General features: G+C 44.0%; 2 protein-coding genes across 13 annotated transcripts in view; one reads left to right on the top strand and one right to left on the bottom strand.

Moving 5' to 3' along the window:
- Positions 1 to 8319, top strand: part of DZANK1 (double zinc ribbon and ankyrin repeat domains 1) — a 74523-nt gene extending 66204 nt beyond the window's left edge. For 7 of the 8 annotated variants that reach the window (XM_027118266.1, XM_027118265.1, XM_027118264.1 and 4 more), the window contains one exon: positions 7505 to 8319. In XM_027118266.1, coding sequence (XP_026974067.1) covers positions 7505 to 7628 — 124 coding nt within the window. In that variant the 3' untranslated portion in view covers positions 7629 to 8319. Of the gene's footprint in view, positions 1 to 7019; positions 7095 to 7504 lie in introns of all 8 variants that reach the window. The other variant, XM_027118268.1, reaches the window with a different exon arrangement.
- A 24048-nt stretch (positions 8320 to 32367) lies between these two features.
- Positions 32368 to 60760, bottom strand: ZNF133 (zinc finger protein 133). Of its 5 annotated transcripts, none has more exons than XM_027118252.1 (4): positions 60354 to 60760; positions 44953 to 45079; positions 44378 to 44473; positions 32368 to 34277 (listed from the first exon to the last, which is right to left on the bottom strand). In XM_027118252.1, the coding sequence occupies exons 2-4, from the start codon at positions 45071 to 45073 to the stop codon at positions 32527 to 32529; spliced, it is 1968 nt and encodes a 655-aa protein (XP_026974053.1). In that variant the 5' UTR covers positions 45074 to 45079; positions 60354 to 60760; the 3' UTR covers positions 32368 to 32526. The 5 variants fall into 5 exon arrangements, with proteins under 5 accessions (XP_026974053.1, XP_026974052.1, XP_026974054.1 ...); XM_027118251.1 differs by having other exon boundaries at positions 32368 to 34280; positions 60354 to 60759; XM_027118253.1 differs by lacking the exon at positions 60354 to 60760 and adding an exon at positions 49163 to 49300 and having other exon boundaries at positions 32368 to 34280.
- Positions 60761 to 72089: the final 11329 nt, after the last annotated feature.

Below are 72089 nucleotides of genomic sequence, written 5' to 3'. Positions count from 1 at the left end.
AAGTCATCTGGGGGAATCGCAGGTCAACCACTCTGCCGCCCGCACTGTTACTGAGGCAGCTGGGGGCCCCGGTCTGTGAGTCGTGCTGCCGAGGATGGCAAGGAGCACAGGGGACAAAAGTTAAATAGCTTTGCTTCTGTTCTCCTCTGTTTCAAAATTTCCTCTAGCGTTTTTATTCAAAATATCTCTCTCTTAATTTTTCTATGTGCGGTTTTTAAAGTTTCTGCCCAGTAGGACTCCTGTGTCAGTAGACACGACCTCCTTTTTATCAGTAGTTTAATTTTATAGCAGAGTGTTTGGCCTGTGGGTGTACATATTCGATGGCTGGAATTTACTTTCTCAAGTTCTCTTGGGGTTCACAGGCGTCATACCTTGTCAGCTTCGTCATTTACATTCCCACACTTATCATTATTAATAGGAATAATGACACCTTGTTTTGTGTGAAGGTATACTTTATGTTTGGATAATTCAGATAAGGATTTTTTATAGCATTTACATATAATGTTTGTGGTTGATACAAAAATCGCTTGAGCACATTTTGAGTTGTTGCTTGAGTGTGACGAGTCCTGGCTTTAGGAAGAGTCCGGCTAACAGGATGAACCTAACTCTGGACGTGGAACAGGCAACCTGTCTGTTTTTGGTGTTCCTCAGCTCCCATTGTTGCTTCATTACCATTCTGTAAACTGACATCTATCCACATGTGATCTCCTTGCGTTTCTACTAAGTCTAACGCCGTGGTTATATGGTCTAGCTGAATGGTGTGTAATAGCCCTTTGTCACTCCCCCTGCATTGTCATGGTTACTGTTAGCAGAACATAGCTCACGTGGGGTCAGGGAGGGGCGGGTTCAGAAAGCAGGTGTTTCCACTGAGAACCAATTCTGCTGAGTGTGGGTTATATTTGTTAGTTCACAGTGTTTGGGCCTGGGTCCACCCGGCCTCTGCCCCACAGCTGGACCTCTATAGACCCAAGAACATGACCTCAAGGCTCCACTGTCTACAGCTCTTCAGGCACAAGCCATCTGGCGATCGGACTTTCCTGTAAAAGAGGCTCCGTGACTTGTCCTTTGCAAACAAGGATTAACATTCTCTTCTCACCCTGAGCCTGTTTAGCTAATGGCGAGAGGCAGCCCAGGTGGTCTCCATACAGGTAACTTCTGTCCAGCAGCTTGGCCGGTAGCAGAAAGCCCCTCCCTAGTGTTTCTGGTTCCCATGTTTGTGTCTTTCTTACCAGAATAAACTCATACTCAGCAGAAAGGGGATGGCTGAGGAGAAATACACATCTTCCACCAAACCTGACACCTCTTACCAGCAGACTTCAGAAACACGGGTTCAAAAAGTCTTGTGAGGAAAGGGACACAGAGAGATGCTGTTTGCTTTTGGACAGTAGCTGCCCTTCTTCACTGGCAGTTTCAAATATCGAGCCTCTGAGCTCTACCCCAGCAGGCAAGTGAGGAAAATGCAGCCATCAGTTTACTTAGAGGTTCACCTGTGGAGTTTTATTCTAGGTAATTCAGGATTTACAAAGAGAGAATGTACCTTAATTCACCATGATACTTAGATTGGAGTAAACAGTCTGAGTTGCTTGTGCATTAGTAGAAAAGTGTCTTTATGATACAAATTCACAGAGCACCACAGTGTACTTGCTGTGCCAACCGCGTTCTGGAAGGTCTGCCGTGACAATGACAAGCTCCTCGGAGGAGGAGACTCACAGCATGGAGTTCTGATGGCAGGATGCGCTCCGTCTCGTGCCCTCGCCGTGTTGCAGTTAACTTGTTTGGGGAGCTAGGTACACAGCTAAGAGTTGGCAGAGTCATGATTCATCATCTTCCAAAACCAAACTGTGGTTAGGCAGGAAACCACCAACCCAGAAAATCTAGCCATCAGAGATCCCCGCCCCCAGCCCCATTATTGAGTAAATAGAACACTGCACTCTGCTGTCAGCCTGGGGAGAGTTGTGAAGACAGAAGGTCTTGAGTCCACCTAGGAGATGCCGCAACCCTGTGAATATATCTGAGTTCAAATGGTAAATGCGTGATGAAGCCCCAGGAACTTGAGGGGGTGAAGCGACAGTGAAGCCTTATTTATGCCACTGGGGAGGCAGGAAAGATGAAAGCTGAGGAGGAGATTGGTGTCTGGTGTGACTGAGACCTCCGTGGTCAGACCCCCGTAGCACACTGTGTACCCCTCCACCCTGAATTTACAGCCAGGTCCTCTGAGCTCCCCGAGAGAGGAACAAGCACTGTGTCACAGGTGACCAGGTGGCCCTGGCACATCTGGGGGCACCAGGCTGGCACTCACACATGTGCTGAGTAGATGAACAAATAATTCAAGTGACTTAGAGCCCAGGAGAGGTCATCTGAAAGACCTCATCAGAAATGTACACTTTGAATGTGACCACTGGGAATTGTGCTAAAGGAGGGGAAAGTGGAGTCTTCTGTGGTGACAGGGGACAGTTTGGAGGCAGGAGAGAGCAAAATGTGGAGAAAATGAACACATTCCTCTTGCTAGGTCTTCTCATCTGTAAAATGGGGATAATGGAACTCGGGTCATAGAGTTAGCGGAGGATGAAATGAGATCGTTTGTAGTGCCTGGAGCCTGATGCGTGGACTTTAATGGTGGCAGTCGTGAAGCTGCGATTATGAAAAAAGAGGATTATCAGGATTTGAGTGGAAAGTGTCCACTGCGCGATGATTGACACAGGATATGGGGATGGGTGAGTTGGTTCTGGGAGAAGAGCCACGTGGGGCTTAAATAACAGAAGCCCTGGGTGAAAGGTGTTACAACTGGATTTAAGTTCTAAGTTCTATTTCTGTTAACAGATGTCACCAAGCCTTCCCAAGTCCAAGTTTTCACATTAAGGAAAGGGCATGTGTATTTTTTTAATGCACCAAACTAAGAAGATGAACTTGATAAATGCTTCTCATACTTTAATGTGTATGTAAGTCAGCCAACGATCTTGTGAAAATGCACATTTGGTAGGTCTGGGTGGGGCCGGGCCTGAGATCCAGCATCTCTAGCAAGCTCTCAGGAGATGCCAGTGGTCCAGGTGCCACAGTCTGAGGAGCGAGGGTCCAGAAACCGTTCATACAAACACTGAGACTTTAAGAATCATCCCAGCATGGTCCGTGGTAAGGAGTGACCTCACAGTGCTGTTGGACACGGGACTGTCCCCCATGCCTGACCACTCAGTTATGTTGATCTGATCAAACTAATAACAATAATGTCACCACCACCAACAACAATATGAAGGGTGATCCCCAAATCTTAGTTGCTTGCAGGAACTGTTTGTATCAAACCAAAGGCAGGTCTTTGGAAAGTCATGGAAATTCTGTCATAAGGCACGTGGCCTTGCCGCTTTCACTTACTGCCTCTGGAGAAATATGAGGAGAAACTAACCAATCATACCACTCAGATTTAGTTGGCACCAGGAGCCTTGGCCAAATAAGTTAGCTGAAATTACATGAATGATAAGGTCTAAACTTAGACAAGGTCTAAGACCATTAGGGTGTTTGGACACTTAGAGTTCTGCAGCAACACAAAACCGGTGAAAGTGCTAAGTTTCTCATTTACTTTGGAAAGTGGAAAGCCTTCTCATTACCTGGTCAGTTCTGGAGCCCGAATCAGGCAGAGGATTACCCTCCCACAGGTGGATGCAGAGTTCTTAGTTATGTTTTCCTGCAATTCATATGGGTTTCAATCTTGGAGGCAATACTCCTTCCCTAAATTTGTTTGTCTATTCATTCTTTTCATTGATGTGTTCATTTTACTAGTGGTTTGTGAGCACCTACTGTGTGCTGGTCAGCATTCTAGGTGATGGAGATGCAGCAGTGATGAAGACATCACTTCCCTTCCCTCATGGGGCTTACAGTTTAGTGGAGGAGACAGGCAATAAACAAGTAAACAAATGAATGAGTAATTTCAGAGCATGATAAGTGCTACAAAGAAAATAAAGCCAGGTTAGAGAATCGAGTGTGGTGTGGTCAGGAAAGGCCCCCACCCCCATCCCCCAGGACCAGAGACTCCCAGAATTAGTCTGGGACAGACCTGATTTAGGGACAGAGCAGTATGGGGAGGTTTAGTCACCAGTTTCGTTATTCATTTCTGGCCTAGTCGTACTGACATCGCCTTATTTATGACTAGTCTGGCAGAAAGATTTCTGAAATTGTGTATGTTTATTGAAACTATTCATATGCACCAAATCCCTTTTTAATTGTATCGAAGTAAGACGTGGACATGACTGAAAAATCAAATCTTGTGGAAGGGCCTGGCGGTCCTCTGCCGCCCTCACCTCTTCACCCCCAGTCCTCGTCTCCAAGGACAACTACATGTAAATGTCTTAAAGTTCTCCCGAGAGTCACCTATATCTCTGTCACTGAACAATGCACTTAAACCGACCACTCGTGATTTAGCTTAGACAGTAGCTGCTGATTCTTGCTGTCATGGGGGATGACTTTGCTTGCTGACCAGACCGTCATGTTTTGATCGTTCTGTTCCGGTTTTTGTTCTTTATTAATTACTGTTAAAATATAAATGATATGCCTAAACTCCTGTATTTCAATCATCATCTTTCAGTGATGTCAGTGGTGTCTCTTGATTCACCTGGATGTAAGTGCTTATAAATGTATATTAGTGCTCTCTACCTTAACCTCTACCTTTCCTTCCCCTTCCATCTCACAACTTCTATTAGTATATGCTTACTTTTTACAACACTAATCACAGCTATATTTACTTGTGTTAACACAATGAAGACATCCATTCTTCATCCATAGGTTGATTGCAATAGTTGAAAAGCATGAAGGGCAATTGCATTATAATAGCTACATAAATATTGTTCATTGGTATACTCTGATTACATTTTCTTGTTTGTAGGTTCAAGAAAACAACACTTAGGCCACTCAAAGTAAAATTTTCTTACCAGAAATTCAAGTAGATTCTCCTTACACACCATAAATTATTCAAAATCAGGTCACATTTCATTTCCTTTCATAAACCATGAACAACTTGTGTGTTTTTGTGTGTGACTTTGATTTTCCTGGACTTTCTGATTGCCTTTGTTTTTTTCTGGTTTGAAAAAGAACATGCCTTCACCACATCCATAATCTTACCTGGTTTCTTACTTTTTCAGTGCTTTTTTTCTTAGAGACTTTCCTCTTGGAGTATACTTCCTACTCGGATTTTGCCTGACAGCCCTCTGGCCCTGCTGCACAGTGGTCATCATGGGATTTCTCTTCACTGGAATCCACCTATAGTTATTGTTCACATTTTCCTCTTTCTTGGTTTTGACCCTTGTCAGGCTAGAGTGTGGCCTTAGGTAACTTCTTCAGAAAGGGTATGTAGAAAAAAAACTTTTGAGACCTTGAATATCAAAAATGACTTTCTTTTCTCTTCACTCTTGACTACTAATACCTTGATATTAATTTCTGTGTTCAAAATAAGCAAGCCTTGCTCTCATGAGTTCTAGCACCCAGCATAGCCCATGAAAATGCTACAGCAAATTCTTATTCATTTCTGACCTGTTTGTTCCTTCTGGAAGCATGTATTCCTGATGTTCTGAAATTTCATAGGGGTATTTTTTTGATGTGCTGTTGTTCATTCATCCACTTGGCCCTTTCAGTCTGAAAAGTCATGTATTTCTTCAGCTCAGGGAAATTTTATCTCTTTGGTATTTTCTCCCCTCCATTTTTTTCGATTCTCTCTTTCTAGAATTCCTATTAGTTAGGTGGTGGACCACTCAAATTGACCCCCTCTGTCTGTCTTTTTAATTTTTTCCCCCATATTTTTCATTTCCCTTTTTCTCTCTGTTTTAAGAGATTTTCTTGACCCTCCTGCTGAATACTTTTTCTTTCAACAGTCATATTTTTACTTTCTAAGAGCTCCTTTTTGTTCTGTTTCTTCTTCATAGCCTTCTGTTTTTGTCTGATATTGTCTTCAGTCATTTTTAATTTCTTACATTTGTATTTGATTTTTCTTTGATGCTGCAGATTTTTCTCAGATGTGTGTGACCCTTTGTCATCCGTCCATGTTTGAGAATGCGGAATGGGCTAGATGAGGGGGATTTTTGTGTGTAGGACGGGGGTTTATCGGGGGGGGGGGGGGGGGGGTGGGTTGTGGGTGTATGAAGCTGCTCTCAGGCTGGGACAAGTGGAAAGCTTCCCTCTGGGCATGGACGTGGCCAGAGGCTCCGTTTATCTCTTTCAGGCAAGAGGCCACCATCCTGTTTCTCTATTGGGATAAATGTATGGCAGCAGGTACATCTGCAGGTGCAGGGGACAGGGTGGGGGTGTCGAGGGAAAGATCAGGGCCAGGAGAATGCAGACCTCCAGATGCTCATCTCATCTCTGTCTTCAGCCACGACTCCTGCCTCCATCACTCCTGCCACCTCTGGGCAGGAGCCTTTCATGAACTCCAGAATGCAGGTAGCACCCCATCCTCCACTGCAGCATCCACTGCTCACTCACTGGGCCAGAGCTGACCAGGCAAGGTAGAGACAGTCTGGCAGATCGCAAAATATGCTGTCTGACCTCTCGGGCCTGCCCTCTGGGTTCTAAGATGGGTGTTTATTTTCATATCACACAAGCCAAACTCACTGAAGCCAAGGTCATTGTCCCTACACAAGGATAGGAGCCATAGTCCTGAGAGGTTATTGTCATACAGACAGTGCCCAAAGGGCCAAGCCAAGGGTGAGACCGTGTCTAATGCGTTCCATGAACTCTTGGAGGAAATATACTAACATAGTATTTATTAGCATTTGCTAAATTGACTACAAACCATATCCTTGTGGGGTTTCTCACTTTAAAAAATGAATATGTGTATAGCTTTTCACTTTCTATCTGATATGAAAGCTTACCCTCCAAATCCTCCAAGGAAAGGAGCAGAGAGGGCAGAGTCAAGAGATTTTCCTGGGTTAGTTAAATAGGTCATGGGTGAAACCAAGGCCCCTTTGGTCACCTGCTCCTTCTCCAGTTTCTCGAGGTTGCGAACCAAGGATTTAGCCAGGGATTTTTTCCCATCCAAACAGACTCCAAAATACAGCTCTTCATGGAGCAGCTGTGCTGGGCCTGGCAGGAAGGGAGTGCATTGCTGCCTTACTGGGGTATGTTCCTTGGCCTCCGAGGGACACTGATGGCCACAGTGATCCCCCTGTTGGCCTGTGAGGATTTCAGAGGGTCCTGGTTCCTGAACAGCTGACCCAGTAATGGAGCCACAATCCCCCCATGGCTCCCAGGGCACTAAGGGCTTTTAAAAGCACGATGAAAACGTTGCCCCCTTAAACCCACTTGGTTGTGGGTCGTTGATGCAATGGGAACCCACGGCCGGGATTGGCACTGGACGTGTGAGATCACAGCGCCCCTCAGGTCTCAGGGTAGAGCTGCCCTTGAGGGCTGGTCACGGTGGCCTCTTGGGGGAAGTTTGGGACGGGGGCCAGGAGCTCCCAGACTGGCCTCTAAGGCAGGGAAGGTTCGGAGACCTGAGTCCGTCCGCTCACCCCCATTTCCTTCGCAGATGCAACGCAAGCGTTCAGAAGAAGAACGCGAGAGAGCAGACGGCGTATGACCTGGCCCTGGAAACTGGGGATGACCCCGTCATATCGCTCTTTGCTGCTAAGCTCAGCCTGGATGACCGTTAGCCCTGAGGGCCCCGCAGGCTTCCTTTAAAGAAACCATCCGGCTCTGGCTGTGCTTTGTTCTCTTCCTTCTGAAATGCGTATTTGAGGTTTGAAAACTGAGCTCGAGAGGCACTCATAAGCTTTTCAAAGTTATGTGACAGTATAAGCCCCCAACACCCCATGAGTGTTTCCCCAAATGCCCTGGAGACTGATGAATGTAGTGTATGCTCTCAGTGGTGCATTGCTGCTTGTCTTAGAATTTGCTCTTTAATTTTATTTCTCAGTAGATAACATTACACACGGTTCTAAGCCAAAAGGTATAAAATGTTGTGAAGTCTCCCTCTCATCCCTGCCCCACAACCACCCACGTCCCCTCCACAGAGGCCACCAGTGACATCCGTGTCCGTCGTGTCTTTCCAGAAGTAGTGTAGGATTATATAAGCAAATGTATGTAGTGTGTGTATGTGTTCACACAGAGGACACGTAAAATATAAGTAGAGGTAACACATATATTCTGTCCCCTTGTCTAAGACAAATGGGGGAAGCCACGTACTGTTCTGCATGTCGTTTGCTTACTATATCTAGTAAGTGGTTCCAAATTAGTGCATAAAGATTGAGCTTAGTAGAATTTTTCCTTATTAAGCTAAACTCATCAATATTCCTGTTGTTATGGCTTGTTCTTTGGTTGACACGTAAGCTTCGAATAAACCAATTGCAGGAATGTGTAATTTTGACTCATTTCTTTTTTTCAGGTCGTCATTTCAATCTTTGGGTGCTAATGCTGCAGTAGGAGTCCCTAAATTGTTTCTGTTAACATTTGTAAACAGGATATTTGTTAATTTAGAATAATTAACTCACGACAATAAGTAATAGACTCTGCTGGCATCACTGCCTACACTTTATTTCCCCAGGGTGGGTGACTGTCTGCAGGCGGACAGGTGCAGAGTGGGACCCAAGCCCCAGTGGGGTTGGGCAGTGCCGACCCTGGCTTCCCAGGTAGATGCCTGGCCTGGCGGCCTGCAGAAGGGGAGGGAGCAGCTGCCAGGGTAACCAGTGTCCGGAGAGCCCCGCCAAGGACAGTCATCTGGTTTGGTGTCTGGGTGGTTTGCACAGCGTCTGCTTCGTGTAGCCAGGACGACCTTACCAGAATTCTCTTCCTTTAAGGTTGGGCTCAGGGTTGGCTGCAAGAGAAACTGCACAAGGTTCAGGATTCAGAAGATGGAAGGGATGCAGCGGCCACCACCCCGGGAAGGTGGGTTAGGGCACCCGACACTGTGGCTCGCACCCCACGGGCTCTGGAATCGACAGTGGGGGAGGAGGGTGTGCAGTTCTAGGCCATTTCCCCAAACCTCAGGGAGCAGGGAGGGCCCCAGGGACCTGCAGGTTCCACCACAATCCCCTCGGGGCTCTTGGGCGAAGCTTTCATACCCTGAGCGCAGGAAACATTGCTCCCTGGGTTTTCTGCGCTTCTTGGCGGGACCCAGAGGCCCTCCCAGCACCAGCTGCCTGACATCTCAGGCTGAAACTGCCCTTGAATTTAACTCCTTCAGAATCAAACCTCATTTAAAAAGGGAACAGGTAGCTTAATAGTTAAGATGCAGGAACACAGTTTCAAATCCAGAAACTTTCTTGGTGAAATCCTACAAGGTTACATAAAATATTATATAAACATTGAACTACATGTTTGGAAGAAAATTAAAATCAAACCCACGTTTTTAAGGCAGGACCTTTCTGGTTTCAAAAATCATGTTTTTTCTTATCCTTTATAGAGCTTTCTTTTTCTTTGCCTAATGACGGTGTATCAGAGCTTGACGAGGGAGAGGAACTGCTATAGTGATAAAAAGTCAGGGCTTTAATAAAGGAACCGGATGGTAGGCAGCCGGGGAGTGAGAGGGCCTGACTGCGGCCGACTCTTAGCAGCTCAGCAGGGCCGCAGTGGGGAACAAAGGGCGGGTGTGATGTGGGGAGGGGTGGAGCCACGTGAGCCCTGGACGCGTCTCCCTCCCCCTCCTCACCGTGGAGCCTGCTCTGGGCCGGGCTGTCCAGAAGCAGGTGCCCTGACGGTTTGGGATGGAAGGGCATGAGGGTTTACTGGTGATTGACACCCATGAGAGGAGGAGAAGGGGACTGCGCAGGGGGAGCGGCTGGTGGCCCCGCAGCCCCGACAGAGCCTCCCGGGCTGCTTGAGTGGCCTCACAACATGGCGGCCGCTTGCCCTCGAGTGGGGGTCCCAGAGAGTAAGGCCGGGTCCCGTTGTTCTTTATCACCTGCCTCAGGACCACCCACCATCATTCCCAAGGCATCCTGCTGTGCTCAGGTCCACGTGGCACAAATACCAGAGGCAAGGATCATGAGGGGCCATCTTGGAAGCTACTTCGGTGAGTAAATAAACAGAATGAATAAATGAGAGCGGGTTAGAGCGTTGTCTAGAGAACAAGGCTCTGCGCTCGTCAATGAGCTTCAGAAAACACTTTCCTTCCTTTTCCATATGTGGCCACCTGAAACAAGTTTACTCCGTAGATAAATATAAAAATGTAAAAAGCACACATGAATAAAGTATGAAGAGTTAGATGTTAGCTCTTTTATTCGCTAGTTTAAGCGGACATCTTTACAACAGATATATCTGGATTTGAGTCCTCACGTGAAAAGAAATTAAATTTCGTTTACCCGGCTCCCTGCTCCTGCTTCCATCTTTCTACAATCAGCGTTATCCTAGGATGGTAATGGGAAAACAATCACAGCGCCCACTGGGCTCCCCGGTGCCCTCAGGCCTCGGACGATTTCCTCCTCACCAGACAGGCGGCCCCAGGCTTCTCTTCCATCCAGGCCCCAGCACCACCTGCCATGTGCCCCAGCCCGTGCCAGGTCCCACTTCGGTGGCATCACACGCGGGGATGGGAGTTAACAAGGCGGGGGAAGGCAGAATTCACTCTCTCTGCCCGGCCCTTGAGCTGGGACCGCCGTCTCCTCCTGCCTTCAGACTGGGCCCAAACCAGTGCCCCTGGTTCTCCGGCCTTTGGACTCAAGCCAGAACTACATCACCAGCTTTCCTGAGTCTCGGCTGCAGATGGCAGGCTGGGAGAATCCTCAGCCTTCGTGAAAGCACGAGCCAGTTCAGATAATAAATCTCTCTCTCTGTGTTTATCCGATTGGCTGTTTCTCTGGCGAACGCTGACCAATACACTTCTGTAATCTGTTTCTCTGGAGAACGCTGACTAATACACTTCTGTAATTTACTGTCTTTTTTTTCTTTGATATTCATCCCCATATTCACTCTCTTTTTTCCCTTCAAACTGGGGGTACAAAGTGCTGAGGACCAGGCATGACAGGCAGCTCTATGATGACGCCCAGCGAGTCCCTCTCGTGGACACCGTGGGGTGCCCCTCCTGTCATTGGATGTTAAGTGGCAAAGGTGACTTGAGTCTGTAATGTAATTAAAAACCATAATCAATTGAACAGGAGGTGATCCTGGGTGGGCCTGACCTTATCAGTGGAGCCCTTTAAAAGAGTGGCTCAAGGTCAGAGACTTGAAACAGCCGAGTCCTTCTTTTGGTTCTGAAGAAGCACACTGCAGGCTGTGGGGACCCATGGGCGGCCGCCTGGAGCTCAAGGCCTCCCTGCTGGGAGCTGAACTCGGCCGCCAGCCTGCTGGGGCGGGAGCTGCAGGGGCGGGAGCTGCAGGGAGCCTGTCTCCGCTCGGCCCCTCCTGCCCACAACACCTCTCCCGGCAGTGTCTCCGCCCGCCCAGGGAGGGGGGTTGGTGGCAGCATTCGCTCCTCTGCACGGTTCACCTTCTGTCTTTTCCCTTTTCTGTGGCCTTTGGCTTTGGCGCTGCTGGGCTTTCAGGTCATCTTGCTCTGTTCTATCACTGCCCACCTAGGGCCACCCCAGTGCATCCCCTGTGGGTCCCCCCCGTGGCCGCTGTGTCCAGGATGCCCATACCCGTGGGCTGGGACGATGCTCTCTCTGGGCTCCCGACCCCGCCTGCCCACCTCCAGACCCTGCCCTTGCTCAGGCCTGGCCTCCCCTGCTCCCCCGGTCCCCCCCAGCCTCCTCCTTCCCATCCTGCCCATGTCCTGCCCTTCACCAGACGGCCTCATCTGTCCTCGTGAGAAAACCAAACCCCCTTCCCGAGTTGACCAGGGACTCCTGGACCAGAGGCTGAGGCCATCATACAGGCTCTTCTCTGGTTCTGCTCCTGAGGTCCTACCTGGGCCCCCAAAAGTTACCTGGCCCCTCAGCTCCGGGCCGGGCAGGACTAGCTGCCCTCCTGCCCCTCCACCACCGGCCCCAGCCGCGTGTGCCTCTCCCCCCAGCAGAGATGACGCATCCAGCTGGTACCTCCCGGGTCACAGGCCCGTCTCCCCGGAGACTAAACACCTGCGGGCGCAGACTCTTGGTGCCAGTTCCCGGCACTTGGGTGATGAGTCTGATCCGCTTCACCTGCCGGCACTAATCAAGGTCATTTTCAGATTCGCACGTCCTCCAAGCCGCATGGAGCCTGAACAGTAAGATGTTTGCCCGAGCTGTTTCCAGGAGCTTGGAGACAGCTGCGTCTATGTGAGGTCAGCCAGTTAAGACGCACCAGCGTCGTGGCGTGACCTTTGGAAGGTGCGGAGCCTGAAGCCTAGGGACACCTGCGCAGAATGGCGATTATCACACCTTTTCCCAATCACCTCTCCCCACGCTCCCCACGCTTCAGACCGCCTTGCCGCTTGATTGGTTACGCCATAAAGACCCCAGCCCCTCGCCTTCCGGGAGGTGGATTGCAGATTTGTTCTCCCGGTTCCTCGCCCGGCTGCTTTGTGAAGAAATCCTCTCTCTGCTGCAAACCCCGGCGTCTCGGCTCCTGCGTGTCTGGCAAAATGAACGTGGTGAGGTAGGTTCTCAGCAAAGAGCTGTGGAGAAAATTCACTGTGGCTTTTGCGTTTGGGCAAAAGAATTTTGTAGCCAAACTGCAGGTTTTGCAGCAGGGGTATCCTGGCTGTGAGGTTTGAAAAACATGTGTTTTTTTTTATCAGATAGTTCTGATATAACGTTGCAGATAAAAATAAAAGTACGTGTGTCAGTAGACTAGAAAATGTTTGGGTATCAACTGTTTTATAACCTAAAAAAAACCTTCAAAATATTTTAAATTTCAGATAATATCCTGGTTACGTGGGTTTATGTGTTGTTATAAAACGGGTAATGTTGCAGTACGTTTTGTCTCTTAGACACATTTATAATCAAGGTAGATATTTAGGCTTCATCAAATTTTGACAGACTAAATGATTTACTAATTCTCTTACTGAGATAATTTATTGTTTTTGCAAACCATTACATGCTTATTTTAAGAAATTAAAACAATGCAGAAAATTCAAATGAAGAGGGAAAAATTGTACCATCCAGAGAGTTTTCTGAACGTCTCTGTGGATAGACTGTTTTACGTAAATATTTTTGCACACTAATAATATCGAAATCGTTTTCCTCGTTTAAAAAACAATATCCTGACTCTTTGCTCCATATACCAAGAAATGTGTTACCTGTTGGGAAAGAATACCTGCTTCTCCTACTCTCTTTTTTCCTTAAATTCCTTAAGATCAGGAACAGCTTTTACAAGGGAAGTGAAATTATCCCATCAAAAGGTGTTTAAAGAGCATTTAGCGTGTGCCTGCCCTTCGGTGACCGTGACAGTGACAGCTTAGCCCGTGGGTCCCTCCACTTGTCAGGAAGGCAAGTTCCTCAAAGGGCACCAGCTTCGCTCTGTCTTCCTGTCTTCCCTCTGCTCCAGGATCTGTTCCCAGCGAATCCCTGTAGACTTGTAGCTCCGCGTGAACGGCAAGCAGAACCTGCAGGTGTGCAGGATGTGGGTTTACCCACCTCTGATCACAGCTGTGATCAAATGGAGCTGGTCACAACCAGCGAGAAGGGGAGAAGGTAGATCCAAACCTCTCTTTTGATTTGAGAGAAATCAGAGGCTTCATTCCTTAGTGCTCTTATAATTTGTACTGATTCTCTGGTTTCCAGAAGCTGGGGAGCCGCTATGTCTGTGGAGCCGTTTGCTTACTTATCCAAGCCCCGGGAGGCTGGGCAGGCTGGTGATAGTGTAGCTGCAGCAAAACCGACCTGCCACCAAGTGTCATTGAAATGAGGTTGGGGGTGGCTGGAGGAGGAGGCCTGTGTGTGTCAGATTTACTAGAAATGGAAGAAGGAAATCTCTAACAAAGCATTAAATTATTACATGTTCCAAAAATATTTGTGCTAAGCCTCAGGGGTTTTTTGGTTTTGTTTTTTGTGGAATGACTATTGGAATTCCAGCTTTTCTCAGCGGTTGGCACAATTTTCATTATAGCAGGACAGATGCTAGCCTGGTCTGCATTTCTGCGCCTCTCCGTTCGATTTATACATTCACTCACACATTCATTAACTTTTTTAAAAAAATAAATTTATTTTATTTATTTTTGGCTGCATTGGGTCTTCGTTGCTGCACTTGGGCCCTCTCCAGTTGCTGTGAGCAGGGGGTTGCAGAGCACGGACTCTAGGCGCGCGGGCCTCAGCAGTTGTAGCACGCGGGCTCTAGAGCGCAGGCTCAGTAGTTCTGGCGCACGGGCTTGGTTGCTCCATGGCATGTGGGATCTTCCCGGACCAGGGCTCGAACCTACTGTGCCACCAGGGAAGCCCTCATTAAGTTTTCAAAGTAAATTTTTATAGAGCACATACCAAATGCAATGCACCGTGTTAAGTTTTTTCAAACAGTTTTCTTGAGGATTTAGAGGTGTTCTGTGATAAAGAATGGAGAAAAATCTTGATATGCTACAATGATGGGAGGTGGGGAAGCTGCCTGGATCCAGTTAGATGATCATTCTGATAAGCTTTTTCTCTGAAAACTGTTCAACTGAGGTGCCCAAAGTTACATAATCATATTGGGTAGAAAACATGTTTAAGGTCTTCACAATTGAGATCCTTAAACCGTCTGTAACTTAGAATGTTTTTACTTAAAACGGTGTTTGCTGTGGCTGGTTTCCAGGGGACTGTGCCTGGTTTCCAGGGGACTGTGCCTGTGGTGTTCCAGAACCTCCTGTCTGATGTAACAATACACCAAGAGGTCGCTACATCCTGAGTCCACATGGCAGGGACACCAGGACCACAAACTCGCCAGTCATGGCTTCTGTGGATGGTGGGACTCTCTCTGGCCTGATCCAGTGACGTGAAGTCCCTGCCTGGAGCTGGGACCCCAGCTTCAGGCATCCTGGCCTTGGGCCATGGAGGTACATCTCTGGCTGGAGTGTGTCCCAAACACCATTTTTCATTTTTCTTTAATTTACTTCTGCAGGGGGTCCCGAGAAGTCACTCCAGTTGCTTTTTTCCCCTTGTCTGTATACAAATGCTCCAGTCCCAGGTTCCTGCTCGTCCTTGACCAACTACAAAATAGAAAAGACTTAGTTTCTCCCAACACTGCAGTCAGTGAGCTGCATTCCCAGCAACCTCAGGGGGCTTCCTTTACATCAAAGACACGGACCGGGAATCCCTGGTGGCGCAGTGGTTGGGAGTCCGCCTGCCGATGCAGGGGACATGGGTTCGTGCCCCGGTCCGGGAAGATCCCACATGCCGCGGAACGGCTGGGTCCATGAGCCATGGCCACTGGACCTGCGCATCTGGAGCCTGTGCTCCGCAACGGGAGAGGCCACAACGGTGAGAGGCCCGCGTACCGCAAAAAAAAAAAAAAAAAAAAGGGAGAAACACACGGGCCCGGAAACCCTTGTATTCTGCTCCTCCCTCCTCTATTTGATCCTGAAGTGACGGACAGAAGGGCACAGATGCTTTCAGGCTCGAATTGTACAGAGAGCTAGACCGTCTCCTGCCTTTCCAGGGAAGAACTGGACGCCACAAACTGCTGGTGGTTTTGTCCCAGGAAATGGGTAGGGGGCTCAGGAGAACAGAGCTGGGCCCGGGGAGCAGCTGTGGGCTCCCCGCAAAGGCAGCCCTGTCACCCCCTTGCTGCCCCCCTTCTGTTGAGGACCCTTTCCTGGGTGAGTCGGGAGTGGGCATTGCATATGGTGGGGATCCAAGCCTGGGGGTGGCGCAAGGCTCTTGTTGCCCTTTGGTTGGGCAGACTGGCTGTGTCTGTAGCGAAGGCTCTTAAATACGTGGGTCATCTGATGACAGAGGAACTTATACATTTCTTAAAACAGGCTTTTTCTGGGTTTTGGCCAAGTTTTTTATTGGAATGCAAATCCAATCTAACACGGTTCCGTTCGGATAGGACCTAAGAAACATCTTCACGGAATTTGCTGAACATTTTGGACCCTGCTTTGCCGCCTTCTCCCCTAAAATTCCCTCCTCATCTCTTACATCAACTCTTTCCCCCCACTTAACCTTCATCTCTGTGTTCACCTTTCCTGTCTCCTCCCTCCCCGCCCCCCTTAACCTTCTCCCCTCCCCTCTCCCCTCCCCCATCCTCCTACCCACCCCCTCCTTCCCCTCCTCACCCGTATTTCTAAGTGTTGCCCACCCCACCATCTCTTCCTCGCCCTCTTGTTTCCCAGAGGCGGTATTTGGTATTCACCTTAATAGACTCATTGCTTTAATTTGTTCATTTCTCCTCAGTGAAGACTCATGTCAGTGTTTCTTGGAGAGACCCCCTTGTTTATTTAGGGAATACGAATTTGAACTGGGACAATCACCTCACGTGAATATAAACTCACTATGTAAGTTTTCACATATGTAAAACATATGTAAATTTTCACACAATACGGGAATCTAGCTACTGAAAACTGTCCATGTGTACAGTGTCTTCTTAGAAGTTTCATTCCTGGAATTCTCACTAATCCCCCGTTCTTTCCCCAAAGGAACAACTGGAAAGTTTTTAATTCTCTTAAACCACATGGACATAATCAAATACGTGTGTATACCTGGCTGCCACGCGTGATGTCATGCTCACTTACATGTACTATTGTTAATGCTCTTCAGTGGCTGGTGGGCCTTTGTGGGTGGTCAGTATTAGTAAATGACTGACTGGCAGGATTGGTACATACAGGTTCATAGTGATGCTGGGCCTGTGTCGGGGGCTTGTCAGCTCCCAGGCTTTGCTCTAAGGGGCACAGATATGGAGCAGGCAGGTAGGTGGTTCTTCTCCATTCCAGACTACTGAGTAGGTGAAGGAATTTAACTCACTTCCTCCAGGGCAAGGCTGACTTCCTTACTCTCATCCTACTCACGTGGTTGGAGATGGCCCAGAGTGCCCTGTGCTTGAGCTCTGTGCCTCTGACATCCTTACATCCATACTAGACTCTTTGTTAAAATATTCTATTTCTTTACTTGTTTAGATTTTCTATTTCTTCTTGAATCAGTTTCTGTAGTTCATCGTTTTCTAGGAATTTGAACATTGCATCTAGGTTATCTAATTAGTTGAAGAGCATACAGTTGCTCATAGTATTTCCTCGTATTCCCTATAATTTTTGTAAGGTCAGTAACAATGTCCTCACTTTAATTTCTGATGTTAGTTATTTGCATCTTTCTCTTTTTTTCTTTTGTTGATGTTTTTCAAAGAACAAACTTTGGGGTTCACTGATTCTATTGTTTTCTATTCTCTCATTTTTCTCCACTCTAATCTTTATTTCCTTCCTTCTGCTAACTTTGAGTGTACTTTTTTTTTTTTTTTTTTTGCGGTATGCGGGCCTCTCACTGTTGTGGCCTCTCCCGTTGCGGAGCACAGGCTCCGGACGCACAGGCTCAGCGGCCATGGCTCACGGGCCCAGCCGCTCCGCGGCATGTGGGATCTTCCCAGACCGGGGCACGAACCCGTGTCCCCTGCATCGGCAGGCGGACTCTCGACCACTGCGCCACCAGGGAAGCCCTTGAGTGTACTTTTAACTTTCCTTTTCTGGTTTCTTAAGGTGGAAGTTTGTTACTGATGATCTTTTTAAATTTAGGCATTTATAGCTGCAAATTTTCCCTGAGTGCTACTTTCACAGTTTCCCATATCTCTCGATATGTTGTGTTTTCATTTTCATTCATCTCAAAGTACTTTCTAATTTCCTTTGTGATATCTTCTTTGAACCATTGGTTATATAAGAGGGTGTTATTTAAATTTCCACAGGTTTGTGAACACGGATTCTGCTGCCGCTGTGTGGTGTGCTCTGTAGAGCTACACGGTCTGTTAGGTCTGGTTGGATTAGAGTGGTATTCAGTTCCTGTTTCCTTACTGAGCTGTTAATTGTTTTGGCCACTCTTGAAAGTAGAGTATTGAAATCTCCAATGACTATTGTTGAGTTTATTTCTCCCTTCTGTCTTGTCAGTTTTGCCTCATGTATTTTGAGGCTTTGTGGTTAGGTGCGAATTATGCTTACAGAAAGAGCTGTTTGGGGCAAGTTAGTCAATCCCTTTAATTTTCTCTAAACTCTATTGAAAATGGCAACAATGATATAAATTTAAAACTCAGGAATATTGGGTAGAAACAAATCCTCAATGGTGGCACACCCAACTTGAATTACTCCTGGGTCCTTTGTGAGATGGTCTTGTCTTGGAAATTGCATTGGTGGTGGTTAGTTGCCACAGAAGCCCAGAGATGCTGCCTTGCTGACTTATTAATGGTCCAAAACGTCCTTCCGTGAGGTCCATGCGTTCTGTGTTTCAGACAACTTGAATATAAGGAGCACACACAGCTCAAAGTGAGGGCTGCCTCTGGGGAGGGCAGTGTGAGTTTTTCCAGCTGTAATTCTGTAACGCTGATCCCCTCAACTTGCAACAAGTGTCCAGAGTCGAATGTCCTGTCTCTCCTCCTAGAGTAAATTGCCAAAGCATTACTTTGTTCCCCCCGAGACATCTCTTTAGTAGGTACTACTTAGTACCTTTATTAGTACTAAGAACTTGCTTCCCAGAATTTACGTTGGGGAGGGCTATAAAATAGGCAACCTAACTTACATTTTCCAAAAGAGAGGTATAGCTTATAACAATACTTTAAAAATGCTTCCTTTTAAACTCACAAGTATGTGGAGACATACTACTAAACATGCTACTTAAACAACCAATGGGTCAATGAAGAAATCAAAAGCAAAATAAAATACCTTGAGACAAACTAAAGTGGACATACAAAGTACAAAAACTTAAGGGATCAGCAAAAGCAATTCTAACGAGAGAAGTTCATAGCAATAAATGCCTACCTCAAGAAACAAGAAAAACCTCAACCTTTATACATCAAGGAACTAGAAAAAGAACAAAGCCCAAAGTTAGTAGAAGAAAAAGAATAACAAAGATGATAGAAAAGTTCAATGAAACTAAGAACTGGTTCATTGAAAAGATAAACAAGACTGACAAACCTTTAACTAGACTCACCAACAAAAAAGATAGAGGGCTCAAATCAGAAATAAAAGGTGTTAAACTGAAACTACAGAAATACAAAGGCTAATAAGAGACTACTATGAACAATTATACACCAACAAATTGGACAACCTAGAAGAAACGAATTCCTAGAAATAGACAGCCTTCCAAGACTAAATCATGAAGATATAGAAAATCTGAACAGATTACTAGTAAAGAAATTGAATCAGTAGTCAAAAACATCCCAAGAAAAGTTCAGCACCAGATGGCATCACTGAATTCTCTCAAATATTTAAAGATGATTTAATACCTATGCTCTCAAACTCTTCCAAAAATTGAAGAGGAATAAATGCTTCCAAACTCATTTTGAGACCAATACTACCCTGATATCAAAACCAGACAAAGACATTACAAAGAAAGAAAATTACAGGCCAATATTCCTGAAGGACATGGATGCAAAAATCCTTGAAATTTAACAAACCAAACAAAACAGTACATTAAAAGGGTCATACACCATGATCAAGTGGGATTTTTTTCCCCAGGTACTGGGGTACTGGGAAAACTGAACAGCCACATGTAAAATAAACTGGACCACTGTCTTACACCATACACAAAAAGTAACTCAGAATGGACTAAAGGCTTGAATGTAAGACCTGAAACCATACAACTCCTAGAAGAAAACAAAGGCAGTAAGCTCTGTGACATTGGTCTTGGCAGTGATTTTTTGGATTTGACACTGAAAGCATAGTCAACAAAAGCAAAAATAAATGAGCCTCCATCAAACTGAAATGTTTCCTTTGCTGTGCACAGAAGCTATCAACAAAACGAAAAGGCAACCAACTGAATAGGATAAAATATTTGCAAATCATATCTATTAAGGGGTTAATATCCAAAATACATAAAGAACTCACATAACTCAATAGCAAAACGCCAAACAATCTGATTAAAAAATGGGCAAAGGATCTGAATCGACATTTTTCCAAAGAAGACATACAGGTACATGAAGAGATAATGGCTCAACATCACTAATCATCAAGGAAATGCAAATCAAAACCACAATGAGATATCACCTCACAGCTGTTAGAATGGTTATTATCAAAATGACAAGAAATAACAAGTGTTGGTGAGGATGTGGAAAAAAGGGAACCCTTGTGCGCTGTTGGTGGGAATGTAAATTGGTGCAGCCACTATGGAAAAATATTATGGAGGTTCCTCAAAAAATTAAAAATAGAACTATATATGATCCAGCAATTCCACTTCTGGGTATTTATCCAAAAAAAAAAAAACCTGAAAGTACTAACTTGAAAAGATATATGCAACACCCCATAGTCATTGCAACATTGTTTACATTAGCCAAGATATGGAATCAACCTAAGTGTATATCAACAAATGAATAAAGAAGATTTATATATATATATATATACACATGCAATGGAATATTTTTCAGTTGGAAAAAGAAGGAAAGCTTGCCATTTGTTACAACATGGATGGACCTCGAGGGCATTATGCTAAGTGAAATATCAGAAAAAGAAAAATCAGGTATTATCTCACATACATGTGGAATCTAAAAGAAAAAACACCAAAAACATTTTAGATATAGAGAACAAATTGGTGGTTGCCAGAGGCCGGGTGGTAGGCAAAATGGGCGAAGGAGGTCAAAAGGTACAAAATTTCAGTTATAAAATAAGTCCTGGGATGTGATGTACAGCATGGTGACTATAGTTAGTAACACTGTATTGTAGATTTAAAGTTGCTAAGAGGGTAAATCTTAAAAGTTGTCATCATAATAAAAAATTTTGTAACTATGGTGACAAATGTTAACTAGACTTATTGTGGTGATCATTTCACAATATATACAAATATCAAATCATGTTTTACACCCAAAACTAATATAACGTTGTATGTCAATTATACTTCAAAAAAAATCTTTCCTTTTCCTCCTGCTTTGAAATGCAGTATTTCTTATAAACCCAACGCCGGCATGTATAGGAATCTGTCTTACTTATTACAGCTCTATAGTATGTTTTTGAAATATCTTAGAGGAAGTCTCCCACCATTTATCAAAATTCTTTGCTTTTCTCCAAAATTTGCTCTTTTAGATGAAACTTGAAATCTATGATGGTCTACTAAAAATTTTATTAAATTATTTTTACTTTATTGTATTTATAGATCAAGGGAGGAATATACACCTCTAAAATATTGTCTTTTCCAGAATTCATGTTTGTGTCTTTTCAATTATATGTGCCTTTTAAAATATCCTCAGTAAAATCTTACAGTGTTCTTCTTTTAAACCTTAGATATTTCTTCATAGGTTAATGGTAGGTAAAGTGTTTCTTGATGTCAAAATTATGTTATCTTTAATGATATTTTCTCATTGGATTTTGCAGATATATAAGAATTTTTATGTGTTTCTCATGGTTTTACTAAAAACCTCTTTAAAAATTTAAGACTTTTTTTTAGAGCAGTTTTAGGTTTGCAGAAAATTGTGGCTGAGTTCTCGTAGATAGTTTCCCCTAGTTTAACGTCTGTTAATGTGGCACATTTGTTACATTGGAACCACTATTGATAAGTCATTACTAACTGAAGTCCGTAGTTTACATTAGGGTTCACTTTGTGTTTTACGTTCTATGGGTTTTGACAAATGCATAACGTCACATATCCATCCCAGAACCAGACAGGGTAGTTTCAGTGCCCTGAAAATCCCATGTGCTCTACCTCCTCAGTCCTTCCCTTTTTCCTCCTGAACGCCTGGCAACCACTGATCTTTTTATGGTTTCCATAGTTTTGCCTTTTCCAGAATGTCATACAGTTGGAATCATACATTATATAGCCTTTTCAGACTGGCTTCTTTTAAAAAAATTTTTTAATTGAAGTAAATGTACAATATTATGCTACAGATACAATATAGTGATTCACAATTTTTAAAAGGTATACTCCATTTATCGCTAATAAAACATTTGCTATATTCCCTGCATTGTATAGTATATCCCTGTAGCTTATTTTATACATAATAGTTTGTACTTCTTAATCCCCTACCCCTGTCTAGCCCCTCCCCCCCTTCCCTCTCCCCACTGGTAACCGCTAGTTTGTTCTCTATATCTGAGTCTGCTGCTGCTTTATAAAATTTTTTTTAATTAGTTAATTTTATTTATTTTATTTTTGGCTGCATTGGGTCTTTGTTGCTGCACACAGGCTTTCTCTAGTTGCGGCAAGCAGGGGCTACTCTTCATTGCAGTGCATGGGCTTCTCATAGTGGTGGCTTCTCTTTGTTGCAGAGCATGGGCTCTAGGCATGTGGGCTTCAGTAGTTGTGGCACGCGGGCTCAGTAGTTGTGGCACACTGACTTAGTTGCTCCGTGGCATGTGGAATCTTCCCGGACCAGGGATCAAACCCATGTCCCCTACATTGGCAGGCGGATTCTTAACCACTGCACCACCAGGGAAGTCCCTGCTTTTTAAAAATATTACTAGTTTGTTGTATTTTTTAGAGTCCACATATAAGTGATATCATACAGTATTTGTCTTTCTCTGACTTATTTCACTTAGCATAGTGCCCTCCAAGTCCATCCATGTTGCTACAAATGGCAAAATTTCATTTTTTATGGCTTAGTATTACATTTTGTATGTGTGTGTGTGTATACACCATATCTTCTTTATCCATTTGTCTGTTGTTGGACACTTACGTTACTTCCATATCTTGCCAATTGTAAATAATACCACTATGAACATTGGGGTGCAAGTATCTTTTTGAATGAGTGTTTTTGCTTTTTGCAGATATATACCTAGGAGTGGAATTCCTGGGTCATATGGTAGTTCTATTTCTAGATTTTTGAGGAACCTCCATACTATTTTCCACAGCGGCTGTACCAATTTACATTCCCAGCAACAGTGTATGAAGGTTCCCTTTTCTCCGCATCCTTGCCAATATTTGTTATTTGTGTTCTTTTTGATGATAGCCATTCTGACAGGTGTGAGGTGACATCTCATTGTGGTTTTGATTTATATTTCCCCTATGATTAGCAATGTTGAGCATCTTTCCATGTGCCTGTTAGCCATCGCATTTCCTCTTTGGAAAAATGTCTATTCAGTTCTTCTGCCCACTTTTTAAGTGGGTTTATTTTTTGATATTGAGTTGTATGAGCTGCTTATATATTTTGGATATTAACTCCTTATTGATCATATCATTTGCAAATATTTTCTCTCATTCAGTAGGTTGTCTTTTTGTCAGTGTTTTCCTTTGCTATGCAGAAGCTTTTAAATTTAATTAGGTTCCATTTGTTTTTGCTTTTATTTCCTTTGCTTTAGGAGATCGGAAAAAATATTGCTACGATTTATGTCAAAGAGCATTCTGCCTATGTTTTCCTCTAGGAGTTTTATGGTTTCTGGTCTTACATTTAGGCCTTTAATCCATTTTGAGTTTATTTTTGTTTATGGTTTTAGAGAATGTTCTAATTTCATCCTTTTACATGTAGCCATCCAGTTTTCCTGGCACCACTTATTGAAGAGACTGTCTTTTCGCCATTGTATATTTTTGCCTCATTTGTCATAGACTAATTGACCATAAGTGTATGGGTTTATTTCTGAGCTTTCTATCCTGTTCCATTGATCTGTGTGTCCTTTTTTTGTGCCAGTACCATACTCTTTTGCTGACTGTAGCTTTTTTCTCTAATTGATTTCTCTTGTTTCTTTTTACTTTTTAAAAAAAATATTTATTTATTTTTCTGCGCCATGTCTTAGTCGCTGCATGTGGGATCTTCGTTGCGGCATGAGGGCTCTTTTAGTTATGGCATGCAGGTTCTTAGTTGCAGCATGCAGGATCTAGTTCCCTGACTAGGGATTGAACCTGGGCCCCCTGCACTGGGAGTGTGGAACCTTAACCACTGGACCACCAGGGAAGTCCTGATGACTGTAGCTTTGTAGTATAGTCTGAAGTCAGGGAGCGTGATTCCTCCAGCTCGGTTCTTCTTTCTCAAGATGGTTTTGGCTATTTGGGGTCTTTTGTGTTTCCATACAAATTTTAAAACTATTTGTTCTATTTCTGTGAAAAATGCTATTGGTATTTTTTTAAGAGATAAATTTTATTTATTTATTTGGTTGCACTGGGTCTTAGTTGTAGCACATGGGCTCCTTAGTTGTGGCATGTGAACTCTTAGTTGCAGCATGCATGTGGGATCTAGTTCCTTGAGCAGGGATCGAAGCCAGACCCCCTGCATTAGGAGTGCGGAATATTAACCACTGAGCCACTAGGGAAGTCCTGCTATTGGTATTTTGATAGGGATTGCATTTAATCTATAGATTGCCTTGGGTAGTATGGTCATTTTAATGATATTGATTCTTCAATCCAGGAACACTGTATATCTTTCCATCTGTTTTTGTCGTCTTCAATTTCTTTCATCAGCATCTTATAGTTTTCAGAGTACAAGTCTTCTGCCTTCTTAGGTAGGTTGATTCCTACATATTTTCGTCTTTTTGATGTGATGGAACTGGCTTCTTTGTTTTATTGAAGTATAGTTACAATGTTAGTTTCAGGTGTATAGCATAGTGATTCAGTATTTTTACAGGTTATACTCCATTAAAAGTTATTACAAGATAATGGCTATAATTCCCTGTGTACAATATATCCTTGTTGTTTATCTATCTTATACATAGTAGTTTGTTTCTCTTAATCCTCACCGCTAACTTGCCCCTCACCTTCCCTCTCCCGTCTGGTAACCATTAGTTTGTTTTCTGTATCTTTGAGTCTGTTTCTATTTTGCTATGTACATTCATTTGTATTTTTTATATTCCACATATGCAGTATTTGTCTTTGTCTGTCTGACTTATTTCAGTAGGCATAATATTCTCTAGGTCCAACCATGTTGCTGCAAATGGCAGCGGTTCGTTCTTTTTTATTGCTGAGTAATATTTCATTGTGTATATATACCACATCTTTATCTATTTTTCTGTTGATGGCCTCTTGGGCTGCTTTCATATCTTGGCTAGTATACTGGCTTCTTTCACTTAGCAATATGCATTTAAGCCTCAAAGTGTTCTTCAAAAAATAATTCTTAGCTTTAAACAGAAAGACTAGAAATTAACAAGGTATGTGTACAAATCAAGAACCTAGGAAAAAATTCAGCCAAAGAAACCCAAGAAAAAGGATGAAAGACATAAAAATATTCCTCAAATTAATGCAATAAAAAAGGCCTAGGGCTTCCCTGGGGGCGCAGTGGTTGAGAGTCCGCCTGCTGATGCAGGGCACACGGGTTCGTGCCGCGGTCCGGGAAGATCCCACATGAGCCCGTGAGCCATGGCCGCTGAGCCTGCGCGTCCGGAGCCTGTGCTCCGCAACGGGAGAGGCCACAGCAGCGAGAGGCCCGTGTACCGCTAAAAAAAAAAACAAAAAAAACCCTAATTAGTAGTGACGAGTAGGGCAACCACAATACTTGTCTACGTATGGATTTTCAGTTATAAGCTTACCAGTATTCGTATTCTTTAACATAATTTTCAGACGCGATTTATTAACCAATAGGCCATGAGAAATTGCCATTAAATTTGTGTTTAGATTTTTTAAAAACTGATAGTGATTTCGAATTTGTTGCCGTTTTCTCAGGGAATATGGCTGAAACAGGTTCTGTTTCAGAGAACTGGAAGCAGAGATACAGATTATAAATTCTCTTCTTGGGTACAGAGGGGAAGGCAGGGGAGCCTTGGTATTTATATTGACTCAAACCCAGGCAGCTTCACCACTTACTGTTATACTATCTAGACTCAAATCATGAGGAATAAGAGAACGTCGTCAATCAGGACCTCAGACTCTGGGTCAGTCAGCAAGTGTCTCCCTTCAAGTAAAGAACACATATTTGGGGTTGTATTAATTTAACGTGAAGGAACTATCTGAAAAGGCTCATCAACACTAAACACTAAAATTTTACAAATCAGGACCTAATCATCTCTTGGTTCCCACATTCTCCTATCAAAGCTCAGGGCAGTGGGGCAGCAGAGCACACGTTTTTCAGGATGGAAGACACCATTGTTTACTCAGAAGTCTGAGCCCTGGTGGGAATCTCTGCAGTTAGACACATTAAGGAGAGTGGAGATGTGTTTAAAAAAAAAAAAAAAAAGCTACAGATGCAGTTGGAAGCATAGGGTATCCTCTGGATTTGAGATAAATTAAAACAGCAAAAGTAGAAAAGTATACTAGCATTGAAAGATATTTAATGGTTGACTTGGAAAAGGCCAGGCATCTTACCTTTTCTCTCCTACCTCTATATCCAGACTTGAGTACCATTTATTGTCAGGCTGTTGGTGGTTTTTTCCGCCTTTCACTGAATTTCTCCCACAGTTTAAGTGCCTCAGCATTTTGTTTATTTTATTTTGTCCCTTTCCTTTATAATTCCAATTCTAGACTCCTCAAACTGGCTTCTGAAGCCTCTAGAATTTGACCATTGGTAACAATTTATCTTATTTCCCTAATACGTTCCCTAAAATCCAGGCAAAGCAGTCTCTTTGTGGAAACTATAGCTGTTATTTCCATGCCTAAAAATTCTACTTCCAGTTTTTCCTGGGTTATTCTTTCTCTCCTCTGACTTTCCAAGTCCTTGTCATCATTCCCTGATCTCTCCCTAAAGTTCCACACCTTTAATGAAAACTTTCTTGGCTAACCCTCTCCTCTGTGAAGGCATCCCCTTTGGCTCACCAGTAGCACGGAGAGACTGGGGTACAGAAATGAGCCTTTCGCTGTGGACTGTCTCAATATTCTGTAAGGACTGCGTTGTTCTCTATAATACTGTATGGAGCCTGAGAACAGGGATTAGAACACAAAATTTTGCTTCTCCCGAGAAAGGCTCCCTGCAAATTGACATCACAAAACCAAGCACTCATTCTGGCCGGCCAGCAGGATGGTACACCCGCTTCTGAGATGTTTGCTTTCACACTTTATAGATTGATAAACAGGTACTTAGAGGATTTAACAATCCCAAACAATCAGCTGTGCGCCATAAACAGAGCAACGGTTTTTCAGAACCGTTTCTCTCAATTTGTTTTGGAAAAACTTAAGAAAACAATTGAAACGCTGTTGCTGCCAGTTTAGGATTTTACCAAGTGTGTGTGAGCTTTATTTTATTTTTTAAAAAATATTTATTTGGCCACACCAGGTCTTAGTTGCAGCATGCGGGATCTAGTTCCCTGACCAGGGATCGAACCCGGGCCCCTGCATGGGGAGCACGGAGTCCTAACCACTGGACCACCAAGGAAGTCCCGTAAGCTTTATTTTACATCGGCAATTTTAGGCCTCAAATATTTTTGTGGCACCAGATTTGTCCCTAGATTTTTATTCTTCTACCTATTATAGGATTTGGCTAGGTAAGGTTTTTAAAATTTTTAACTGAGATAAGATTCAGATAATATAAAATTTATCATTTTAACCATTTTTAAAGTATACAATTCAATGGCTTTTGACACATTCACAATGTTCTGCAGCCATCATCACTGTCTAGTTCCAGAACATTTTTATTACCCCAAATGGCAGCCCTTTATCACTAATAGGGAAGATACTCCCTATTTCCCCCTTCTCCTTAGCCGCTCGCAACCACTAATTTGCCTTGTGTCTCTTTGGATTGGCTTATTCTGGGTATTTCATATAAATGGAATGTGTGCATGTTTGTGTGTGTGTTTTAACCATCATTCTATGAACGTGTGTATTGTATTGATGGATTTTCCTGTGCTGAACCAGGAAGCCACTCCGTCATAGTATAAAATCCTTGTAACGTGCTGCTGGATTTGGTTGCTAGCATTTTGTTGGGGGTTTTTCCATCAAGGTCCATAAAGGATATTGGTCTGTAGTTTTCTCATGTTGTCTCTGTCAGGCTTTGTATCAGGGTAATACTGGCCTCACAGAATGAATTAGGAAGAGGTTTTGTAAGATTTTGAGAAGAATTGGTGTAAAATCTTTAAGTGGTAGAAGTCGCCAGCGAAGCCATCTGATTCCGGGCTTTACTTTGTTGGAAGGTTTTTGATTACTGACTCGATCACCTTATTCGTATTGGTCTGTTCAGATTTCCTATTTATACAGGATTAAGGGTTTGTATGTTTCAAGCTATCTGTTCATCTAGGTTAACTAATTTGGTGACACAATAATTCACGGCATGCTCTTATAATCCTTTTCGGTTCTGTAAAGTCATTAGTAACGGCCCACTTTAATTTCTAATTTTAGTCATTTGAGGCTTCTCTCTTTTTGTCTTGGTCAGTTTCGCTAAAAGTTTGCCCAGTGTTGTTGCTCTTTTCAAAGAAACTTTGTTTCATTGATTTGTGTCTATTAATTTCTATTGTCTATGTTAATTTCCACTCTAATCTTTGTTCTTTTATCCTTGCTTCAAGTTTGAGTTTGCCCTTTTTCTAGTTTCCTAAGTTCAAAGCTTAGGTTCATGATTTGAGATCTTCTTTTTATTTTTTAATTTTTAAAAATCTATCTATTTTTGGCTGCAGTGTCTTCATTGCTGCATGTGGGCTTTCCCTAGTTGTGGCGAGCGGGGGCTACTCTTTGTTGTGGTGCACGGGCTCAGTAGTTGTGGCTCGCAGGCTCAGTAGTTGCAGCGTGAGGGCTTAGTTGCTCCACGGTATGTGGGATCTTCCCTGACTAGGGCTCAAACCCATGTCCCCTGCATTGGCAGGCAGATTCTTAACCACTGCACCACCAGGGAAGCCCCTAGATCTTCCTTCTTTTTAAACGTAGGCCTTTGTAGCTATAAATTTCCTGAGCACTACTTTTGCTGTACCCCGTAAGTTTCGTTGTGTTTTCATTTCATCCATCTCAAAGCAATTTAAAATTGAATAGTCATTAGTTTCCTTTTAATCTAAATTAATTTTGACAAAAAATTAATTTTGATCTTTTAGTTTTTAAAGTGGAATCAACCAGAAGGCAAGGGTGTAAGGGAAATAATTTTCCAGCATTGCTAATATAAACTCAAATTTTAGATTCCTTGTTTTCACTTTTTACATTTTTTGGAGTATAACAGGCTCTGCTGTTTACAAGGTTGAGTTGAAAAATTATCTGCCCCCTCTGTGTTTTAAAATTCCCATGTTTCCCCATTTGATTTTAGCTGTCATAATCAGACAAATGGCATCAGAAAACTTCTTCCTTGCACCCATGGTGGAAACCTTAGCAGCAGGCATTCATTGCTCCATTCAAAGCATTTTCTAGTTTCCCTTGCAATTCCTTCTTTGACCCACTGGTTGTTTGCAAGTGTGTTGTTTCCACACATCTGTGGAATTTCCAGTTTTCCTTGTTACTGATTTCTAGTTTCATTTTATTGTGGTCAGACAGAGAAGATACCCAGTATGATTTCAATCTTTTAGTATTTATTGAGAACTTTTCTATGGCCCTACATATTTTGGAGAATATTCCACATGCACTGGAGAAGCATGTGTATTCCACTGTTGGGTGGAGTGTTCTGTGCATGTCTGTTGGGTCTAGTTGGTTTACAGTAACGCTCAAGTCCTCTGTTTCCTTATTGATCTTCTGTCTAGTTTCTCCATCCATTATTTAAGGTGGGGCATTGAAATCTTCAATTATTATTGTAGAACTATTCCTCCCTTCAATTCTGTTAACTTTCTACTTTATATGTTGCGGGGCACTGTTACTAGGTGTGTATGTAATTGTCTACTTCATATGTTGCGGGGCACTGTTACTAGGTGTGTATGTAATTGTCTACTTCATATGTTGCGGGGCACTGTTACTAGGTGTGTATGTAATTGTCTACTTCATACGTTGCGGGGCACTGTTACTAGGTGTGTATGTAATTGTCTACTTCATACGTTGCGGGGCACTGTTACTAGGTGTGTATGTAATTGTTACATCTTCTTGATGGATTAACCCTTTTATCAACATAGAATGTCATTGTCTCTTGAAACTTTTTTTTTTTGCGTTACACAGGCCTCTCACTGTTGTGGCCTCTCCCGTTGCAGAGCACAGGCTCTGGACATGCAGGCCCAGCGGCCATGGCTCATGGGCCTAGCGCTCCGCGGCATGTGGGATCTTCCCAGACCGGGGCACAAACCTGCGTCCCCTGCATCATCAGCAGGCGGACTCTCAACCACTGCGCCACCAGGGAAGCCCTCTTGAAACAATTTTTGACTTGAAGTCCAGTATTGTGGTATTAGTATAGCTGCCTCACCTCTGTTTTGGTTATTATTTGCATGGAATATCCTTTTTTCCATTCATTCACTTTCAACCTGTTTGTGCCTTTGGATCTAAAGTGAGTATCTCTGAGATAGCATATAGTTGGATCATGTGTTTTTTAATCCATTCTGCTGGTGTCCCTCTTCATTGGAGAGCTTAACCCATCTATATTCAAAGTAATTACTGATAAGGACATACTTTTGCAACTGTGGTATTTTCTGTATAGCTTATATAAGTTTTGTTCCCCAATTCATCCAATACTGCCTTCTTTTGTGTTTAATTTTTTCAAGTGTATAATTTTGATTTTTTCCTCAAAATATAAATTCTGTATATTTCTGTATGTACTTATTTACATATGTACAGGATATACTTCTGTATATTTTTTCTAGTTATTTTCTTCAAAATTACCCTGGAGATTACAATTATCATCTTAATTTTCTAACCATCTAGTTTGAATTAATGCCAACTTTATTTCAATAGCATATAAAAATTATTCTATACAATTCCATCCCATCTTATGTTGTATTGTCACAACTTATATCTTTATACATTACGTGCTCATTAACAGGTTTATGATTGTTTATTCATTTGTCTTTTAAATCACGTATGAGAAAGTTACAAGCCAAAAATATGATAATACTGACTTCATACATAACTATGCAGTTACCTCTACTGGCATTATTATTATCATTTTGTATGGCTTCAAGTTACTAGTCCAGTGTCCTTTCGTTCCAGCCTTGAGCATTTCTTGTAGGTCATGTCTATTAGTTATGAACTCCCTCAAACCTTCTGAGAATGTCAACTTCTCTACTTTTGCCAGACATAGAATTCTTGGTTGACCTTTTTTTTCTTTCAAGCACATTAAATATACCATCCTGCTGCCTTCTGGCATCCATGGTGTCTAACGAAAACCGGCTGTCAATCTTACTGAGGATCTCTTGTATGTCGCATGTCTCTTTCCATGCTTTCAAGATTCTCTCTTTTGACAGTCTGACCACGTGTCCTGGTGTGGGCTGTGGAGTTGAGCTGGGCACATGCCATCAGTTCCTTGACAAGTGCCTGGTACTGCCCCCTGGGAGTGACTCTCATGGCTTTTGTGTCTGCACTGTTATTCTTCCTTTTCCCTAAGAAATGGCCTGTTTACAGATCAGTATATTTCTCAGCCTGCCTCCCTGCCCATATAAACGTAGGCATTTTTCTCTGCCCTTTTCAGACTAAGCTGGTGTTTCTATTGCAAATGTCTTGGGTTTCCTATGCCTCTTAACTGAATTTCACTCCATTAGATGAAACCAAACCTACAAACCTTTTCAAGTCAGGCCCCTCTCTGGTTTGGGTTGAGTGTAGGGTGCCGTGGGGTGATACCCTCAAAACTCATAGAAACCATTTTGTGGAGTTGGTAGGGTCTAGGAGCTGCATACTGAAATCTTCTGAAGTCTTAAAGGTTTTCATAGCTGCAACCTTGAGATGATCCTTACCTTAAAGGCCACTTGTTTAGAGCAAAACCACTGTGGATGGGAACACAATGAAGGAAGTATGGTTGAGAATCTTCAAATGTGATTAAATATCTTTTCACTATGATAAACAGCCTTGTGGTTGGAGAACTAAGTTTTAACTCTTGAGGGTGTGTGGCTAAGGGACCTTAGGCCAGTTACTGGATAGTTGGCATGAGGGCTGGGCATGGGGTGGAGTGCCAAGGAGCACAACTGGAAGTTCTAACCCTGATGTTACAGGGCTGATTTGGGAATGTGGCTTCAAGTCTTACTCCTGTTACCGAAGGGCTTAGGAGGGCACCTGCTTACAGGCTGTCTCATTATCAGAGCACCATGTTCTTGGTGATCTGAATGGGTGTGACTGGAGACCCAAGGTTGTCACAGCCGGAGGACCAGGCTCTGAGACTGGAGTGCTGGGGACAATATGTTGTCAAGGGGGCCCCAAGACATGAGGACTAGGGACTAAAGCCTGAAAAAAAGCAATAAAGGTAGTTAGGGGATGATTCAGCAAAGGCAACAATGTAGATGTTTCAGAGCCAGGAGGAGAGGGGCAAGAAAGGGGGCTGCAGATGAGAGGAATGGCTAGGGGAAGCCATATTTCCTGGAAGATTCCCTCCCCTCACCTAAATCCCCTGAATACAGTCCCCAGATTCTCTCCCTATACAGGACTTTTCCAATAAATACGGAGTGACTCAGTTCTTATGTCTTAGAAGGAATTGAATTTTTATGGAATAGTGGACTCAACAGCTCAAGATTTCCGTTAACACTCCTTATTCCCTATCTTTATAGAGGAGTGAATGAAATACACAGCCAAGGTTTGTAAAGAAGCAGTTTATTAGAACAAAAGACCACAAAACATGAAGACTTAGCATGGAGGAAGTAAACGAAGGCAAATGTCCTTTGACCACTTACGGAATGCGTTTTATGAAAGTGTACGATGTTTGATTATCCAGTCCTCACCACCGTCTTCACTCTCAGAGAGAGTGCAAGGGGTCAGAAGATTGCTCTGAGTAGGCCTCGGGGTCAGACTGAAGTCGCAGTTTGTGGTGGGCGGACTTCATCCTCCTGTGTCTGCTGAGGTGAGACTTCTGGCTAAAGCCCTGTCCACACGTCTTGCACACATAAGGCTTCCTGCCCTGGTGTGTCATCTGATGTAAGATGAGGTGTGACTTTTGGGGAAAGCCTTGGCCACACTCTCTGAATAGACAGGGCTTCTCTTCCGAGTGTACCCATTTGTGCGTGATTAAAGCTGACTTATTGCTGAAGCCGAGTCCACACTGCCTGCACGTGTAAGGCTTTTCCCTCGAGTGTTTCCGCCTGTGCCGGATGAGACCTGCCTGGTGACTGAAGCCTCGCCCACACTCCCTGCACACGTACGGCTTTTCCCCTGAGTGTGTCCTCTGGTGTGCAACAAGGTTTGACTTCTGGCTGAAGCCTCGCCCGCACTCCTCACACACCATGGGCTTTTCCCCTGAGTGTGTCCTCTGGTGTCTGATGAGATTTGACTGCTGGCTGAAGCCTCGCCCACAGTCCTTACACACAATGGGCTTATCCCCTGAGTGTATGTTCTGGTGTCTGTTGAGGTGTGACTTGAGACTAAAGCCTCGCCCACACACCCCACACACGTAAGGCTTCTCCCCAGTGTGTGTCCGCCTGTGTGAGATGAGGGTTGAATTCTGGCTGAAGCTGTGCCCACACACGCCACACACATAAGGCTTCTCCTTGGAGTGTGTCCTCTGGTGGTTGACGAGGGTGGTTCTCTGCCTGAAGCACCGCCCACACTCCTTGCAGGCATAAGGCTTCTCCCCGGAGTGTGTCCTCTGGTGTGAGATGAGGTTCGACCTGTCGCTGAAGCCCAGTCCACAGTCACTGCACACGATGGTCTTCTCCTCCAAGTGTGTCCTCTGGTGTCTGACGACAGCTGACTTCTGGCTGAAGCCTTTCCCACATTCCTGGCACACGTAGGGCTTCTCCCCGGAGTGTGTCCGCTGGTGTATGATGAGGTTTGACTTCTGGCTGAAGCCTCGCCCGCACTCGCTGCACATGTAAGGCTTCTCACCTGAGTGTGTCCTCTCGTGTATGATGAGTGTCGACTTGCGGTTAAAGCCTCGCCCACACTCCCTGCACACGATGGGCTTCTCCCCCGAGTGTGCCTTCTGGTGTCTGGCAAGGCTTTTCTTTAGGCTAAATCCCTTCTCACACACCCCGCACACATACGGCTTCTCCCCTGAGTGTATCCTCTGGTGACTGAGCAGGTTTGTCATCTTGCTGAAGCCCAGGCCACACTCCCCACAGTTGACTGTTCCAAATCCTAAGACTTCCATCCTCTTCAACAGTCTGTCTGTTTCCTCGGGATTCCCCGTCTGAGCTGGGCTGGCCACTCCCTCCACGCCTTGGATGCCATCCCCAGAGCTGACCGGCTGCTGCTGGGGTTGCGGCCTGGGGAACACGCCTGAAGTCCTTTTCTTTGTCTTTCCAAACAAAGGCTGGGTGCCTTCTCTCTCCTGACCTTCTGCTTTGTCATTCCAGGAACTTCCATCAGAGGCTCGCTGCTGCTGCTGCTGCTGGTCCCCAGGGCACGGAGCTCCTGGCCGGACAGGCTCTTCTGCACACCAGCACGTGAAGATCCAGGGAGGGTGACTACACAGCACGTGCTGCATGCGGAGCTGCTGACTGGAGAAGTCTGGAGGGCGGAAGGGACCGAGGTGGAGTTCTGGCTTTGGTTCTGCTGCAGAGAGAGAAGCGTGAGTCAGAACTGAGACCCGAGGCAGCCGGAGCAGTTCTGCCTCATCTGATGTTAAGACTTGATTCCCTGTTCTTCCAAATGCTTAGAACTTATGGGCTACCCGGCAAGACTTCCTTCACAGGACCTGCTACATTTACCTCCTGACGCCCAGCCACCACAGTGATAGAAACTGGGCCCAAACGGTATTCTATGACAGAGATCTAACCACAGGACCCTCGTGGAAGGGTCTTTGTCTCCCCTGTTTCCCTAGGAGAATGGGGTGGAAGGAGAGCAGTCATTCAGACTGGAGGACCCCTGGTGGAGGAGGCAGCATAGTCGTGGTTAAAGAGATCACGAGCAAAAACACCTGAACTGGAGTGTCCCACCTCACTAACAAATATTCATTAGAGGATTACTTTGTACCAGAATTTCTACAAGGCAGTAGGCGTTCAGCAATAAACAACACAAACATAGTCTAGGCCCCCCAGTGAATGGTACCCCTGACCAATTCAAGCCCTGTTAACTTCCGTAATTAATCTAAATAAAAATTTCCCCAGGGGGAGGAACCAAGATGGCGGAATAGAAGGACATGCTCTCACTCCCTCTTGCAAGAACACCAGAATCACAACTAGCTGCTGGACAATCATTGACAGGAAGACACTGGAACTCACCAAAAAAGATACCCCACATCCAAAGACAAAGGAGAAGCCACAATGAGACGGTAGGAGGGGCACAATCACAGTAAAATCAAATCCCATAACTGGTGGGTGGGTGACTCACAGACTGGAGAACACTTATACCACAGAAGTCCACCCACTGGAGTGAAGGTTCTGAGCCCCACGTCAGGCTTCCCAACCTGGGAGCCCGGCAACGGGAGGAGGAATTCCTATAGAAAATCAGACTTTGAAGCCTAGTAGGAATTGATTGCAGGACTTCAACAGGACTGGGGGATACAGAGACTCCACTCTTGGAGGGCACAAAGTAGTGTGTGCATTGGGACCCAGGGGAAGGAGCAGTGACCCCAGCGGAGACTGAACCAGACCTACCTGCTAGTGTTAGAGGGTCTCCTGCAGGGGTGGGGGGTGGCTGTGGCTCACCGTGGGGACAAGGACACTGGGAGCAGAAGTTCTGGGAAGTACTCCTTGGCGTGAGCCCTCCCAGAGTCTGCCATTAGCCCCACCAAAGAGCCCAGGTAGGCTCCAGTGTTGGGCTGCCTCAGGCCAAACAACCAACAGGGAGGGAACCCAGACCCACCCATCAACAGTCAAGCAGATTAAAGTTTTACTAAGCTCTGCCCACCAGAGCAACAGTCAGCTCTACCCACCACCAGTCCCTCCCATCAGGAAACTTGCACAAGCCTCTTAGATAGCCTCATCCACCAGAGGGCAGACAGCAGAAGCAAGAAGAACTACAATCCTGCAGCCTGTGGGGGGGAAAAAAAAATTCACAGAAAGAGAGACAAGATGAAAAGGCAGAGGGCTATGTACCAGATGAAGGAACAATATAAAACCCCAGAAAAACAACTAAATGAAGTGGAGATAGGCAACCTTCCAGAAAAAGAATTCAGAATAATGAGAGTGAAAATGATCCAGGACCTCAGAAAAAGAATGGAGGCAAAGATCGAGAAGGTGCAAAAAATGTTTAACAAAGACCTAGAAGAATTAAAGAACAAACAAACAGAGATGAACAATACAATAACTGAAATGAAAACTACACTAGAAGGAATCCATAGCAGAATAACTGAGGCAGAAGAACAGATAAGTGACCTGGAAGGCTTGAATGGTGGAATTCACTGCTGCGGAACAGAATAAAGAAAAAAGAATGAAAAGAAATGAAGACAGCCTGAGAGACCTCTGGGACAACATTAAACACAACAACATTTGCATTATAGGGGTCCCAGAAAGAGAAGAGAGAGAGAAAGGACCAGAGGAAATATTTAAAGAGATTATAGTCGAAAACTTCCCTAACATGGGAAAGGAAATAGCCACCCAAGTCCAGGAAGCGCAGCAAGTCCCATACAGGATAAACCCAAGGAGAAACACGCTGAGACACATAGTAATCAAATTGGCAAAAATTAAAGACAAAAATTATTGAAAGCAGCAAGGGAAAAATGAAAAGTAACATACAAGGGAACTCCAATAAGGTTAACAGCTGATTTCTCAGCAGAAACTCTACAAGCCAGAAGGGAGTGGCATGATATAAAGTGATGAAAGGGAAGAAACTACAACCAGGATTACTCTATCTGGCAAGGATCTCATTCAAATTCGATGGAGAAATCAAAAGCTTCACAGACACACAAAAGCTAAGAGAATTCTGCACCACCAAACCAGCTCCACAACAAATGCTAAAGGAACTTCTCTAAGTGGGAAACACAAGAGAAGAAAAGGACCTACAAAAACAAACCCAAAACAATTAAGAAAATGGTAAAGGAACATACACATCGATAATTACCTTAAACGTGAATGGATTAAATGCTCCAACCAAAAGACACAGGCTTGCTGAATGGATACAAAAACAAGACCCATATATACGCTGTCTACAAGAGACCCACTTCAGACCTAGGGACACATACAGACTGAAAGTGAGGGGATGGAAAAAGATATTCCATGCAAATGGAAATCAAAAGAAAGCTGGAGTAGCTATACTCATATCAGATAAAATAGACTTTAAAATAAAGAATGTTACAAGAGACAAGGACGGACACTACATAATGATCAAGGGGTCAATCCAAGAAGAAGATATAACAATTATAAATATATATGCACCCAACATAGGAGCACCTCAATACATAAGGCAAGTGCTAACAGCTATAAAAGAGGAAATCGACAGTAACACAATAATAGTGGGGGACTTTAACACCTCACTTACACCAATGGACAGATCATCCAAAATGAAAACAAATAAGGAAACAGAAGCTTTAACTAACACAATAGACCAGATAGATTTAATTGATATTTATAGGACATTCCATCCCAAAACAGCAGATTACACATTCTTCTCATGTGCACACGGAACATTCTCAAGGATAGGTCACATCTTGGGTCACAAATCAAGCCTCAGTAAATTTAAGAAAACTGAAATCAATCATATCAAGCATCTTTTCTGACCACAACGCTATGAGATTAGAAATGAATTACAGGGAAAAAAACGTAAAAAACACACATGGAGGCTAAACAATACGTTACTAAATAACCGAGATCACTCAAGAAATCAAAGAAGAAATCAAAAAATACCTAGAAACAAGTGACAATGAAAACATGACGACCAAAACCTATGGGATGCAGCAAAAGCAGTTGTAAGGGGGAAGTTTATAGCTATACAAGCCTACCTCAAGAAACAAGAAAAATCTCAAGTAAACAATCTAACCTTACACCTAAAGGACCTAGAGAAAGAAGAACAAACAAAACCCAAAGCAGAAGGAAAGAAATCATAAAGACCAGAGCAGAAATAAGTAAAATAGACACAAAGAAAACAACAGCAAAGATCAATAAAACTAAAAGCTGGTTCTTTGAGAAGATAAACAAAATTGATAAACCATTAGCCAGACTCATCAAGAAGAAGAGGGAGAGGACTCAAATCAATAAAATTAGAAATGAAAAAGGAGAAGTTACAACAGACACCACATAAATATAAAGCATCCTAAGAAACTACTACAAGCAACTCTATGCCAATAAAATGGACAACCTGGAAGAAATGGACAAATTCTTAGAAAGGTATAACCTTCCAAGACTGAAACAGGAAGAAATAGAAAATATGAACAGACCAATCACAAGTAATGAAATTGAAACTGTGATTAAAAATCTTCCAACAAACAAACGTCCAGGACCAATGGCTTCACAGGTGAATTCTATCAAACACTCAGAGAAGAGCTAACACCCATCCTTCTCAAACTCTTCCCCAAAATTGCAGAGGAAGGAACACTCCCAAACTCATTCTATGAGGCCACCAGCACCCTGATACCGAAACCAGACAAAGATACTACCAAAAAAAAAAAAAAAAAAAAATTACAGACCAATATCACTGATGAATATAGATGCAAAAATCCTCAACAAAATACTAACAAACAGAATCCAACAGCACATTAAAAGGATCAAATACCATGATCAAGTGGGATTTATCCCAGGGATGCAAGGATTCTTCAATATACACAAATCAATCAATGTGATACACCATATTAACAAATTGAAGAATAAAAACCATATGAGCATCTCAATAGATGCAGAAAAAGCTTCTGACAAAATTCAGCACCCATTTATGATAAAAACTCTCCAGAAAGTGGGCATAGAGGGAACCTACCTCAACATAATAAAGACCATATATGACAAACCCACAGCAAACATCATTCTCAATGGTGAAAAACTGAAAGCATTTCCTCTAAGATCAGGAACGAGACAAGGATGTCCACTCTCACCACTATTATTCAACATAGTTTTGGAAGTCCTAGCCACGGCAATCAGAGAAGAAAAAGAAATAAAAGGAATACAAACTGGAAAAGAAGAAGTAAAACTGTCACTGTTTGTAAATGACATGATACTATACATAGAGAATCCTAAAAATGCTACCAGAAAACTACTAGAGCTAATCAGTGAATTTGGTAAAGTTGCAGGATACAAAATTAATGAACAGAAGTATCTTGCATTCCTATACACTAATGATGAAAAATCTGAAAAAGAAATTGTGGAAACACTCCCATTTACCATTGCAACAAAAGGAATAAAATACCTAGGAATAAACCTACGTAGGGAGACCAAAAGACATGTATGCAGAAAACTGTAAGACACTGTTGAAAGAAATTAAAGATGATACCAACAGATAGAGAGATATACCATGTTCTTGGATTGGAAGAATCAATATTGTGAAAATGACTATACTACCCAAAGCAATCTACAGATTCAATGCAATCCCTATCAAATTACCAGTGGCAGTTTTTACGGAACTAGAACAAATCATCTTAAAATTTGTATGGAGATACAAAAGACCCCGAATAGCCAAAGTAGTCTTGAAGGAAAAAAATGAACTGGAGGAATCAGACTCCCTGACTTCAGACTATACTACAAAGCTACAGTAATGAAGACAATATGGTACTGGCATAAAAACAGAAACATAGATCAATGGAACAAGATAGAAAGCCCAGAGATTAAACCCACACACCTATGGTCAACTAATCTATGACAAAGGAGGCAAAGATATACAATGGAGAAAAGACAGTCTCTTCAATAAGTGGTGCTGGAAAACTGGACAGCTACATGTAAAAGAATGAAATTAGAACAGTCCCTAACACCATACACAAAAATAAACTCAAAGTGGATTCAAGACATGAATGTAAGACCGGACACTATAAAACTCCTAGAGGAAAACATTGGAAGAACACTCTTTGACATAAATCACAGCAAGATCTTTTTTGATACACCTCCTAGAGTAATGGAAATAAAAACAAAAATAAACAAATGGGACCTAATGAAACTTCAAAGCTTTTGCACAGCAAAGGAAACCATACACAAGACAAAAAGACAACCCTCAGAATGGGAGAAAATATTTGTAAACGAATCAACGCACAAAGGATTAATCTCCAAAATATATAAACAGCTCATGCAGCTCAATATTAAACAAACAACCCAATCCAAAAGTGGGCAGGAGACCTAAATAGACATTTCTCCAAAGAAGACATAAAGATGGCCAAGAAGCACATGAAAAGCTGCTCAAGGGCTTCCCTGGTGGCGCAGTGGTTGAGAGTCCACCTGCCGATGCAGGGGACACGGGTTCGTGACCCGGTCCAAGAAGATCCCATATGCCGCGGAGCAGGTAGGCCCGTGAGCCATGGCTGCTAAGCCTGAACGTCTGGAGCCTGTGCTCCGCAACGGGAGAGGCCAGAACAGTGAGAGGCCCACGTACTGCAAAAAAAAACAAAAAACAAAACAGAAAACACTCCCATTTACCATTGCAACAAAAAGAATAAAATATCTAGGAATAAACCTACCTAAGGAGACAAAAGACCTGTATGCAGAAAATTATAAGACACTGATAAAAGAAATTAAAGATGATACAAACAGATGGAGAGATAATACCATGTTCTTGGATTGGAAGAATCAATATTGTGAAAATGACTATACTACCCAAAGCAATCTACAGATTTAATGCAATCCCTATTAAACTACCACTTGCATTTTTCACAGAACTAGAACAAAAAATTTCACAATTTGTATGGAAACACAAAAGACCCCGAATAACCAAAGCAATCTTGACAATGAAAAATGGAGCTGGAGGAATCAGCCTTCCTGGCTTCAGACTATACTACAAAGCTACAGTAATCAAGACAGTATGGTACTGGCACAAAAACAGAAATATAGATCAGTGGAACAGGATAGAAAGCCCAGAGATAAACCCACGCACATATGGTCACCTTATCTTTGATAAAGGAGGCAAGAATATACAGTGGAGAAAAGACAGCCTCTTCAATAAGTGATGCTGGGAAACTGGACAGGTACATGTAAAAGTATGAAATTAGAACACTCCCTAACACCATAGACAAAAGTAAACTCAAAATGATTAAAGACCTAAATGTAAGGCCAGACACTATCAAGCTCTTAGGGGAAAACATAGGCAGAACACTCTGACATAAATCACAGCAAGATCCTTTTTGACCCACCTCCTAGAGAAATGGAAATAAAAACAAAAATAAACAAATGGGACCTAATGAAACTTCAAAGCTTTTGCACAGCAAAGGAAACCATAAACAAGACCAAAAGACAACCCTCAGAATGGGAGAAAATATTTGCAAATGAAGAAACTGACAAAGGATCAATCTCCAAAATTTACAAGCAGCTCATGCAGCTCAATATCAAAAAAACAAACATCCCAATCCAAAAATGGGCAGAAGACCTAAATAGACATTTCTCCAAAGAAGATATACAGATTGCCAACAAACACGTGAAAGAATGCTCAACATCATTAATCATTAGAGAAATGCAAATCAAAACTACAATGAGATATCATCTCACACCGGTCAGAATGGCAATCATCAAAAAATCTAGAAACAATAAATGCTGGAGAGGGTGTGGAGGAAAGGGATCCCTCTTGCACTGTTGGTGGGAATGTAAATTGATACAGCCACTATGGAGAACAGTATGGAGGTTCCTTAAAAAACTAAAAATAGGGGCTTCCCTGGTGGCGCAGTGGTTGGGAGTCCGCCTGCCGATGCAGGGGACACGGGTACGTGCCCTGGTCCGGGAAGATCCCACATGCCGCGGAGCGGCTGGGTCCGTGAGCCACGGCCGCTGAGACTGCGCGTCCGGAGCCTGTGCTCCGCAACGGGAGAGGCCACAACAGTGAGAGGCCCGCGTACCGCAAAAAAAAAAAAAAACTAAAAATAGAACTAACATATGACCCAGCAATCCCACTACTGGGCATATACCCTGAGAAAACCATAATTCAAAAAGAGTCATGGGGGCTTCCCTGGTGGTGCAGTGGTTGAGAGTCTGCCTGCCAATGCAGGGGACACGGGTTCGTGCCCCGGTCTGGGAAGATCCCACATGCCGCGGAGCAGCTGGGCCCATGAGCCATGGCCACTGGGCCTGCGCGGCCGGAGCCTGTGCTCCACAACGGGAGAGGCCACAACAGTGAGAGGCCCACGTATTGCAAAAAAAAAAAAAAAAAAAAAAGAGAGTCATGTACCAAAATGTTTATTGCAGCTCTATTTACAATAGCCAGGACATGGAAGCAACCTAAGTGTCCATCAACAGATGAATGGATAAAGAAGATGTGGCACATATATACAATGGAATATTACTCAGCCATAAAAAGAAACGAAACTGAATTATTTGTAGTGAGGTGGATGGACCTAGAGTCTGTCATACAGAGTGAAGTCAGTCAGAAACAGAAAAGCAGATACTGTATGCTAACACATATATATGGAATCTAAGAAAAAAAAGTTCATGAAGAACCTAGGGGCAAGATGGGAATAAAGACACAGACCTACTAGAGAATGGACTTGAGGATATGGGGAGGGGGAAGGGTAAGCTGTGACAAAGTGAGAGAGTGGCATGGACATATATACACTACCAAACGTAAAATAGATAGCTAGTGGGAAGCAGCCACATAGCACAGGGAGATCAGCTCAGTGCTTTGTGACCACCTAGAGGGGTGGGAAAGGGAGGGTGGGAGGGAGGAAGATGCAAGAGGGAAGAGATATGGGAACATATGTATATGTATAACTGATTCACTTTGTTATAAAGCAGAAACTAACACAGCATTGTAAAGCAATTATACTCCAATAAAGATGTTAATAAATAAATAAATAAATAAATAAAAATGTATCCGCTAAGTATCTAAGTTATTCTGCTAAAGAAGGTAAAGGAAAATTTGCTCTTCATTAATGAACAGTTAGGAAATATCATCATGAAAATGGAAAATTAAATAAAAGTAAATGGAAATGACAAAACTGAAAAAATACCATATCTAAAAATGAAAAATTCACTGGCCAGAACTTAGTAGCATATTGGAGATGACAGATCAACAGAAATCAATCTGAAGAACAGAGAGGGGGGGAAAAAAAAAAAGACAGGCTCAACAACCTGTGGGACAATGTAAAAAGGACTAATACACATGTAACTGTAGTCCCCAAAAGGGGGAGAGAGGGGAACAGAAAAAAACCATGATAGGGCTTCCCTGGTGGCGCAGTGGTTGAGAGTCTGCCTGCCGATGCAGGGGACACGGGTTTGTGCCCCGGTCTGGGAAGATCCCACATGCCGCAGAGCGGCTGGGCCCATGAGCCATGGCCACTGGGCCTGCGCGTCCAGAGCCTGTGCTCCGCAACGGGAGAGGCCACAACAGTGAAAGGCCCGTGTACCACAAAAACAAAAAAAACAAAAAAAAAACCATGATAGAATAATGCCCAAAAATTCCCCAAATTTGGCTCTAGCCATAAATTTATAGATTCAGAAATCTCAGCAAGCCCTAAGCAGGGAAAATACAAAGAAAAGCATGTTTCCTCAGTTACGACACAGTCAAAGAGCTGAACACCAAACATATACAGAAAACTCTGAAAGTAGTCAGAGGTTTAAAAAGAAAAGTAACAAAAAAACCAAGGTAATAATTGTGTAAATGACAGCTGATTTCTCATCAGAAACAGCAGAGGCCAGAACAGGGGAACAGTATCTTTAAAGGAGTGAAAAAATAAACCAAACTAGAATTCTATATCCAGTGAGAATATCCTTCGAGAATGAAGATGAAATACACATTCAGAAAAACAAAATTTAAATGAATACACTGCCACCTGTACAAGAAATGCTAGACAACTAAAATGCTATCAGGTAGAAACTCAAATCTTCAGGAAAATAAGAGCACAGAAAATGGTAAATTATCTGGATGAGTATAAAAACACTTTTTCATTTGATTAAAAAATACGTATGAGTGCTTAAAACAAATATTTTAACATTGTATTAGGGAGTTTAGAAGGTATAGAGGGGCAGTACAAATGACAACTACAGAATAAAGCAAGTGGGGAAAAGGGTTTAATTTGAAGTGTGCAATTGCACTGTTCTTAAATTTTACATAAAGTGGTATCCAGAATAAGTAGAAAAGGAAAAGTGAAGGCTGTATATTGTAATCCCTTTGAGCAGGGGTCAGCAAACTTTTTCTTAAATGGCCAAAATAGTAACTAGTTTAGGCTCTGGGGGCTAAGAGACAAAATTGAGGATTATATAGGTATTTACATAACCGTTTAAAGTTTCACCCTCCTGGGCGAAATCCATTCTTACAATTTTTTTAGAATTCCATTTCAATTTCCCAGTTGGCTTTTTATAGCCTTCCTTCCTCCCACTGGGCTTGCCTTTTTTCTTTAGCTCACTGTTTTACTTCCACATTCTTGCTTGATCTTTTAAAAATATAGTAACAAGAGCAAGAAGCCTATGAATGTGGGAGAGAACTGAGTGAGGCAGAGAGGGCAAAAAGGGAAAGCTCGAGTGCAGATGAAGGGCTGGAAGGTCACATGGTGGGCAGCACACAGGGTGGCCCCAGGGCCAGCACAACAGCCTCCCTCCCCAGCACCTGAGCGACGCCTTCTTGCCCCCAACCCCCTGGGCTGCCCAGTGTTCCCCACTCACCCGGGCCGGTGGCAGGTGGGCATTTTCTCTCTTCTCTCCAGGTTTCCTTCCCTTGCTCCAGCTGGGTGATGAGTTTGGGTTTAGAAAATGGAATCCCTGCTCATAGGAAAAGAAAACAATATGGCTGTAGGTTATAGGCTCAAAAGCCAGTTCCTGAATTCAGAGCCACACTGGGTGGGGAATTTCAAAAGGTGGTGGGAAAGACCTGAGAGTGGGGAGCTCTCTGCAGGGGAGGGGAAACCAGGATGACAGCTCACTGACCCTACTCCATCCTGGGGAGAGAACTCCCTCATTTAAAAGAAGATAATAACTAGGAAGACATGTCATGCTTACCCAAGAGACTGGGAGAAAAGGCCTAGAAATGCAGATTATCACATACACAACACACAGACACACACGCACCTCTACACATTTCAGTTCTACAAAATCAGACCTTCTCTGGGGAAAGAGGGAACAGAGTGTCTCTGCTTTTGAGTCCAACCCAAAGGCAAAGTCAGAAAGCAAGATAGCTGCTTCAAGCACAGCCTAAAGTACCCAGCTGCTGGGATACGGGTCCTGAGAGATACCAGGCTTACCCAGCGAGACCAGGTTGCTGTAGTTCTCCAGCATCACCTCCCGGTACAGGGACCTCTGAGCAGGGCTCAGCAGCATCCACTCCTCCTGGGTGAAATCCACAGCCACATCTCTGAATGCCATGTGTGCCTGTAACACAGAATACAGCCCTGCTCACCCAGGAGCCAGCCCTGCCCAGGACTCAGGGTCAGGGGCAGGCAGAAGCCTGCCCGGGGAGAGGTAGGTGAGATATCTAGATCTTGTCTTTGACCCTGGTGCTCTGTGTTCCAAGACTTTTAACCCCTGTCACTATCGGAGCAGTGGCACTTAACCTACACATTCGAGATACTGAATAGGCTGTTTCGGAGAATACCTACCAAAAAATGGAGTCTTTAACTTTCGGGAACATTAGGCTGAGGGAAGAGCAAATAACAAGAGCAAATCTAGGCTGAGGGAAAAGCAAATAACATAAAAATTAAACAACAGTAAAGCAACAGACTTTAAGAATTTAAAAGAATAGTCTGAACAATTTTTTTTTTCTTAAGCTTTGGTTCTGTTACTTGTTTATTTATTTTTGGCTGCGTTGGGTCTTCGTTGCTGCACGTGGGCTTTCTCTAGTTGCAGCGAGTGGGGGCTACTTTTTGTGGTGCATGGGCTTCTCATTGGGTGGCTTCTCCTATGGCGGAGCACGGGCTCTAGGCACGCGGGCTTCAGAAGTTGTGGCTCGCGAGCTCTAGAGCACAGGCTCAGTAGTTGCGGCGCATGGGCTGAGTTGCTCCACGGCACGTGGGATCTTCCCGGACCAGGGCTCGGACCCACGTCCCCTGCACTGGCAGGCGGACTCTTAACCACTGCGCCACCAGGGAAGCCCTGAACAATGGTTTTAAATGTTGAAGCATCAGAATGAAGTTAGTACCATTCAATTATGGCAAAGACCAAATACAACTCAGTCCTTCCCTTCAATCCCATGGGGCCCCTTCGGCCTTCCCTGGCCTGAGAGGCACAAGCAGCGAGTGGTAAAGAGCATGAACTTGAATCCTACTGCCTTGGTTTGGGGCCCACCCCCCCGTCAACTAGCACCTCTGTTTTCTCACTTACGAAATGTGGGTAACAGTCCATTAAACTTCCCGTCCCACACTGTGGATGCTCAGCGTGGACGTTCTTGGCTACTTGGTCTACAAATTCATCTCTATGTGCCATTCTTATCCGCCTGCCCCATTTTACTATCTTTACCTCAACACTATTTCAAAACGGAGAGTGCACTGGAATATAGACATCAGGAAAGGTTTCATGAGAGGCCCAGGAACTTGGTCTTGAGGGAAGGGCAGGAATCAAGGGAAGAGGAAGGTGCCAGGTATTCCTGATGAGGCGTGTGGGGAGCAAAGCAGAGGACACTGTGGGCCAAGAAAGAGAGAGCCTGAATCATGGGAAGCAGGACCACTTGGGAGGAATAAAAGGCACCTAGTGGTAGAATACAGAATAGGTCGCGTGTAGTAGCAGCCTGTAGGTTTTAAATTTTTATTGTAAAATATACAGAAACATTTTACTACTTTTACCATTTTTAAGTGCATATTTCAGTACATTAAGTATGTTGACACTGTTGTACAACCACCACCACTTTCCATCTCCAGAATTTGTTCATCATCCCATGCTGAAACTCTGTAACCATTAAACCCTGACTCCCTCTTTCTCACAAACCCTGGTAAACAACCATCATTTTACTTTGTCTCCATGTATTCAATATTTGGCTAGTCTGTGTATCACAAATAAGTGGAATCATACAGTATTTGTCCTTTTGTGCTGGCTTATTTCATTTAGCATGTCTTCAAGTGTCAGCCATGTACTCCAAAGAAGACATACAGACGGCCAGGAGGCACAAGAAAAGATGCTCCACATCATTGATTCTTAGAGAAATGCAAATCAAAACTACAATGAGATATCACCTCACACTAGTCACCATCAAAAAGTCTACAAACAATAAATGCTGGAGATGGTGTGGAGAAAAGGGAGCCTTCCCACACTGTTGGTGGGAATGCAAATTGGTGCAGCCACTGTGGCAAACAGTATGGAGGTTCCTTAAAAAGCTAAAAATAGAGCTACTGTATGATCCAGCAATCCCACTCCTGGGCACATATCCAGAGAAAACCATGGTTTGAAAGGATACACGTACACCAATGTCCACTGCAGCACTGTTTACAACAGCCAAGACATGGAAGCAACCTAAATGTCCATCGACAGATGAATGGATAAAGATGATGTGGTACATATATGCAATGGAATATTACTCAGCCATAAAAAAGAATGAAATAATGCCATCTGCAGCAATGTGGATGGACCTGGAGTGACGTAAGTCAGACAGAGAAAGACAAATATCATATGATTTTGCTTATATGCAGAATCTAAAAAAAAAAAATGACACAAACGAACTTATTTACATAACAGAAACATTCTCACAGACTTAGAAAACAAAGATGGTTACCAAAAGGGAAAGGTGGGGAGGAGGGATAAATTGGGAGTTTGAGATTGACATATACATACTACTATATTTAAAATAGATAACCAACAAGGACCTACTGTATAGCACAGGGACCTCTGCTCAGTATTCTGTAACAACCTAAATGGGAAAAGGATTTGAAAAAGAATAGATACATGTATATGTATAACTGAATCACTGTGCTGTACACCACAAACAAAACATTGTGAACTATACTACAATATAAAATTAAAAAAAAAAAAAGTTTCAGCCATGTTGAAGCATGTACTCAGAATTTCCTCCTTTTTAAGGCTAAAAAATACTCTACTGTATGTATATACCATTCCTCCACTGACGGACACTGGGTTTGTATCCACCTTTTAGCTATTGTGAATAATACTACCATACAAATTGCTTTCAGTTCTTTTGGGTATATACCCAGAAGTTGAATTGCTGAATCAAATGGTAATTCTATGTTCAGTTTCTTCAGGAAACACTGTACTGTTTTCCACAGAAGCCACACCATTTTATATCCCCACTAACAATGTAAAAGGATTCTAGTATCCCTACATCCTTGACAACACTTGCTGCTCTCTGAGTTTTTGGTAATAGCCATCATGTGAAATGTATAAAGTGATCTCTCATTGTGGTCTTTATTTGCATTTCCCTAATGATTAGTGACAGTAACCATCTTTTTATGTGCTTATTTGCTATCTGTATATCTTCTTGGCAAAAACGTCTATTCAAGTCCTTTGACGGTTCTTGAATTGGGGTGTTTGGTTTTTGTTGTTGCTCTCTGAGATCTTTATATATTCTGGACATTAATTACTTATCGGATATATGACTTGCAAATATACACTCTTTAATGAACAAAAGTTTTTAACCTTGATAAAGTCCAATTTATCTATTTTTTCTTTTGTTGCCTGGGCTTTTGGTGTTATTACCCAACAAATCATAACTAAATCCAACTTCATGAAGCTTTTCCTCAATGTTTTCTTCTAAGAGTTTTACAGTTTTAGCTCTTACCTTTTTAGGTCTTTGATCCATTTTGAGTTAATTTTCATTCTCTTCCATGTGGGTATAAGTTTTCCCAGCAGTGTCTATTGAATAGACTGTCCTTTCCACATGGAATGGTCTTGGTAGTGTTGTTGAAAATCACCTGATCATACATCTGTGATTAAGTTCTGAGCTCTCTGTTGCTGCTCTCAAGATTCTGTTGCCTTTGGCTTGATTTTAATGTATCTTGGTGTCAGTCTCTTTTAAGAGGTTATCCTACTTAGAGTTCATTAAGCTTCTTGGTTCCTCTTCACGTTTTCTATCTCTTTACTGACATTTCCATTTTGTTTTTACATTGTTTTCTTGACCTCGTTCATGTTTTCCATTAGCTCTGACAGCTGTCTTAAAGTCTTTTGTCTAGTAAGCCCACATAGTATGGCAACTCTGGAACTCAGATTCCCCAGATTTGCTTGGTTTTTGTTTTTGTTGTTGTAGTGTGTCTCCGTGCCGGGGTTCAATCTGAGGTGTAAACTAAAGGTTTTTCTTGCATCTTTTCTGATCCTGTGCCTTTCCACGGGTAATATTTCCAGGGATGGTAACTTCCTAAACTGACCAAGTCATGGGTCAAACAGGCTGCAGGTAAGATAAGTTACACTTCCAGGACTAGAGCTGGACTTTGCCAGGTGCCAACAAGGTGGTCAAGACAAGAGAAAGGATTGTGTCCATCCTGCGACAGCCAGTGTGGAAATGCAGGAAACACTCACCATTACCCTGGCTTCCCAGGACCCTGTGGCCATTTTTCCTGGTATCACTAAAGGATGATATCTCAGAAGGCAGATCCGTGTAAGGAAAGCAGAAATTAGAGGGTGTCAGCTGGAAATGCTCTCCCAGTGAGCGAGGCAGGGTCTGCTCTCCAACCCCACAGCTGGGGGAGGGGTGGCACGGTGGAAGTGTAACACTCTGGTTTTTACCAGGGCCCTGGAAAAAAGTTCAGAGTCAGGCCTTCAGTAGGTTTGGTCCCAAACTCTCCTGATCCCAACAAACTAAATGTAGAAGGACGTTTTTCAGGCTCTCTACTTGACTGTAGATGTTAACACATCATTATTAATTTGAGGGGTTGTGAAAATGGTATTATTGTGGTTGTTTTTTTAAAAAATATACACTGAAGTATTTATAGATGAAATGATCCACGGGATTGCTTTTAAAAACACTTCAGGAGGGCTTCCCTGGTGGCACAATGGTTAAGAATCCGCCTGCCAATTCCGGAGACACGGGTTCAAGCCCTGGTCCAGGAAGAACCCATGTGCCATGGAGCAACTAAGCCCATAAGCCCTAGAGCCCGTGCTCTGCTGAGCCCTAGAGCACGTGCTCTGCAATGGGAGAAGCCACAACAATGAGAAGCCCACGCACTGCGGCTGCAACAAGAGAAAGCCCACGGGCAGCAATGAAGATCCAACACAGCCAAAAATAAATAAATGTATTTATAAAAACAAACAAACAAAAAACACTTCAGGAAAAATTGGACAAACCACCCCCCTCCCAAGATTGCTACACAGTGTTTACTGTTAAAGCTGGGGTTTTATTATAGTTTCCTTGCTTTGAATATGTTTGAAATTTTTCCATTAATAAAAAATTATTAAAAAATTCTCAAACACCAAAGGAACCCAAAAACCAAAAACCCAGATGCAACAAATATGGCAAAATATAAACAAGTGTTAAATCAAGATGATGCACATAAGGACGTTCATTATGCTATTGACTCCTTTATTTTTAAGATTTTTCTTTTAAAACGTAAAAAGTATACACAGAAAAAACACTGCATTGTGAACAAAACCAGAGAAACCTAAAGCAATAATGAAGGACAAAAATTGGCCATTAGAATCAATTATCAATTCATTTCCCCTTTGGTAACCATAAGTTTGTTTTTGAAATATGTGAGTCTGTTTCTGTTTTGCAAATAAGTGCGGGGAACTAAGATACTGCAAACCACACAGCCAAAAAAAAAGAAAGAAATGAAGACTAAATTTTAAGACACCAAGGAAGAATAGAGTGAAATGAAAACATGATGGCCACTGAAAGCTAACAGGAGGAGATGAAAATGAAAGAAAGAAGTAAAAAGAGTTAGAGAAAAAATGGTTGAAATGGAAAACAGACAAACAAAGAATTTCATTTGTATAATTGCAGCTCCTGCAGAAGAAAACAAAGAAATAAACCAAAAAAGGGTTGGGGTGGGGGTGGGGAGGGAACAGAACTAATATTTAAAACTATAACCCAAGAAAACTTCAAAAATAGATGACATGAATCACAGCAATATCTTTCTTGACCCACCTCCTAGGGTAATGAAAATGAAAACAAAAATAAACAAGTGGGATCTAATTAAACTTAAAAGCTTTTGCACAGCAAAGGAAACCATAAGCAAAATGAAAAGACAACCCACAGGATGGGAGAAAATATGTGCAAATGAAGCGATCACCAAGGGATTAATCTCCGAAATATACAAGCAGCCCATGCAGCTCTATGTCAAAAAAACAACCCAATCAAAAAATGGGCAGAAGAGCTAAACAGACATTTCTTCAAAGAAGACATACATATGGCCAAAAAGCACATGAAAAGATGCTCAACATCACTCATTATCAGAGAAATGCAAATCAAAACTACAATGAAGGATCACCTAACACTGGTCGGAATGGCCATCATCAAAAAATCTACAAACAATAAATGCTGGAGAGGGTGTGGAGAAAAGGGAACCCTCTTGCACTGTTGGTGGGAATGTAAATTGGTATAACCACTATGGAGAACAGTATGGAAGTTCTTTAAAAAACTAAAAATAGAACTACCATATGATCCACCCATCCCACTCCTGGGTATATACCCAGAGAAAACCATAATTAGAAAAGATACATGCACCCCAATGTTCACTGCAGCACTAGTTACAGTAGCCAGGATACGGAAGCAACTTAAATGTCTATCAACAGAGGAATGGATAAAAAAGATGTGGTACATATATACAATGGACTATTAGCCATAAAAAAGAATGAAATAATGCCATTTGCAGCAACATGGATGGACCTAGAGATAATCATACTAAGTGAAATAAGTCAGAAAGAGAAAGACAAATATCATGTGATATCACTCATATGTGGAATCTAATTTTTTTAAATTTATTTATTTTCTTTATTTTTGACAGCGTTGAGTCTTTGTTGCTGTGCGCTGGCTTTCTCTAGTTGCGGCGAGTGGGGGCTACTCTTCCTTGCAGTGCATGGGTTTCTCACTGCGGTGGCTTCTCTTGTTGTGGAGCATGGGCTCTAGGCACGCAGCCTTCAGTAGTTGTGGTGCCCAGGCTCAGTAGTTGTGGCTCACAGGCTCTAGAGCACAGGCTCAGTAGTTGTGGTGCACAGGCTTAGTTGCTCTGTGGCATGTGCGATCTTCCCGGACCAGGGCTCGAACCCGTGTCCCCTGCACTGGCAGGCGGATTCTTAACCACTGCGCCACCAGGGAAGCCCCTGGAATCTAATTTTTTAAAATGATATAAATGAACTTATTTACAAAACAGAAACAGACTCGCAGATTTCAAAAACAAACTTATGGTTACCAAAGGGGAAATGTGTGTGGGGGGGGATAAATTAGGAGCTCGGGATTAACATACATACACTACTACATATAAAATATATAGATAGACCAACAAGGACCTACTGTATAGCACAGGGAACTCTACTCAATACTCTGTAATAACCTATATGGGAAAAGAATCTAAAAAAGAATGAATATATGTATATGTATAACCGAATCACTTTGCTGTACACCTGAAACTAACACAACATTGTAAATCAACTGTACTCCAACAAAATTTTTTTTTAAAATGACCTGAATCTAAATATGGAAGGGCTTACAGAGTACAAGGGAAGAATTGACTCACAACCAACAACTTCAAGGTATCTACTGGAAAAACTATCAGACTTTGAAGAATAACAACAAAAATCCTAAGTGACTCTAGGCAAAAAATATACCAGACTTCCATCAGACTTTTCATAATCGTCATTCAACCCTTGTGCATTGCTGGGGGGAATGTACAATGGTGCAACCACTATGGAAAATAATATAGCAGTTCCTCAAAAAATTAAAAATAGAAATTATCAAAAAAAAAAAGAAATTATCATATGATCTACCAGTTCCACTTCTGGGTATTTCCCCAAAAGAATTGAAAGCAGGGACTTGAACAGATATTTGTACACTTGTGTGAGCAGCATTATTCACAATAGCTACAATGTGAAAGTAATCCAAGTGTCTGTCAATAGATGAATGGATAAACAAAATGTGGTATATATATACAATGAATATTATTCAGCCTCAAAAAAAATTCTGACACATGCTACAACATGGATGAACTTTAAAGATATTATGCTAAGTGAAACAAACCAAACACAAAAGGACAAATACTGTATGATACCACTTATATGAGGTACCTAGAGTAATCCATAGAGACAGGAAGCAGAATGAAGGTTGAGAGCAGTTGGGGGGAAGGGGAAATAGAGAGTTACTGTTTAATGGGTACAGAGTTTCAGTTCTGCAGGTGGAGAGTGCGGATGGTTGCACAACAATATGAATGTACTTAACGCTACTGAGCTATACACTGAAAATGGTTAAGATGGTAAATCTTATGTTATATATATTTTACCACATTAAATGCATGGCAAAAATATACCATCATTCAAAGCAATAAGAAAATATTCCACCATGACAAAGTGGGATTTACCCAGAAACGTAAGACTGGTTCAATATTAGAAAATCCATTACTATAATACACTATATTAATGAACAGATCCAAGAAGAAAAATCATGATTGCATTTATACATGCTGAAATATTCTTTAACAAAACTCAACTCTCATTCTTCCAATATCCAATTCAATGTAAGATTGATGAATCCATAAAACTTTTCATTTTTAATTTTAGACTTAAAAAGAAGTTGCAAAAATGTCAATTCCCATAAAACCGTCACTTAGTTTTCTCTAAAGTTAACATCTTGGAAAACCAAAATACAATGATCAAAACCAGGAAATTAACATTGATATAATACTATTATCTAAACTACAACTCTTAACCACATTTCAACAGTTTTTCCACTAATGTCCTGTCCTTCCTCTGGTCCAGATATCAACTGAGCTTCCAACATTGCATTTAGCTGTCATATATCTTTCATCTCCTCCAATCTGTGACAGTTCCTTCTTTCATGAAAGTGACATTTTTGAACAACATCCGTCAATTTTGGTTTATCTGATTTTTAAAAAATGATTAGAATGATATTAGTTCATTTGGGGCTAGAATTCCTCAGAAGTCATGTGTCTTTTTCAGTGCACCCTATCAAGGGGTTCGTGATATTGATATGTTTCATTATTGACGATGTTAACCTGAATCTTGATCACTTGGTTAAGGCAGTGTCTGCTGGCTTTCTCCATTGCAAAGTCACTCTTTTTCCCTTTATAATTAATATGTATCTTGGGAGAGATACTTTGAGATTATACAAATAACGTATTTCTCTTCAATCTTCCACCCACTAATTTCAGCATAATTTTGTGGGACCTGTCTGCAACAATTATTACTGTGGTGTTGACCAAATGACAATGTTCTATTTCCCTCTTTCATTCTAAATTCATTAACTGGGGACTTCCCTGGTGGCACAGTGGATAGGACTCCATGCTCCCAATGCAGGGGGCCTGGGTTCGATCTCTGGTCAGGGAACTAGATCCCACATGCATGCCACAACTAAGAGTTTGCATGATGCAACTAAGGAGCCTGCCTGCTGCAACTAAGACCCGGTGCAACCAAATAAATAAATAAATAAATATGAAAAATAAATTAATTAATTAATTGGAATTCTTCTGTAAGCAAGAGTTGTCCCTTCTTATTTATTTCAGCGTGGATTTACAGTTTATCCTATGGGTTATATTAGAATATTATCACTTTATTATATGTGGAATCTAAAAAAATGGTACAAATGAACTTAAAAAACAGAAATGAGTCACAGATATAGAAAATAAACTTATGGTTACTGGGGGGAAAGGTTGCGGGGGGGAAGGGATAAATTGGGAGATTGTGACTGACATATACACACTACTATATATAAAATAGATAGCTAAAAAGAACCTACTATATAGCACAGGGAACTCTACTCAATACTCTGTAATGACCTATATAGGAATAGAATCTAAAAAACTGGATATATGTATATGTACAACTGATAACTTCGCTGTACAGCAGAAACGAACACAACATTGTATGGCAACTATACTCCAATAAAAAAATAAAAGAGGATGAGGTGAGAGAGTAGCATTGACATATATACACTACCAAATGTAAAATGGATGGATGGGAAGCTGCTGCACAGAACAGGGAGATCAACTCAATGCTTTGTGATGACCTAGAGGGGTGGGATAGACAGGGGTGGGATAGGGAGGGTGGGAGGGAGGCTCAAGAGGAAGGGGATATGGGGATATATGTGGGGATATGGGGATATATGTATACATATGGCTGATTCACTTTGTTGTACAGCAGAAACTAACACAACATTGTGAAGCAATTTTACTCCAATAAAGATGTGAAAAAATAAAATAAAATAAAAAGAATATTATCACTATTTTGCTGCTCAAATTATTTCAACTTCAAACATTGGGAGCTCCTTCAGACTGACCTCATTCCTGCTTTAACCAATAAATGTGGCACAAGTGACACTGTGTCAGTTACAAGCTTAAGTCTTTTTTTTTTTTTTAATATTTATTTATTTATTTTGGCTGTGCTGGGTCTTAGCTGCAGCATGTCGGATCTAGTTCCCTGACCAGGGATTGAAGCCAGGCCCCCTCCATTGGGAGTGCGGAGTCTTACCCACTGGACCACCAGGGAAGTCCCACAGGCTCAAGTCTTAAGAAGGCTACACAGCTTATGCTCTCAGGAGGCGCGAGATGCCACTTTAAGAACTTCAACTCCCCTGCTGGAGGGACCACACAGAAGCAGAGGCCCCGATACTCCGCGAAGAGAGAGTGTGGGGCCCAGGTGCCCCCAGCCTTCCAGCCAGTCCACTAAAGCACCAGATGTGTGACGGAACCGTCTTGGATGGTCCAACCCAAAAGAGTCCACAAGTGACTTTGGGGGAAAATTCAGCTGGATCTATAACTCCCACGGAGCAGAAGGACTGCCCAGCGGATTTAACCGAAGGAACTGGGAGAGATGATAACATGGTGGCTCCTCTACGCCATGGGCTTGGGGAGCTTGTTGTGCAGCAATCAGTAATGAAAGCCCTCACAGACATGCTGTGCCTCTGCCTTCTTCAGCTCTGTTAATGACAGAAGCATCCTTCCCATCACCCACATGCTGACTCGGGCACCAGGTGTACTTCTCTTCCTGCCAAATCACACCAGTTACCAAGGCCTACTGAGTCCACCTCCAAGAACTCTCTATGCCTCCCACCCCCACCCCATCTGGGGAAGGGACAGTCCCTCCTGAGAGAGGCTCTGCAGACCATCTCCCCACATCCCGGCCAGCCTGATCCGTTCCTCCCAGAATTAGCTCCACCTACACATGGCTGGATTACTTATTAAAAATGTCCTAAGCTCTTACTGTGCGACAGACACTATCTTAGACCCTGGGGATACAGAAGTGAACAAAGACAAAAACATCTGCCCTCACTGACATGCAAGTTTAGAGAAGGAAGATGGACATATTAAATTAACAAATAAAACACACACCAGATCAGAAAGTAATGAGTGAGATAAAGAAAATAAAGCAGGGAATCAGAAAAGAAGTAACACAAAAGAGATGGGGTTTTGAGATTTTAAATAGTGGTTAGGAAGGCCTTGCTGAGAAGATGATTGAATAAAAATCTGAAGGCTGTGAGGGATGAGCCAAGTGAGTAACTTTGAAGAGAGCATCACATGCAAGAGAACAGCCAGTGCAAAGGCCCTGAGGCGAGAGTCGGCCTGGCACAGTCAAGGCACAGAGACAGTTCACTGTGGCTGGTATGCGGTGACTGACACTGAGTGGGGGAGGTTCTGACTTTGACTGAGGTGAGAAGCCACTGGAGGTCTTTGAGCAAATGCATGACCTGCCTGCTGAACTGACTAATACAGTTGTACTGAGAGGGACAAGGAAGGAAGCAGAGAGATCACTCAAGGGCTATGACCATCCAGGTGAGGTGGTGGCCCGGACCACAGCAGGAGCGGCGGAGGCTGCTTACTGGGGATATGGAGTGTAAGAGCAAGAAAGGAGTCGAGGATGACTCCGAAGTTCTGAGCCTGAGGAAGCTGAAGGCGTTGCCACGTCTCTGATCCCTTTTACAGCTGAACTCCCTGAAAGAACTGTCCATCCTCCACGGGGGCGGGGCATGTTTACAGGAGTTGATCAGAGTTTGTTGTTGGACACATCAAGTTTGGATGCCCATGAGATACCCAAGTGGAAATGCCAAGTAGACAGGAGACTGGGATTTGGAGTTGAAGGCAGAGATCTTGGCTGAACCTCAGAGGGATGGCATCTCAGGCCTTGAGAGCGGACGGGGCCACCAAGGAGAGATGGAGCTGAAGCGGGGCCTTCCACAGGGGTTCTGGGAGTAAAGAAGCCAGCCAAGGAGACAGAGGAGGCGCAGCCTATGAGGTAGGAGGAAAACCTGGAAACCAGGGACAGCAACATGAAAGGAGATCCTAAGACGAATGCAACTATGTAAAATGTTGCTGAGCATGGACTGGTATTTAGCCACAGGAAGCTCAGTGGTAACTTAGACAAAGAATATTTTTTAGTGGGTAAAGCTGAAAAGCCTTACTGGAATATTTAAAAGGCAATGGAAGGATATTAACGGAGACATCAAGAAAAGAGAATTCTTTCAAGGAGTTTAGCTCTGAAGGGGAGGAAAGCTGCAGGGCAAGAGCTGGAGGGAAACTGTGGTCCCTGCTCTGCTCAGGACCCTTTACTGGGTCCCTCCCGCACCCACATCAAGTCCACACTAACTTGCTATTCAGGGCTCACTCCACTAATGCCCACAGCGCACTCTCCAATCAGACTCCCCATGTGAACTTCCATCCTTCCAGCAAGGATGACACTCATGTCTTCACCATGCATCAGTCACTTAGTCTCACTTAACCCGGCACTCATTTAACCCGGTCCCAGGAACCCTATCAGTGGCTCAAGAAGCACAAGATGAGGCACCCGACTGTCAAAGAACCACCTCCCAGTCCAATGGGACAGCTGGACAGTCATGACACAGCCTGAGCCCTGGGGTCCTGATGTGTCAAGCATCCCACAGCGAATGGGAGCCCGGGAATACTGCCGGGGACGTGCAGCGTGCTCTGCCGGGGGAGCCCGTCCCAGCTCATCACAGGAGTTGATGCTCAAGCAGAGAGGTACGGAGAAACAAAAGCAGACAATGGAATAAGTTTCCATGCAGCTGTAAAGCAGGATCTGACGAGTGTGGGGATTAGGGGAGGACACTGAAAGGGTGACTTGGAGAACAAGTTGGAAGCATTAATAATAATTCTAACGAACAGTTACTGAGTATTTATGTACTAGGCGCTCTAACCGCATGGCTAGGGTTATCACACCCAACATCCCTGTCAGGTGGACACCATTCTGATCCCCATTTGGCAGATGAGGAACAGAAGGCTCAGAGAGGCAACATAACATGCTCAGGGCCACACAGCTAGATACGGTGAAACTGAGATTTGAATCTGGGCAGTCTGACTTTGGAGTGGGGACAGAAGCAAACGATTAGAAAGGTCCCTTTCTAGCAGGCTGAATGGCAAGATCAGTATTTATACCTCAGGTGCCCAACTCAAGAGGCAGCGGTGGGGGAAGGGGGGGCAGAGGGAGAAGAAGGTGGAGAAGAGGCAGGAGCAAGGGCGCTGCAGGAGTAGAGACGGGGAAGGAGAAGGGGATCCAGCGCACAGCACAGGGGAGAGAACACGGCAGCCACCGAACAGGAGGTAAGTCTGGAAAGAACAAAGAGGCCCAGCTTGTACCAAGGGCAGAAGTTGCAGATGTTAACCAGATCTGCAAGGTTAGAAGAAATGCGGGGAGAGGGGCAGAGACAGGGAAAACCACCACACCGAATTCCACATACATCTCCCTCTCCTGTCTCTGACCAGAGCTGTTCTGACTGAAAGAAACTTTAAAACAACTGGAAAAGGAACTATTCATTTTTTTGGGTGTAATGATGAAATTGTGGTTATATTACAACAAGAAGTCCTTATGTGTAAGCTGCCTTCTGAGGTAACTGTGTGTGAAATGACAGGCCTGGGACAAAAAGGCAGTGAGAGCGCTGGACGGAACAAGACCAGAAGGCCGAGGCCTTCACGGCGGACAAGCCCCGGGAGTGAGCAGGTCTGAGCAAACGCTGAGACGGAGCGCTGGCGCCAGGATGGAGGGGTAGTGAAGGAGGACGCTGGGTCTGAAGAACAGTCCCTGTGAAAATGGCCACCCTTACAACAGGCCTTGCTTCCTGGGGAAACCAGCTGGGGCCCTGATCCCGGGATGGGGCATTACAAGGCACAAGATGTCAAAGTTGAGCGAAGGAAACCCACCCATGGTCCAGCAGGCAAAAGGCAAGCGGCCCCCACCTGAGGCTGGGCTGTCAGGAGCCCAGGGTCCTCCCCTGGCCCACCAGGCAGTCCTCTCTGGGCAGGCAGGAGCCACAGGGGGCAGAATGAGAACCGAAAGGTTCAGGAGAGTCGCTGGAAACTCTCAAGCTCCAGCAGGGTAGGGTTTCCTCTTCCTTAAAGGCATCAGGAAGGGACCTGACACAGAAGAAAAGACTGCGGGCAGCTTGCTGGGAACAGAGCTGTTATGTAGGCTAGAACACCGGGCCTTAGCTGATCCTCTCTCACCGCTGATCTTTACTAGGGAAGTTCACACTCCCTGCGCACTTAGTATATACCGGAGACTGTTCCGGGCGCTGGATGAGTTTCATCTCATTCTAGCCTCACAACCCAGTGAAGTAAGATTTATTATTTTCATTTTACAGATGAGATAACCGAGGCACAGTGAGGTCAGTCTCTTGCCTAAGGTGACACAGTTATAAGGTGACAGAGTCTGGATGAAATCTGGCCGTGGAGGCCAGGCTCTTAAGCAGGGCAGTGACAGCGAACCTCTGTGGGTTGTAAGGATTCTCAGTGTATCTTTCTGAGATGAATCAAGATTGTTCACGAGGTGATAAGGATTAAGTCTGCGTGATGGACCTACGGAGTTCTATTTATTTACCTTTAAAATTTCTCCGTAATAAAAATTTAAAATGGAACGTAAGATCCCAAATCCGGGCCACACCAGAGATGTCTAAATCCTTGATTCCCGTGATCAATGATGGTTTCCAGGACCTCTGAAAAACTTGCTCGGTGGACCCCAGACGACCTCTTCCTCCAAGTCCCAAACCCAGGGGCGACCAGCCAAACTGAGACACCCCCCACACGCACCCCGCAAGATCGCGCCAAAATGGCCACTCCACACCCAGCCCATCCCGGGCGCGTTGGCCCACGCCGGCCGCCCATCCGCGGGAGGCCTCAGCAAAGCCGACGGGTAGCCGGGCCCGAAAGAAGACTACCAGCTCCCACCCACCAGAACTCGAGACACCTGGCACCGGGGCCTGCTGGCACCTGTCACCCCCTCGGAAACATAAGGCCCCCAAAGCTTACTTACTCAAACCCCTAAACCCGGTGACTCGTGGCATGAACGACCGCCTCTCCCAATACCGCTATTTCGGCCAAGGCCGAACCTAGGAGGAGGCCGGAGCCCAGCAGCCGCCACCACTGGGCATCGCGGCTGGGCTTCACCCACGTCCCTCGGAGATGCGCGCCCACATTCCCCAAATGTGACACCCGGTAGGGCACGGCCTGAGCCACGACAGCGCGTCCCCGCCGCCACCTCCTCTCCCCACCACCCGAACCGTCTCCAGCCCCAGCCCGCAGGCCAGTCTTTCAGGACTTACCTTTCTGCGCGGGGAAGGGCACGGCTGCAGCGAGGGCCCGCGGGAGCCACACTCACCAGCGCCACCAAAGAACAAGGGGTCACTAGAGCCACCAGCTCGGGGGCCACTCCAGCAGGACGCCAGGACTACACTACCCAGAATCTTCGGGTCGCGCCGGGACCACACCTCCCAGTATGCTCGGCGCCATCAAGGGCGCGGCCCGCCAGGCGCTCCCACTGGCCTCTGAGGGAGCCGTTTCTGGGTGACATGGTCCGGCCACCGGAGAATGGCCACTGTGGCGCCCGGATTCCCCCTGTTTTTTTTTCTTCAAACCACGTGGAGAAGGCATGTAGCGAAAGCATGTAGCTTCTCTCCGTGCACTGACCCCTTTCTCTAACACCTCCGCCTCAGAGACTACCCTCCCCACTGACCTCTGCAGTGACTTCCGCATCCGGTGCCGAGCCCGCCCCCTCGGTTGGCGGAAGTGACGTGTAAGGGGCGCTTCCGTTTGGCTCCTGGGGTGGGCGCCGGTGGGTGGTGCTGGGACGTGCGGTCTACCCCGCTCCGGCTGCGGGGAAGCGAGGCTGTGCCTGCGTTCCGTGAGCGCCGCGCAGGCGTGGTGTCCGCCAGTTCACATAACCCTTGAACTCACTTAAACCCGTGGCGGGGGTGGTTACTGAGACTGGGAGAGACAAGGCATGTTACCGGGATCTCACGACCGAAGGAGGCAGACGCGGGTTCCTGCCCATGTCCGCAACCGAAACATCCCTCTGTGCTCCCTGAGGTCTTGTCCCTGTGTGGAGTCCACAGATTTATGGGCAGCCTCTCATCCATCTAGTGGGGGGACAGGAGCCTCAGTGATAGACCATAGCTTGGGGCTGATCCCCTCATAGTCTTCGCTCTGTACCGGAAAAAGACAACAACCTGAAAGTTGAGAATTATGTTTCATTTGGTGGCCTTACACCTGGGAGACAGCCGCTCAGCTAGCTCTGGGGAACTGTTTCAAAGAGGTATGGGAGGAGCCAGGATATATAGGAGTTTTTGCTGAAAAAAACGCGTGGTTGAACCTCAAAAGACGACCACTAGTCACAAAAGAACACATATCTCAACTTAATGAATTTAGCACTTTTCTATGCATGGGAAGATGCGAGTCCGGGCTCAGTGAAATGATTCCTTTGATATGGCACGTTAGCTATCTAGGGCCAATATCCTGTTTTTCTCCATCCTGAAGTCGCCTCAGGGCTCACCCTCAGGGTGCACCCTCGGTGTGGCTGCAGAGACTGATGCCTTGACGTCAGGCAACATTCGTTGTTTATTGGAATGGCAGGCGCCTTTTTTTTTTTCTTTTTTTGTCCACAGCTCTCTGGGTCTTTGTTCAGGGTCCTGAAAATGGGGCAGCACTGGTGCTATCTGGGATACCTCAACTGGGGAGCTGAAGAACACACCCCACTTCGCTGTGGAAGGGCGTTTCCAGTAGGGCACCTTCTCAGTTCTGTTTACTTTCCTCAGATTTGCTTTCTGAAATTTTGTCCTCTAGGAAGACCAAGAAAATATTCACGTGGCCCGGAAAGCCAGGGAGAGACAAGAATTTCCTAAAATTCCTTTTTAGCTCTTGGAGGCTGAATCCATCCCCTTCTCTTGCCTGGAAGCTGCCTTGTTCGTAATGAATTCCATTCAGCCCCTGCCCTGGAGAAAGTGCCCAGTCTGACTTGGACCCTCTCTCCACATCCCTCTCTGCCCCACCCTACGACTAGTCCTTCACCAAGAAATTAGTGTCGACTGAAAATGCACAAACTGAAAGTTGAGAATTATGTTTTATCAGGCGGACTTTCTGAGGACTTCAAGCTTAGGAGGCAGCCTCTCAGTTAGCTCTGCGGAACTGCTCCGAAGAGGGAGTGGGGGAGCCAGGATATATAGGAGTTTTGCAACAAAAACCAGGTAGTCAGAACATCAAAAGGTTACTGTTAATTAAAGAAAATCAGACATCAAGTTAATAAATTTAGTGCTTTTCTATGTATGGGAAGATGCAAGAGTCTGGGTTCACTCAAATCATTCCTTTGCTACGCACCTTAGCTATCTGGGACCAGTATCCCGTTCTTTCCCATCCTGAGCCCCCTCAGGGTGCACCGTGGTGGGTGAGGTGTGGCTGCAGTGGCTGATGCCTTGGTGGCCACAACAGCCTTTGTTTACTGATCGGGCAGGTGGCATTTTTAGTCCACATTAGCTACGTGGACAAAGAAAGTCAAGGAAGTCACCTGCCTGATCAGTAAACAAAGGCTGTTGTGGCCACTGCAGCCCCTCCCAACTGTGCACCCTGAGGCGATTCAGGATGGAGAAACAAGGGTACTGGCCCTAGGTAGTTGGGTGCATATCAAAGGAATGATTTCAAGGAGCCTAGACTCTTGCATCTTCCCATACATAGAAAAGTGCTAAATTCATTAACTGGAGATGTCTGTTTTTTCTTTAAATAACAGGAATCTTTGATGTTCTGACTACCTGGTTTGTTTGTTTTTTCTTCAAAAACTCCTATGTATCCTGGCTCCTCCCTTACCTCTATGGAACACTCTTTCAGAGCCGTCTGAGAGGCTGTCTCCCGGGCTTAAATCCTCAGGATGTCCACCGAGTAAAATATCATTCTCAACTTTTAGGTTGTGCTTTTTTGTTGTTTTTTTTAATCCACACTGGTCTTCAGGGATGTGATGTGGATTTCACCTAAGAGGTGTGAAGGCTGAGGAGTCCTACTGGGAAGAACCCATACCGAGGGGTGGTGCTGGAGAATAACAGCCACCTGGTATCACTGGGTGATTATGGCTTCCCTTACAACTTAAAATTGACCTACTGAGCAGCTTAAACCCTTGACGCAGAAAAGACAAGAAAGGGAGAGCTGACCTTTGCCTTAGGAATGGACCTGACAACAAAGATGAGATTTTCCACATCTCCCCAGGGTAGGTCTGCATGTTTTTGTACAGTTGAGAATAGGTGTGTGTTGTTATTGGTAGTGTGTGATTTACCTTTGCTTAGAGAAACATGTCATTGAGTTGAATGTTTTTTTTTTAATTTGTACAAATACATATTTTAAACTTTAGACTTTTATTTGGAAATAATTTTAAGCTTACAGAACGTTGCAAAAATAGTGCACAGGACACCAATACTGCCTTTACCAGATTCACTTACCGCTAACATTTTCCTCCAGGGTTTCTCTCTAATTTTTCCAAGTGAGCAAGCACCCGCACGCTCTCTCTCTCTCTCCTTTTTCTTCTTTGAACCATCTGTAAGTTGCACACACCGTAGACCCTTAGTTCTGTCGATGTGTGTTTCCTAAGAACAAGGACATTCTCTTACACGACCACAGTAGTTACCTGGTTCAGTAAATTTAACACTGATGCAATATTTTACATAACCTGCCATCCATACTCCAGTTTGACAACTGACCCAAGAGTGTGTTTTATAACATGGCCTTACTCTAGCACAGGATCCAGTCTAGGATTTGAGTTTAGTCATCATGTCCCTAACTTCCTCTAATCTGGAGTATTTCACAGTTGTGTTTTTGTCTTTTGTGACAACATTCTTGAAGGGTCAGGGCTTCTTTTTGGTAGCTGACCATTTCTTACTGGGGTTTACCTGAGGCTCCTACATGGTTGGATCTAGCACTGACTTGAGCGGAATTGTGTCCTTCACGGGGCATCACATCTAGTGCTGCTCGATTTCTGCCTTGTACTGAAGACCATGTCTGGGGAGACACTTTAAGACCATACATCCATTGATGATTCTTGCCTAAACCAGTCTTTACTGCGATGGTTACCAAGTTATGATTTTCCAATCAGCACTAGGCATTTAAATAGGATGCTATCTTAAAAGAGAAAATACAGAATTTCCAGGTAGCAATGAGACATGGGGAAGCTCAAACCCCTGATCCCAGTATCACCAGAGCCATTCGGAAGTGCAGAGGACTGGGAGAGCTCGAACAATGAAGCACGAAGCGGGCGGGGGGTGGGTGACAGGAGGCAGGAATGATGATGGAGGCGGGGGCTCCATGGATTTCCTCGCCTGCCTGGCTGAGGTGTCCGTACTCAATCCTGTCCATTGGTGAGCTTACAAAATTATAACAGCACAATATCTAATTACTGAGAAAAGGAACTTCATTGATATATTATTTTTTAATTTAAATAATGCATCCGTGTACCCATATATTTAATATTTTCAGAAAAGCCGATTGTCCCTTAATAAGTTAATTAATTAATTAATTAATTTGTTATGCTGCACACAGGCTTTCTCTAGTTGCAGCGAGCGGGGGCTACTCTTCGTTGCGGTGCGCGGGCTTCTCATTACGGTGGCTTCTCTTGTTGCGGAGCACGGGCTCTAGGCGTGAGGGCTTCAGTAGTTGTGTCGTGTGGGCTCTAGAGCGCAGGCTCAGTAGTTGTGGCGTGTGGGCTTAGCTGCTCTGCAGCATGTGGGATCTTCCCGGACCAGGGCTCAAATCCGTGTCCCCTGAATTGGCAGGCGGGTTCTTAACCACTGCGCCACCAGGGAAGCCCAATAAGTTAACTTTTTAACCATATTCATAGTTAAGCAAGACTGAGCATCATAAAATAGATAACTAACAGGGACCTACGGTATAGCACAGGGAACTCTTCTCAATACTCTGTAATGACCTATATGGGAAAAGAATCTAAAAAAGACTGAATATATGTATAACTGATTCACTTTGTTGTACAGCAGAAACTAACACAACATTGTAAATCAACTATACTCCAATAAAAAGTTTAAAAAAAAGACAACAAAAAAAATGGGTAGGTCCCAGGCAAACCAGAACAACAACAAAAAAGACTGAGCATCATGATCAGATTTTTTTTTTTAAGGACAATAATGCCAGCGTCAGGAAAGAGCAGATCCTGAAGAAGGAAGAAATTAGGGACAATAAGAAGTAATATACAGGAGTAAAGCCCTGGTAAAGACAAATGAGATTTATTACCAGTGAACAACTGGGAGTCATCAGAAAACTCATCTAATGTAGACTAGCGTCTTCAAACTTGAAAATGCTGGGGATTCTGACAAGATGCAGATTGTGACTTGGGGACCTGAGCTCCCAGGAAGGGAGATGCTCCTGGCCGGCCGGGGCCCATGGCAGTTGTCAGTCCCTGGAGGCACCTTGTAAATGACAGGAGGGTGTGGATAAAGCGAACTACAGAAGGAGCAGCTGAATGAGGTCAGTCCTGGAAATGGGTTGACAAGATCTCAGTCTAGATGAGAACCTAATGGTTCCTTTGGGATTTTGTTCTCCAATAGTTCCACGAGGGCCCGATGGCCCAGGTATGACTCAATTTCAGGTATAGGCTACTATTTCTTTAAGCTCTTCTCAGGAGCCAGATACTGTGCTTTGCCCATATTACCTTCTTGAACCTTCAGAACACCAAATGGAGATTCCCCCCTTCTTGTGGATGGGGGACACAGAAACAGAGCTGGCAGCAGCCAGTAAGTTGCAGAATCCAAATCTGAACCCCTGTCTGGCCCCCAAACCCTGCTCTTTCCACATGTTAATGAAGTGCCCACCACACACCACTCGCAGGGCTCATTAAGTGAATGTGTTGCATTCCCCGCTCCAGCAGCACAGACTATCGGGGAGAGGGATGTGTCTGCAAGTAATTACCGTCCGGCCATGTTACTAGACAAAGGACCAGAGAGGTACCAGCTCTCCACTCTGCAGAATTCTTTGGTTAGAACTGTAACAAATGTCCTTTTCCAATGTAGAATCTTGACAGTTGAATAAGCTGGAGTAACATTAGAGATAATAAATGACTGCATCTATCTTAATTCTTTTCCTCCCAACATTTTATTGTGAAAATCTTCTAACACAAAATATTGGAAGAATCGGAATGTCCAGACGCCCACCACAGTTACTATTTTACCATATACATATATATTTTTTGTCACACCCCTCGCTATCTGCCCATCCATTAGTCCATCGAATCTTTGGATGCATTTCACAGTCACAGACATCAGTTCACCCCTAAGCACTTCAGAACGCAGGTCATTAACTAAAGTTCAATATTTGTTTACAGTCCATTTTTTAAGTTTACTTACAGTGAAGTGCACAAATCTTAAGAGTGCCATTTAATAAATTTTGACAAACGCAGACACCCATGAAACCCAAATCCTTCTCTAGACACAGAATGTTCCCATCACTCCAGGAAGTTCCCTTGTGCCCCTTCCAGCTAAATCCTCATCCTCACAGCCTCAAAGGCAATCGCTAGATTAGTGATTCCTGTCCTAGAACTTCACATAAATGGAATTAGCTTTTTTTTTTTTTTTTTTGAGAATCCTGTGGCTTTAGCAAGCAGTTGCATACGTGCAACACACCTTGACTAGACTCCAGATATATACTTGGAAAAGAGTTAGTTTAGGGAATTCCCTGGTGGTCCACTGGTTAGGACTCTGCCTTTCCACTGCAGGGGGCGCAGGTTTGATCCCTGGCTGGGGAGCTAAGATCCTGCAAGCCGTGCTGCGTGGCATGGCCAAAAAAAAAAAAAAAAAAGTTTACAGGAAACGTTAGTTTTAGCCGAGTGGTCAAGTTTGGAGGGTTGCACAGGCAAGCCCTTCATACCAAGGCAGACACATCTACAGACTAGATCAAGGAGCAGAGTGATCCCCAGGGTGGGAGATTCAGTGACTTACAGCGGTCAGCCCCAGGGTGGGGCTGCTGGGCCTCCGGGCATCCTCGGATACCGTGTCTGTACCTGCTGTCAAAGATACCAAGATCCTTTGAACTCTTAAGATTTTTTTTTCAGTATTTCAAGGTATCAAATAGAAGCGATACACTAATCTTCCACAAGGCAGCAGAGACTGACAAAAATACCCTTCTCCCCCTGGCTTTTGGCTGTGATGACACAATCCTGATAGCTAACATTTTCGGAAAGTCCACACTGTCCCAGTCACTGTTTGAAGTGTTTCACACGTCGAATTTCACTTGGTAATATCAGTCAGTACTATAACATCTCATACATGGCAGGGTGTCTGTGCCTCTAAAAGTGAGAAAACACATTTCCTCTAAATATGCACTTTGTATGGTAGATTTTAAAAAAAACTGAGGCCTATGGAGAAAGATAATGAAAGAAATGGCTAGGCTAGACAGAGGCAGGCCTTGGGACTTCCCTGGTGGCGCAGTGGTTAAGAATCCGCCTGCCAATGCAGGGGACACGAGTTCGAGCCCTGGTCCGGGAAGATCCCACATGCCGCAGAGCAACTAAGCCCGTGCGCCACAACTACTGAGCCCGTGCGCCACAACTACTGAAGCCCGCGCACCACAATGAAGAGTAGCCCCCGCTTGCCGCAACTAGAGAAAGCCCACATGCAGCAACAAAGACCCAACGCAGCCAAAAATAATAATAAATAAATAAAATTAAAAATAAATAAAATATGGGCTTCCCTGATGGCGCAGTGGTTGAGAGTCCGCCTGCCGATACAGGGGACACGGGTTCATGCCCCAGTCTGGGAAGATCCCACATGCCGCAGAGCGGCTGGGCCCACCCATGAGCCATGGCCGCTGAGCCTGCACGTCCGGAGCCTGTGCTCTGCAACGGGAGAGGCCACAACAGTGAGAAGCCCGCGTACTGCAAAAAAAAAAAAAAAAAAGAAAGAAAGAAAGAGGCAGGCCTCTATTTCATTCTTAAGGAAATTCCTTCCTGGGGAGACTCTGGGATCCAAACATAATGAATGATTTTTTAAATCTATTTTTTAAATCATTTGATTTTTTGAAATCATGTATTGAAAATGTGAATAGTTCACATTATAGGAAGTTGAAGGTATCAATCATAAGAAATGGGCACAGTAAATTTATGAGTAATTGTTCTTAGGCTTTAAAAAGGCAAAAGAGACTGGAGTTGTGAGTTCCATTTCCCCTTGATGGGTGGCACGGGTCAGGAAATCCAGCTTTTAACCAGCTGTGACCACAGCCAAGACATTTGACCTCTTTGGGCCTCAGTTTCTCCATCTGTAATACGTGGGTTTGAACTAATCACCTCGCAGGGCCTTTCCAGGAAAGTCCAGGGTACTCTGACCTTTGACCTGAGACCCCCATCCACTGGAAGCCCTGACCCTACTCTCAAAGTGGCTTCAGCACCACTGAACAGCAGGGGGCACCCTCTACCTGGGGAGGCATTCCCTCACTGTAGGCCTCTGGCCATCCAGGCGGAGACCGGGCACAGGCCAGCAGCTCAATAGTCAGGGCACAGCTGTCCGGAGCAGCCATCCCCTGAACAACCGAGGTGACCGCCGCCTCAGAGGAATCCACTGATCTTGTATCTTTCCAAATGTCTGTGAGATTGAAATATGTAATTGTATTTTAAGTATGGATACCATTGAAGAGGATGGAAATCATGACAAGGCCACACTCCGGGGCCTTGATCTTGGACTTCCCAGCCTAGTGAACTGTCGGAAATAACTTGTTTAAGTCACGCAGTATTTTTGTTTTGGCAGCACAAACGGACGAAGCCATGTGTTCACGTAAGAAAACATCTTTCACTTAAGGAACCGATACAAGAATCCTAGCAAAGAACTCGAGTCAAGGCATCTTCCAGCGCCCTTCACCTCCACAAGATAAAAGCAGAAGCTGGAGATGCTGCACATTCTCTTCTGGTTAAAGAACATTGCATTTGACTGTAACAAGAGTTTAACCCTGATTATATCTTAAATTGTGTTTGTTCTGGCTAAAGACTGAATTCCAGGCTGGTGTCTATAGTAGGATTCCAGCAACTTGAGAATGAATGGATTGTGTTTCCTTTCAGCCTTCTAATGTCTTGGTGAAATGAATATATGTTACTGTTCTTACATATCTCACCAGTGAACCATCTTCAACAGGAAAAGAAAGCTTCTGCTAGCCCGATAGCATTTTTGTGCAAATTAGAAAAAGATGCCCCCTTCCTTAAGGCATTTTGCTTTTCCTGAAATTTTTCCTGATAGATATTCATTTCTACAAGGTCTAAGATGTAAATTGCCCTCCTTAGTTTTGTTCAGTGTACACACTGCACGGTGATATCAAACCGCTCTCCTGATAGGTCCAACCAAGAGACAAGGAGAAGAGCTACTTATTTCATAACACTGTTTTGTAATTGCTTTCTTTCTACCCTTTCCCCTTGTCACGAACTTTTCTTACCTGCAGGCAAACATAAAATTTCACCCCAGTGATTAAGAAGTCTATACCAGGTCCCAGCAATTAAATACATTCTTGGGAGAAGACACTCAGCTAATAGCTAGATGACCATAACAGCAAGCAAAGAAAATTGTGCACACACACACCCTCAAACAAAACAAAACAAATTAAAAAAACCCGGAAGACATCCCAGTCTGGTCTGGCATGGTGGGGGGAGGAGAGTATCTTTTTCAGCGGCCAGATTAGCTTTCATGCTTTTATCACATCTTCTGAACGTGTATTGCTCCATTGTTTTGGAATTACAATCGTCTGCGATCTCTTGAATCAAAACCAAGCTCTATCTGTATACGTGGGAGAATATAAGATGCCTCCCATGGGAGTGTTCTGGAGCTCCAGACCTAGTCTCCAGTGCCCGGTGGTGGGCATCCGGCAGCTCAAGCCTGTTCCCTTCCTTCCCAGGCCTCTTTCTCCTCCTTGGTCCCTTGATCTCCATTAATTTCACTGCTCTCCTCTCAGTTTCACCGATGATCACCCACCTTCCCAGAGCCTTTCCCAGCATCAAATCAGTTACCAAGCACATCCTGCCTGCTCCAGATTCTTAATCTGTCTGATTCTCTCTGTTGCCTTGCCTCAGCCTTAGGTGTAGCCTTGAGCCCTTTGTCCTTTCTCTCTGGGAGTAACACAACAGCTGCTCAGCCCTGGCATTTGGAAAACTCCTGACCGCCTTTTAATTTTCTGCTCTCCTGTTATCTAAATAGAGCTCTGACGATTTACCCAAACTGCTTATAAACCCCCAGGGGCTCCTTGCTGCCTTCAGGATAAAATCTCAACTCTGTTCCAGTCTACCCCGACTCAACCCTAGTTTTAACCTTCACTGTCCTACTTTCTGCTTCCCCTCTGCACCTCAGGTCTTCCTGGCCACTTCGAACTGCTTAGAATTTCCTCAAAACGTTGTGCTTCTAGCTCCCCATTGTCCAGGACCCCATGGACTGAATGTCACCCCTCCTTCCCTGGCAAGCTCTTACTCATCCTTCAAGGTCCAGCTCAAGTGTTGCCTCTTCTCAGCAGCTTCCCCATACCCTCTTGATTTGACTTTCCTAGGGCAATTTACAAACCTCTGCCTTAATATATTTTACCATGGTGTGTTGCAACATGTTTCTCATGGTTTCTCTCCCATCAGGAATGATCTCCCCCCGGGCGGGTGCCGGGTCTCATTTTAGCACCTGTCGCTCTCAGAGCTGACACTCAGAAAGGACTCAAGAGCTGGCTGAACCCTTGAAATGCAAAGATAAGAACAACGAGGTGACTCCATGGATGCTAAGCAACTTCTGATGAGCGTCAAAGATGGAAGGGAGGAGGCTGCTGTGGCCTTGGTGGGCCACTGTTGTTCAGAGAACCAGAAAACTCAGAATGTGTAAAATCAGAACTTTCCAGAATGTTCTCCTGTTTTGTCCGCTTGACATTCGGGGGCTCTATGGGACTGTGGCTTTACAAAATGAAATAAAAGGATCTTTGCTGTTGACTGTAGAGTGATCATCCTTAGAAAGACAAACACTAAGAAAGAGAAAATCACCATATCAATGAATTGCAAGTTCAGAGTTCTAGAATTGATTTATGGGCTCCGGCAAGGTGGTCTGACAGTAAACGGTGATCTTTTTCTTCTTCTTCCAATTCAGTGTTCAAAAATATTACAAGAGTGAAATCAGTCTTGCTGATATATTTTGAATTCCTTGGAATTCAAGATTCTACTGAGAATAAAATATGAATGGGTCTCATTATCTTGCCTGCCAAATTCATTGATGCAATGTCAAATTCATTTTCTTTTTGCCTGAACACAGGGTTTTTCAGAATTTTTTTTCTTAAGGAACAAAAAGATTATCTTAGATTATGAATAGTTAAGTAGATTAATTTAAAAATACATCTATTTATATCTATTTATATAAACAGATATAAATATATCTATTTATATTAGTTTGAAATATTAGTTGTATGTCTATACTAGTTCGATAACATGCTATAACATATACACAGCTGAAACCATGCATTGGGTCCTTACCGGGCTGCTGGGATTCAAAGCAGGGGGTCCTGCTCCTGCACCCAAGACACTCACAAACTTACTGGGGAGATGATGAAGTCAAGAAATACATCAGGGGCTTCCCTGGTGGCGCAGTGGTTGAGAGTCCGCCTGCCGATGCAGGGGACACGGGTTTGTTCCCCGGTCCGGGAAGATCCCACATGCTGGGCCCGTGAGCCATGGCCGCTGCGCCTGCGCGTTCGGAGCCTGTGCTCCGCAACGGGAGAGGCCACAACAGTGAGGGGCCCGCGTACCGCCAAAAAAAAAAAAAAAAGAAAAAAAAGAAATACATCAGTGTAGTGAGTATAGAAAGGTCTTTAACACGCTGTTGGTGCCCAAAGCTCCATCAGATAATTCTCTGGGGTCCACATCAAGGGGAACACAAGCTGGCTCCAGGTGTGGCCAAAAAAACATACAGTCTAATCAAGCAGATTCACATATAAGCAGGTGGGAGCTCCAGAAGCGGGCTTCCGAAGTCTTCCGGTTTGGGCCTGCTCCTTCACAGTGAAGGTCCCAGGCATAGGAACCGTGGTTTGTG

This window comes from Aethalodelphis obliquidens, unplaced genomic scaffold, assembly GCF_003676395.1.
Source record: "Aethalodelphis obliquidens isolate GAN/ISIS:26980383/991018 unplaced genomic scaffold, ASM367639v1 scaffold18, whole genome shotgun sequence".
NCBI classification, from domain to species: Eukaryota; Metazoa; Chordata; class Mammalia; order Artiodactyla; family Delphinidae; genus Aethalodelphis; species Aethalodelphis obliquidens.
This window is presented reverse-complemented; position numbering and strand designations above follow the sequence as displayed.

Excerpts from the sequence above, each read along its gene's own strand:
- ZNF133 (XM_027118253.1), bottom strand. The coding sequence starts at position 49,195 with ATGGCCACAGGGTCCTGGGAAGCCAGGGTAATG. Across the intron at positions 44,474-44,952 it reads CAGCAACCTGGTCTCGCTGG|GGATTCCATTTTCTAAACCC; the intron begins GTAAGCCTGGTA and ends TCCTATGAGCAG. Across the intron at positions 34,281-44,377 it reads CCCACCTGCCACCGGCCCGG|CAGAACCAAAGCCAGAACTC; the intron begins GTGAGTGGGGAA and ends CTCTCTCTGCAG.